Source organism: Eucyclogobius newberryi, unplaced genomic scaffold (genome assembly GCF_026437365.1).
Source record: "Eucyclogobius newberryi isolate DKJ021-1_F unplaced genomic scaffold, fEucNew1.0.hap1 SCAF_21, whole genome shotgun sequence".
Taxonomy (NCBI): domain Eukaryota; kingdom Metazoa; phylum Chordata; class Actinopteri; order Gobiiformes; family Gobiidae; genus Eucyclogobius; species Eucyclogobius newberryi.
In genome coordinates this window covers 28,346,178-28,417,778 of record NW_027315846.1, presented here as the reverse complement: position 1 = coordinate 28,417,778, position 71,601 = coordinate 28,346,178, and the positions used below count along the sequence as shown (strand labels likewise).

Here is a 71,601-nt window from a genome sequence, read left to right as displayed (position 1 = left end):
CACGCTGAATTGTAAAGTGCAGTGTGGTTTCAAATTGTTCATTAAGCAGCAGTACAATGTTCTTTGGAAAGTTCTAAAAGGGTGGCTACAAGAGCCTCCTACCGGCCCGACCAGAGCAGGTGGAGTCCTTGTGGAGTCCGGGCTTGTGAAGCTCTAGGCTTGCCGCCTGAAAGATCAGTCTGGATCAGTTCGACTCTGTTCCTAGCTCGCCATCCAATCTGGCCAGTTTCGACGTTAATATATGATCTAAATAAGGTGATTCATTACCGGCCCATCTCTAATCTGCCATTTTGGGGCAAAGTCCTTGAAAAGGTTGTTTACCAGCAGCTCACAGATTTCCTCTTAATAAACAACTCATTTGATGTTTTTCAGTCAGGTTTTAGACCTCATCACAGCACTGAGACTGCTCTTGTCAAGGTGACAAATGACATCCGCCTGAACACTGACACGGGCAAAGCCTTAGTCTTAATTCTGTTAGATCTGAGTGCTGCTTTTGACACTGTCGATCATGGGATCCTCTTACAAAGACTAGAGGACTGGGTGGGCATCACTGGCACTGCCCTAAACTGGTTAAGGTCCTATCTGGAAGACAGGAAGTACTTTGTTGCAGCAGCTTTTTACCATCTAAAAAACATGGCCAAAATCAAAAATATAGTGTCAAAACCAGATTTAGAGAGACTTATCCATGCGTTTGTCTCCAGTAGATTAGACTACTGTAACGGCCGCTCACTGGCCTCTCCAAACGAGCTGTAAAACAGCTGCAGTACATCCAGAACGCTGCTGCTCGGGTCCTGACCAGAACCAGGAAGTATGATCACATTAGTCCTGTTCTCAGGTCTCTGCACTGGCTCCCTGTGGCTCAGAGAATAGACTTTAAAGCAGCTCTGCTTGTGTACAAGTCTCTCCATGGCCTAGCACCAAAGTACATCTTGGATATGTTAGTGCCATATGAACCATCTCGGACTCTGAGGACCTCAGGGACCGGCCTCCTGCTGGTGCCAGAGTCAGGACAAAACATGGGGAATCTGCGTTTCAGTTTTATGCAGCTAAAATCTGGAACATTCTTCCTGAATCGCGGATACAAGTGGTCGAAATGAGTTTCCTCCGCCGTGTGGCTGGGCGCTCCCTTAGAGATAAGGTGAGGAGCTCGGCCACACGGGGGGAGCTCGGAGTAGAGCCGCTGCTCCTCCACGTCGAGAGGAGCCAGCTGAGGTGGCTCGGGCATCTGTTCCGGATGCCTCCTGGGCGCCTCCCTCGGGAGGTGTTTCAGGCATGTCCCACCGGGAAGAGGCCCCGGGGAAGACCCAGGACACGCTGGAGAGACTATGTCTCTCGGCTGGCCTGGGAACGCCTCGGGATCCCCCCGGAGGAGTTAGAGGAAGTGTCTGGGGAGAAGGAAGTCTGGGAGTCCCTGCTCAGACTGCTGCCCCCGCGACCCGGCCCCGGATAAAGCGGCAGAAGATGGATGGATGGATTCTTCCTGAAGATGTGAGACAGGCTTCTACTCTGACAATGTTCAAATCTAAGCTAAAAACAGTTCTGTTTAGCTGTGCATGTGACTGAAAGGATTTTTTCTTTGCACTCTTCTCTTTTGTTTGTGATTTTATTAGTTTAGACTATCAGTTGGATTGATAATTTTTAATTTAGTTAATTTTATTGTATTTCTGTTTCTGTAATTTCTTTGTGATTTGAATGCATTTTTCCTGCTGTGTGAAGCACTTTGAATTGCCTTGTGTATGAAATGTGCTCTACAAATAAACTTGCCTTGCCTTGATCTGGCCCGGTAGTTGACTCCTGTAGCATCAACCCGAATTACCCGACCGGCATGTCCCAAGCCGCAACTTATTTCCTGTTTATATGCAGACGATTGGCGGCGCAGCGCCACGTGACCGGCTGACGCACGGCGCAACAGCGTGATGACGTAATGAACCGAGAGAGAGAGAGAGTGCGAGGGGCGCGCAAACGGGAGATCCGCGTTTCTCACCTGGGTTACACCCTCCCCTTTTTAGATCATGCAACTCCCGATGCATAACTAAATGTCTTGAATTTGCGACTGTGAAAATTCGGTTGCTACATGGGGTTGTAAGTACTTCACTATAAGCGTCAATCAACCCGTGGAAATGTATTTGCACAACTGATATAAGTGGATTACCTAAGGTTGCGTACTGTAAGCGCGAAGGTGGTTTACGCTGTCGGGTAGGACGCTGGACCGATGTTTCAGACTCATCTACAAATGAATTTGGCGATTCCACAACTGGTTCAAGTTGGCTGAGTAAAGACTCATTAGGGTGAGGTGATGTCCCTGCTTGGCCAAGGGGCTCCAGCTCTTCAGGTAAATGTTCATGCATAGAGTCTTCCGTCACAGGTAGGGACACTTCAAGAGCTTCTTCAGGCAAGCAGGTTTCTGAGGTTTCGGCGGGTTCAGAACTGACTATAGTCAACGGTACATTATTGGCAGCATTGGATAAAGGCTGGTTACAACTGGCTTGTTCTGGTTCTGTACGGTTGATATGGAAGGTTGCTGGCTCCACGTAAAATGGACGCACCTCCCGCTCATCCTCCTCCTCATCCAAGCAATCATCAATAGACTCATCCCACGCCGGTTTCTGGCTTCGGGTCAAAGGCCGTCGTGATGGTTCGAGCAATGGATCTGGATCGTCAGCAGCCGGAAGGAAAGGACATGGAAGAAGCAGATCTCTGAAGTGTACGAGTTGGTCTGTCAGGTTTATTCTCTGGACGCAGGGTATACACTGGTAAATCACCAGCACGTCCCAGCGCTACGTATACATCCTTCTCCCACTTGTCCTCAAGTTTATGCTTCCCCCGCAGTCTCACATTTCGAACCAGCACTCGATCCCCTTCCTCTAAACTGGACGAAGTGACTCGAAGCGGCTTTTGTTCCTTTCTCCAGATTTGGCTGCGTTCTTTGATGCTATTTGGAAGCTCTCCTCCATACGAGATCTCAATGCTGCAACATATTGGGAATGCGTTCTGGAATTATTCTCCCGCAACGGCAATCCAAACGCCAAATCTACTGGAAGCCGTGGTGCTCGGCCGAACATCAACTCATAAGGTGCAAACCCTGTAACATCATTTCTCGTGCAATTGTATGCATGCACCAAGGGCTTTACATAGTCCTTCCATTTAGTTTTTTGCTTTGGTTGCAATGTTCCAAGCATACTGAGTAACGTGCAATTGAACCGTTCCACAGGGTTTCCCCGAGGATGATATGGAGTTGTTCGTGTTTTTATGATACCAGCGAGTTGGCAAAGTTCTTTTAAGAGTTTTGATTCAAAGTCAGGTCCTTGATCAGTATGAAGATGTTCTGGAATCCCGTAGACAATAATGATGTTTTCCCATAAAACTCTCGCCACTGTTCTTGCTTTTTGATTGGCGGTTGGTACTGCTACTGGAAATTTTGTAAAATGATCAGTGAAAACCAGAATATCCTTAGTGTTACTTTGGTCTGGTTCCAGCGATAAGTAATCCATGCAAAGTAGCTCCAAAGGACGGGTAGTTTTGATGTTAACCATGGTGCAGAACGTTCCGGAAGTGCCTTGCGCCTCACACACCGGGAACAGGTTTTGATTTTCATTTCCACGTCAGCAGACATACGCGGCCAGAAAAACCTTGAGCAAACCAAATCCAAAGTCCTCTCAATTCCCAAGTGGCCCATATAATCATGGAGGCTTGACAAGACAGTAGCCCTTAAGTCCCCCAGGTAAAACCAACTGATAGGAAAGCTGTTCTGAATCCTTCCTGCTCTGATATAAAATCTCTTCTTGTAATTCCAACCGATTTAGTTCTCTCAATAAGAGTGCAAGATCTGGAAGTTCATGCCGTGCTGTCGGAGGAACAGTTTTGCCAGTTTCCAATTGATGAATAACTTCCTTTATGACAGCTCTTTGTTTCTCTTTGAGGTCCTGTCAAAAGACAGGGGAAAGTACCGGCAGTCCATGTTTATTTTCGTCTGCATAGCAGTCGGGAATAGCTCTCGATGACACACCCAAGGATTCCACTACAGCAACCACAGTATCTGGTGGAATGATCGGGAGGCTTCTCACAAGGCAACTGTGACGGATGGTGGAGACGATGGTGGAATCAATCTCTACATCAGATGGAGATTAGGAATGCTCTTGTGTGAAATGATGAATAAGGTCCATGTCCTCCTGCTCCTGATTGTCAGTAGAATGATCATGCAAACGGCGAGATAAACCATCGGCGTCTTGGTTCTTCTTGCCGGCTTTATATTGAAGTTTAAATGTGTATGTTGAAAGGGCAGCAAGCCATCTGTGACTGGCAGCGTCCAACTTTGCTGATGTTAAGAGGTAAGTTAACGGGTTGTTATCAGTCACAACGACGAAGCTGGCCCCATACAGGTAATCGTGGAATTTTTCGGTGACGCTCCACTTGAGGGCAAGGAATTCTAGTTTGTGCGCCGGGTACCTCGACTCGCTAGCTGCCATCCCTCGGCTAGCATAAGCAATAACCCTCAGTTCTCCCCGCTGCTCCTGATACAACGCAGCCCCAAGGCCAGTAGCACTGGCATCGGTGTGGAGAATATATGGCAGCTCTGGATCCGCAAAGCCAAGGATTGGGGGACTTGTTAATTTTCCAATTAATGACTCGAAGGCCAGCTGGCATGCGGAGGACCACCGCTCACCAAAAGGCTTTCTTAAGTCTAGAGAGTTCGAAGTGTTCTTTGGTTGACGCTTGGACGGAGGAGTTAAACCTCGTGTGAGATTATTCAGTGGTTTAGCAATGCCGGCATATCCTTTGATGAATCTCCTATAATATCCGGCAAATCCCAGAAATGACTTCAGTTCTTTCAGTGTTGTAGGAACTGGCCATGACTTTAAGGCTGAAATTTTATCTGGATCCGTTTCAACTCCTCTCTCCGAAACAACGTGTCCCAGGTAACGCACGGACGTCTGGAAAAATTTGCATTTTTCTGGAGAAAGTTTTAGTCCATACTCCTTCAACCGTTGTACTACCCGCAGCAACCGTTCTTCATGCTCTTCCAAGGAGTGCGAAAAAACAATAATGTCATCAAGGAAGACTAAAGCTTCCTTTAAATGGAGATCTCCCATGCACCGCTCCATTAATCGCTGGAAGGTGCTGGGCGCATTTGTCACACCTTGGGGCATCCTGTTAAACTCCCAAAATCCAGTCGGAGTAACAAAAGCAGTTTTGGCTATGTCAGACTCCTCCATCTCAATTTGATAATATCCCGATTTTAAATCCAAGACACTGAACCATTTTGAACCAGTCAAGGCAGAAAATGACTCCTCCAAATTGGGTAAAGCATAAGCGTCTTTGACTGTTTGCAGGTTCAGCTTCCGGTAATCAATGCATAGTCGAATAGTGCCGTTTTTCTTTCGGTCAACAACAATTGGTGAAGCAAATGGAGACTCCGATTCACGTATGACACCAGCCTCCAGAAGCTCCCTTAAATGTTGCCTCACATCATGGAGAGGCTTCACAGGTTGCTCGGCAAAATAAGAATTATAAACGGATACAGGGATTGTTGTGACATGGGAACCTGTATCCAAAAGATAGTAAAGTTCAGGACCAGACACTTTCACACTGATTGTGCATTTGGATCCGACTAAACCCTGAGGTAAGCGTGATGGCTTAGCCTGAGCGGGTTGATTTAGTCGGTTGCAGGTTACTCTGTTCTTTCTTGTGGGACATTGTTGGTCCGCAGTAGTTCCAGTTCGCCCCGTAACTGAAACTGGTTCTAGTTTAAAGTCTGTTGATATGACGGATTGAATCACTGCCATCTTTGTTGTTTCTCAGTAAATTGTCTTTTCTTCGCTGCAACAAGGCTTGAGTTTGGGGGATTGACACATTGAGGTTTGATATGACAATCTTCACCACACCGATAACAATAGCCAGGCTTGGGTGCAGAAGACGGGTTCTTTGAGGGCTTGCCCGCCCTCTGACCCTCACCTGTCTGACTGCGAGGTGTGGCCTTTGGAACATACTGGTTTGGATTGGACTGGACTGCGGTGAGGGCGGCCAGCTGCTTCTGAAAGTTTTTGTGTTACAGTAGTGAGTGTAGCAATTTCTCCTTTCTCCCCAGCATCGGTGAAGGCATACTGGGCCTGATGGATGGCTCGGGGTCTTCCAGCGCCCAGATGTTGCTTCATGCGGCACGTTTCGGCAGTCTCACGATCTTCCTTCGTCCGGAGCAACAATAATAATTCTGCAAAAGATGGGGGATTAAATTTGCGTTGTTTTAGTTGAAGGTCTGAAATGAGCGAATTGTCCCAACAACCCCGGCAGAATTGAGTCAGCAAATGTCTATCATTGTCCTTGCCTGACACTCCTTCCCGTTTAACAGCCAGATTTAAAGCTATTTGGAGACGCTGCAAATAGGTGGACGGCTTCTCCCCAGCATCCTGGAACGTGTCCATAAACTTGGCGCATAGTTCATCGCCATCCTGAACTGTACCGTAGGCTGAATCCAATGTCTGCAAATAAATGTCTGGAAGTGTGTCGGGTTTCAGATGTTTGACCATGTCAGCAGCAGGTGGTAACAGGCTTTCAAAGATCTTGCGTGATCGTTGAAGGTCTGACACAGCGGGGTCCTTCATCAGTAGCTCGACTCCAGAACGCCAAGTGTCATAGTCAGATTCGACTTGAGGTCCTGGTGTTCTTCCTGAGAAATATCTGAGACGTTGCAAACTGAAGCTCATACTATTATCGTCATTCTTGACGATATGTTCGACAACATAACGCTGAACTTCTGGAGGATTGGGACTGGCGTGTGACAAATCTGGCTGGGAGAATCGTGCTGAGTGTCGGCTTGTAGGCGACAGCTCCAACTTTGGCACTGCATCCGGATGTTGGGCTGCAGGACCAGGTTCCAGCTGATGAACTGAAGGGACGGGAACTGGTGGCACTGGGTGATCCTTGACTGCAGGCTGAAGCCCTGTGACGGTTTGGCCAAGCAGAGACATCACCCCGTTCAAAACAATAGTAAAATCCTGACCAGTTACTTTAGCCACTTTTTGCAACTCCGACAAATAACTTTCGGTTTTTACTCTCCCAACCTTTTCTGCGCACACGGTAGCCAAATCTAAAATCTCAAACTTTACTTTATCAAGCTCACATACATAAGTATACGGTAACATACTACGCAAATCAATCAAACTCGCTCCTGAGGTATACTCTACAACAATTGACTCATGAAAAATAGAATCCGATTCACCAATAATCTCTGTTTTAGAAACTGAACCGTAACGTTTTAAAAAATCTACAACTTCGACATCCGTCATTATGTGTAGCGTACTGAACCAAAACTGAATTTGGGATCTTTATGCCTTTTTTCTCAAATATGTCCATTGTCAGTTAATCAATACAAATACACCAGAATTATGTCTCTCTGTACTCTGCTCCTGGCTAGCTCGCCAAGAATATGTAGCATGTGTGTCACTTAAGGTAGTGTTTAAAAGTGGATAAACACAGGTAACAATGTGTTGTTATTGGGCTAGTTCAGAAGTGCTAGATGCGGCTCTTGGAACAGAGTAAGTAGGAGACAATAATTAAGTTTGCAGGTACCATATATTGAGTCAACATGTAAACATAATATACAGTGATCCCTCGATATATAACGCGGATTTTCATCATGCATTGTGTTCTGCATTCTGATTGGCTAAACAGTCTCTCCGCATCTTCTCTACCTGTGTGTCAATAACGTTATGGATTAATATGTACACGTACGTAAAACCGCTTGCCAAATTGAAGTTTGCGAGGCCGGTGAGAGCGCGCGTGAGAGGCCGGTGAGAGCGGCGCGCGTGAGCTTCAATGTTTTATGGAGTATTTCATTGTATAATAACTGTAAAAAAATAAAGGTTTCTACTTCGCGGATTTCGCCTATTGCGGGTTCGTTTTGGAACGTAACCCCCGCGATAAACGAGGGTTCACTGTACAAGAATGGCCGTTCATCAATTATTTACAAAATAGGGGTAGAAGATGGTATTTACATCGTAAAGTTCAATCTCAAAAAATCATCCACGTTGGAAAATTCACAAAGGGTTGCTGCCTGAAAGATCAGTCTGGATCAGTTCGACTCTGTTCCTAGCTCGCCATCCAATCTGGCCAGTTTCGACGTTAATATATGATCTAAATAAGGTGATCTGGACCGGTAGTCGACTCCTGTAGCAACAACTCGAATTCCCCGACCGGCATGTCTCGAGCCGCAACTTATTTCCTGTTTATATGCAGACGATTGGCGGCGCAGCGCCATTTGACCGGCTGACGCACGGCGCAACAGCGTGATGACGTAATGAACCGAGAGAGAGAGAGTGCGAGGGGCGCGCAAACGGGAGATCCGCGTTTCTCACCTGGGTTACAATGTTATTGTAAATAAATTCAAAGCATTAGCAGCTCATATTTACTGTGTCTGAGTCGTTGGAAGACAACTGTCTGTATTTAAATCAATATCTAAGATTATGAGGACTCATTTCAACTGCTTCAGGCCAATAAGACCTTTCACTGCCAAAGTATTTCCTCTTCCACGACTCATATTCTCTCACTGTGTGGGGCGGGGCCATGGACAGTGTAACCTCTGTACAAACAGACAATAAAGCACTATCCAACAATTATAGAAAACCACAATTTATTATGACAATTTTATTAAGTAATCGTTCTAAAAATTATATTTAAAATTTGTAATAATCTTGCTCCAGAAATTGTAAGTAACATGATTCATAAGTGTGATCCGTGTGGACCACGGCCACACATCTGGAACACGATGGGCCGTATTTGCCCCAGTCTTAGCGTTAACTTTCATTTCCAAGCATATTGTGTCGGAGCAACTGCTGAAACTGAGAGGGTGGAGTTCTAAAGAGGCGTGATCGTGCCAAAATATGAGGTGGAGTGAAGCAGCTTGAGGGCGTGGTCCGGTGCATTCTGTGAGTGGCTAGAATCATAACTAATAAACTTCAATTCTACTGCACAATACTGTCCCCATATGGACGAGATAATCATGATGAAACAACCTTCATGGGCATAAATAACACTAATTATAACTTATAGATTCATTAATAAAGTCAAATTTTACGTGGTAAAATGTTTTTCCCACTCTCCGCTCTTAAAGCTCTTTCCTGGACACCTCCACCTGCAGCGTTGGACACCTGTTACTGCCCAGACTGGACCAGACTGGACCAGACTGGACCAGACTGGACCAGACTGAACCAGACTGGTCAAGAAACAATGATCCGTTGTTTCAAAATCTTATCTTTATTTATTACTATTATTGTTATTTTTCAATATTGGAACCAAATTGAAAAAAGGAAGTCAAACAATGTTTTTTCTCACTTCTTTCTATGTCTGGACATGAGGCCATGACAAACAACTCCCACAGGGGGCGCTGTGGAATGCCACAGTTATCAGTTATTGGTTCAAATACTATCACCATATATGGACTGGCACCTCCCACTCTAGCGGCCGAGTCCCGCCACTTTACACCAGCGTTAAGGTCGGGAAGGTAGCAAAAGAGCGCCCAGGCCCCGCCCCCTGGAAAGGGCTCCTGTTAACGCCAAGTCTGGGGTCAAAATACGGCCCTAAACCTGCCCAAGTGAAATCCCTCACATCTGAACCAGTTTAACAAGTGAAGCAGGGGCCTGTGAACATGAAGTCATATTATGTTCTTTGTATATTTCAGGTCAGGACCAGGTCTGCTCTCTGTTCTGTCCCCTTTAAATAAACTATTCATAAATAATCAAATACAAATGCTACATTCCCGAACCTTAAAGCAACAGTAACTTGATCCAAACTACTCTCAGTAAAGACGCAGGTTTTTCAGTGTAATAAAAACATCCAAAATAAAAAACATGCTTTTGTTTTAGTCGATTATTGTCTTAAAGTTTCTCTCTGGAGCTGAAGTGATTGTGTCTTGCGTCAGATTCATCACCTTCTGCTCAGTCATGTGATGGAGGCACTTGCACCATGCCTGACTGAACGTAGATCGTAGGCGTGTTGTTTATCTGAGCGCTGTCTGCACCATGTGTGTCCCGGGCTGCAGCTGTGCGCCCCAAAAAGGTTGAGCCAGACACTGGCTCGGATCTGCGCAGGCTTAACTGGGATCTGCGCAGGTTTAGCTGGGATCCGCGCAGGTTTAGCAGGGATCTGCGCAGGCTTAACTCGGATCTGTGCAGGCTTAGCTGGGATCCGCGCAGGTTTAGCTGGGATCTGCGCAGGTTTAGCTGGGATCTGCGCAGGCTAAGCTGGGATCTGCACAGGCTTAGCTGGGATCTGCGCAGGCTAAGCTGGGATCTGCGCAGGCTTAACTCGGATCTGTGCAGGTTTAGCTGGGATCTGCGCAGGCTAAGCTGGGATCTGTGTGTTTATCCTATCCTTTGTGTTGAATGTTCATTCCTGTGTCCACAGCCCAGGGACGAGTCACACCGAGCAGCTTACAAGACGTATTACATGCCCCCTGTGGAGCGGAAACGTGGAGCCTACTGAGGACCACATCTGGAGCGGGGGCCTCCAGGAGCCTCAGGGCTCCTCATACACAAGGACCTGAAAGTACACCCAGGACAATGGTCTACGGAGGGTCATTGTTTTATAGCAAATGTTTTCTCTTTTTATTTTCATTGTCCATCTCAGATTCAGTGGGGGGAAGTAACAGAGTACAAAAATAAAAGCACTGTTCTAAGCTACATTTTTAGGTATTTTTACTTAAGTTACGTTACATTTACAGTGGAAATTCTGTACTTTTAATTCCACTACATTTGAGAGCAGGTTTCTCTGTTTTCTATTGCACTAGAGTTTTGAGCTGGATTGGGAAGTAGGAAGTACTTTCCTCACAGAATATCCTGAGGTCGACTCTTTCCAGGTCTGCTCCGGTTTCATGTAGAATAGGCTCCTCCCCTCTGGGGCCAGGACTCTCCTGAAAAAGAGATTCTTAATCTCAGTGGGCGTTTCCTGGTTGAATAAAGATCGATATAAATACGATTTGAAGGCTCAGGTTTTGAGGTCCAGCTCCAAATTTGAGCAAAAAAAATTATAAACATAAATTCACAAGAGAAAATAAGAAAATAATGCGTTGAATGTAGAGATTTTGATAAGAATCGTGAATCAATCAGTGTAAAATACTTTTTACTCTTAAAGAACATTCCAAAAGTAGATTTATCTATTTTTTGTAAAGTTAAAGTACTTTTACTTCCACCACTGCTCAGACTTTTACCTGGTGCTAATATTCAAAGGAGGTTTACTTTTTGCACAGTCGAGGTATTGTTACATCCACCTCCATCAAAGCAATACTGAGGAACAAGACAAGACTCACCATGGAACTTTTACCCACGCAATGAAAGTCCTTTTCTACTTCAAATGTGACTTTATATTCCAATGTAAAGACTCTCATAAGTCGAGTCCCTTGGACACATAATTACCTCTGCACTGGTCCCACATTATCATTATTATCCTGTGAATGTTTCATGTGATTCATTTGAAGGTCACATGGTGTTTAAGAATAGTTTGTGTTCACGTGACATCACAACAGTTCAGAATAGAGTGAAACTCTCTGGTTCAGGTCAGAATGCTCAGTAGAACTCAGAGGTCAGATATGGTGACCTGGTGTACGGCTCATGTCTTTGTAATGACTGCGTCATTCCACATGAAACAAAAGCTCTTCAACGTCTTCTCTGTCCACAGCTCAGAAACTCCAAAGACGGCATTGTCGTCATTTGAAGGACTTTAAACCATAAGATTCATTTGACTTATGAGTTTGTGGAGCCAAAACCAAACTAAGTTTACTTGTGTTTGACGGAACCTTTGTCAGGGGCCACATGTCAGGGGCCACATGTCAGGGGCCACATGTCAGGGGCCACATGTCAGGTAAATGAGCTCATAACTTCTTTACATCTGTCTTAGTTGAAGAAAAACACAAATATAACAAAGAAGACCGAATGAATTTTCCAAATATTATTATTATAATTTTTTTTAGTATAAGTGCCATTCCAAAAAACTAAGACAAAAAAAATGTGGGCACTGAGAATAAACTCGTAACATTTTGACATTAAAGTCGTAATTTTATGAGAAAGTCAAATTTTTAAAGATTCATGTCAAATTTTTCCAAAGTGACTTAAACGTAAAATTCACTTTCAGCACCACGGACAGGGCCCGGATTGCTTGGTTTGGATGAGTTAAAGGTTAAGACAACTTTATTCACCTTATTCCAGGAGCCCGTCCGAGCGCTGCCACACGACATAATCCTCCTCCCGGTTCTATTAGTGACACAGAAGTTTATTAGAGTTTATTTTTGTGTCTGCATATGTTTTTGTATTTGGAATGGCCCTTATACTTTGTCTTTCAGAGCTATCGCCATCTGAAAATAGCACATCATCAGATTCTTGAACGTGAACGCCAACCATCCATGGGTTTCAGAATGAATGAATGAATATTGTATCCTTTAGCGGCTGTGGCACTGACAAGGGACATGTCCCCCCAACGAGACGTCCCCCCAACGAGACGTCCCCCCAACGAGACGTCCCCCCAACGTTTCCTCCGAGCGGCAGAACTCTGAGCAGGCTTAATATACCTCTTTCTATTTTATTTATTTTTGCCTCATTCTTGTCCCTGGAGCTTTTGTTTCGCTCAAAAAGTACTTTCTCCATTGTTGCTGCGACTGTGCAGGGGGAGCTAAAGGACACTTTAACACAACAATTAATTTCCTTAACAAACAAACAAACTCAGACGTGTTATTTAAGCAGAGCAAGGTTGTGTGCTACACTGTGTTATCTAAAGTCTGTTTTCTTCTTAGAGATGTCAGGTACAAACAGTTTTAGACATTTCTATTTGTTGTTAGACTTTAGCAGCTCTTTCACATGTTGAGCTTTTATCATCATTTTGCCACTGCTCAATTCTGAATGCTGTGATGTCATCTGTAATCTCTCTTGAAGGGATAGAAATTAGACTCAAAACCTAAACCAGACTTGAAGGTGCACGATGTAAAGCTAAGATACTGAAATGTAATGGATGAAGTAAGAAGGACTTAACACAAGTGGATTTTGTTATAATCCTGACAAACTGTCTTCCTGAAAAAGGCACGTTCATAATTCCCTGTTCTGAGCCTATATAAAGTAACATGTATATAGTGTCCAACACAAAGAGATATGGAGCAGATGAATGTTGTGAATGTAGTGCCTCTTCTGGTCTGAGCTGGGACTGCAGGCTTTATCTCATTAAACTCACTGTGACATTGTCTTTGTGCTTTGTTCAGAACAATGTGTGGATAGTGGAGGAAATGTACTGTTAAATGTATTAAGATCTATTCATAAAAGCACAATTAACCAAAAACTTACTTAATTTCAGTAACTTCAGTACTTATATTTAGTTGCTGTCCAAGCCTAGTTTCTACACATTATTTTCAACATAAGGATACACAAGCCTGATTTTAGTTGATTGCAATTTCACCAGGCAGCAGGTTGTAACCAATAAAATGATTCCATTGGAACATCAAAAGTCAAACTACAGCCCCTGTAAATCATTATAAATGGAGGAAACTGATGCAAAAGTGAAGTGGAAAATGATGTGATTTCAATGGAGGAACTGGGATTAACCTTGAGGTGGTTTTCAGAAGAAGGGGAGAGCGCAGAGGCTTCGTGGCATAACCCCACGACAGGCCAGGGTCCTAACCACACCCAAGGCACAAACCCTCCTGACACGGAGAGATGGTCCAAGAAACACCACATTCGAGGAAAAGTGGGAAGTGGCCTTATCAAGATGGTGGATGTGGTTTGGAAGAAGCTTGGCCCAATCCTGGTCTGGCTGTGGCACAACACGCCACACCCACAAAGCCCCGCCTACATTTGAATGTAGCCTTGCCTCCAAAGCACCTTAAAGGTACCACCACATCGTCACACTTACAAATACAGTAGTGTGCCCATCACGCAGGCAGGTGGCGCACATCTCTACTGTAGATTCTCTCTCGCATCTCTATCTGGGGCAGTCGACAGGTCGCCTTGGTCATGCCTTGGTCATCTCGTAAGGTTCAGGTCAATATATTTCACAATGTCTCACAAATCTTCTGATTATCAGTACTTGAATTTAAAATAGAAATGGACAGTTTTATGTATTTTAGTGCCGTTGTGAGGCCGGGCGCCACATGCAGCATGTCGCCGCCCTCCAAAGCGCCTCATGTTCCCCGAGACCTGGGTTTTGCTTATAGGCTGTAAAACCACATTCATGCACAACTATTTGAGATGTGGAATCTCAACCAGGAGACTTTTCTATCATTTGAGGAGGCACATATGTTCCCCTCATAGAAAAGGGGGAACATGGGTACCGGGGAATATAGGTACGCTACACACCGGCTGCAAGTTCATGTCCCCTCGGTGTAGCTGGTACCGGGCGGGGCGGGCAGGAGCCTAATGTCTCGTCATGGGGTGCCTAACGACATACGTCCTGGGTAAGTCTCTCTTGAAGTCTAACCAACTTGAAACAAGACACATGTAGTGGCAAAATCTCTCGATAAGACAAAGAAGAAAGTTGTCCAGTAGAAAAGTAAACTGTTTAATCTTGTGGCTGAATCAGAAAGAAACTCGTGTGGACTCGGCCATTCTCATAGAAGGCCGAGTCCACGCGTCTGTCTCTTGCCTGCTCCCCAAAATGTGTGTCTCCCAAGTCCTCCCGTCCCACCTCTGTCCCCTTCCTTAAATCACCGATGGTCACATGACCACACACACACAGAAGTTCCCGGTCACTGGTCTCTCAGGTACAAAGGAACCAAGGAGCAAATGGGACATCAAAGAAACAGTGGTTTCAGGAAGGAGACAGTACATAACATTTGCATTAATTCAATGCACATGTCTTGTCTACACTTTGTCCTAGTGTGAAACAGAACGTGGGACTTCCTAGTCACTCCAGGAGGTCCGGACATGTAAATTTCCAGGCAAAGAGGAGTTGTGTCAGGCTGTTGACTGTGTTAGAACTAAATCCAATTGAAAATAGGATTGAAAGTTAAAAAGCAAAGGGCCAGATTATATTTTTCCACAACACACATTTCTAACATATCTTTCTGGGCAGTGGAGATCCAACTGCTCTTTTATCAGTTTTATTTTGGAACGCTTGTATGTGAAACTCAAGGTTACTTGACGTAACCCCGGTTCTTTGATAACAGAGTGAGGTGTTTCACTATGGGAATCGCCTTGGGCGTGACCAACCACGGAAGCTCCAATGGCACCACGTCTGTTCCTAACAGACATGTTGACTGTATCCCGGTCTCCGCCCACTCTCATCATACAGTCGTACCCCCAACACTTCATCATTCTAAAGCAATTTCTTCACCGCTTTGCAAGGAGGGCAATGAAGGTGAAACACCTCACTCTGTTATCAAAAAACCGGGGTCACGTCAAGTAACCTTGAGTTATTTTTCTAACGTCGTTCGGTGTTTCACTATGGGAGATATAGCCCACTTCCAGATCAAAATCAAGCTCCTGAAGCAGAAGGTCACAGTCGTGCCAAACCGTGGCCTCAAACAGAGGCAGATGCTTTTGGTTCAAGAACCACCTGAGCCAACGATGGGCCAGAGACATCCAGTCTATAGAACCGTACAAAGGTATGCGGCGAAGCCCAACTGGCCGCAGCACATATGTCCTGTACAGAGATACTCCTAAAAAGGGCTCAGGAAGTAGCAACACCCCTGGTGGAGAGTGCCCTTAATCCCTGCGAAGTGCCATGCCCCTGCAGGCATAAGACAGAGATATGGCTTCAACAATCCAGTGAGAAATTCTCTGACTGGACACTGGCTTACCCATATGAGAAGAAGCCCAGGACACAAACAACTGGTCAGCCTTCCTAAGGCTGTTTTGTCAACATACGCTCGTAATGCCCGACCAGGACATAAGGAGTGAAGCCGTTGATCCTCAGAGGAGGCGAAAGGAGGAGGATGAAAAGCTGCCAGCTCTAAAGCGGTGCAGTTATAGGCCGAATCCACCTTTGGCATAAAGGCTGGATTGGGGCGTAAACGCACCTTAGATAACCCGGGAGCAAACTGCATACATGTCGGGTTCACAGATAAGGCCTGTAATTCACTCACACGCTTTGTAGATGCCAAAGCAAGGAGCAAAACTGTTTTCAAAGAAACATATTTCAAGGTTACAGCCTCCAAAGGCTCAAAAGGGTGATGGCAAAGAGCATCCAGCACAATCGACAAATCCCACAGGGAAACCATGGGTTTGACCACTGGAAGTTTACGACGTGCACCCATAAAACGACAGATCAGGGGGTGCTGACCCACTGTTTTGTCTCCAAAACCCACGGCAGGCCTATATAGCGGCCAAATAGACCTTGATAGTAGAGAAAGTTTTACGTTTGTCCACTAATTGTTGCAAAAAACACAAAACGTAAGCCACAGAACATTGAAAAGAAATTATCTGTTTGGCCTCACACCACTCCTCAAACACACGCCACTTAAATTGTATAAAGAGCGAGTGGAAGTAGCCCTAGCACACTGAATTGCATCAATAATGTGTGCAGGGAGACCGGCAGCATTCGAATTCCATCTCTCATGGGCCAGGCCCAAAGTGCCACCTGGACCGGGTAGGAGGGTAAATCTCTCCGCCTGCCTGAGATAATAAGTCCCTTCTCAGCGGAAGAGGCCAAGGCTCGTCCCACAGAAGCTGAATTATCTCTGCCAGCCACGGCTTGGAAAGCCAGCGTGGGGCAATCAAGAGGAGTGTAAGTCCCTGCTCCCTCACCCGGGCTAGGGTGGGTGAGATTAGACTGATTGGTGGGAACGCATAGAGCAGGACGTCTGACCGCAGAAGAGCAAGAGCGTCCACCCCGAAGGGTGCGTTCACGTCCGCCAAGGAGAAGAACAGTGGACACTTTGCATTTTCCTGCGAGGAGAAGAGATCTACGGTCGCTTGACCGTATCTCTGCCACAGCAGCTCCACCATCTGTGGGTGGAGAACCCACTCTCCATACAGAGGGTTCCCCCGAGACAGCAGATCGGCTCCTCTGTTGAGGGCCCCTTGAAGATGAGTTGCTCGAAGGGACAGAAGTCTGGTACTACTCCACAAAATTAGCCTCTGAGCTAATTTGTGTAGTTTCAGTGAGCGTGTGCCCCCCTGATGATTGATGTATGCAACAACTGCCATATTGTCTGTTTTCATGAGAACATGTTGGCCCTGGATAAACTGCACAAAGTGTTTCAGGGCCAGAGACACTGCCCAAAGTTCCAGCACATTGATGTGCAATTGGGCTAATTGTGGACCCCATGTACCGTTCACCGCCATGCCGAAAAGGTTGGCCCCCCACCCCGACAATGAGGCGTCCGTTTTCAGTGTCAGTCTCCTTGACACCGCGCCCAACGGGACTCCCGCTGCAAGAGCGCTGGTATCGCGCCACTGGTGGAGCGCCGAGACACACTGTGAGTCCACTTTCACCCTGCGGTGAAGGTGTCGTTTGGGGCACAAGTGCAATGCAGACCCAGATGAACTGCAGAGATTACTGACGCCATTAGACCAGCGAGGCGAAGGCACGTTCTGAACGTCACACTCGCCCCCTGAAAAAATACAGCAAGGCACTGAGTGACAGAGCGTAACCTCTCTGTTGTCAGAGTAACTTGGTGTGTGATGGAGTTTATGCACACTCCCAGATACTCTGTGTGTTGTCTGGGCTCTAGCTGGCTTTTTGTATAGTTTAATTTGAAGCCCAGAGCAGTGAGATGTTTGAGAACTGTCAAAGAGTCCCTCACTGCGCGTTCCCGTGAGTCGGAACACACCAGGTAATCGTCTATGTACGACAATATTCTGATCCCCCTGGCACGCAGCGGAGCCAGTGCCGCCTCCGCGCATTTGCTGAACACTCTTGGTGCGGGACAGCCCGAAGGGCATGACTTGGTACTTGTATACTGTCTCCCCGTATGCAAAACGGAGGAATTTCCTGTGTGCTGGATGCACGGAAATGTGAAAATACACACCTGAAAGATCGATTGTGGTAAACCAATCCTCTTTGCGTATTGAGTGACAGAGTACTTTGTGTGTCAACATTCTGAATTTGTATTTTCTCAAGTGTTCTCAAGTTTCTGTCCAGAATTGGACGCAGTGCCGCAGAGCTCTTTTTTGGGACCAGGAAATTACGGGAATAAAAACCCCGCTGACGATCGCTCTCTGGAACAATGCGTACAGGGCCGGCCCAGCCTATAAGCGAACTAAGCAGCCGCGTAGGGCCCCGAGGTGTTAATAGGGCCCCCAATCTGACAACCCGTCTTATGAGAAGTGCAAGCGCAGCGTGCGCCACTAGTGTAGTAGCGCTGCTGGCGCGGCAGCGCACACAGCGGTAACATATAAGGCACAAACCGCATTTATTTGTAATGACAATCTGGCAACCGAGACACCAAACCTGCGCTGATTGGGCAACTTCATTGTGCGCGAGGAGCTCGAGAGCGAAACATAAACACAACACAACGTGGTCCCTGCGTGGTCCTCATGTCCAGAGGAATATATCCCCCCGATGCCGAAAAACGAAAGAAGAAACTTCTTGACGATGTAAAGAAACTGCAAACTCAACAACACTCTCCAGGTATTGAACTTCTCTTACAAAGAGACGGTTAATGCTGCTGTTTGAAACGACACGATTCTGTCACGTTAGTTCGCTCAGGCTGGAGGCGACGAGAGCTCTGCCCCGCGCACAATAATATGTCTGAATGAAGATAATAAGTTTAACATTTACACCAGCCCCGTAGTGTCAGCTGCAGGTGAGGCCGGTGAGGGGCGTCTATGGCCCGGGTCACGAAGAGGCGGAGATCCGGTCCGGACGAGCGCCGTCTCGTCCAGAACCTCTGACGTGAAACTTTGAAGTGAACAGTGTGCGGCCCCTGTCCCGGGCCCCTGTCCCGGGCCCCTGTCCCGAGCCCCTGTCCCGGGCCCCTGTGCAGCCTCAGTCAGAGATGAGCGGGTTTGAGTTTGCGTCCCTCTCTCTCACATCACAATGTGTGAGAGCAATCGTGACTCGTGATGTCTGTTTGACTTTGACTTCTTAAAGTGCAATAAGAGGAACGTAAAGGTTTATGCACGTAAGGTCCATCAGCCAATCACGTAAGCTGTATCTCTTTTGGCCACAGAGATAAACACCTCGTTGAAAGTAGGTGGTTTTATTGCAAACTGCAGCCTGTATCCGCGTTGAACGACAGAGAGAATCCACGGGTCCACTGCGCATGCGCGCCACTGCTCTGCCCGGACAGCGAGTGGGCCCCATGGGCCCTCAGGGAACCCCGGTGACGTCACTGCCCTGAGAGGAGTCGATGCCTTTGCCAAAGATGGAGCGTGAGCTCCCTCTTGTGGCAAGAGCCGGGGAGGACTCAAATTTAATTGAATTTTTTCTTTTTTGTGAAAACTCGCCCTTAGCCCGTGGCCTGGATGCGACTGTGTAAACCGAACAAAGTGCTTTGTGACTCTGTGACCCATGACTCATCCCCTGCACCATGCGATGGGAGAGAGAACGAGAGAGAACGCCTGTCAAACTGAACTGGGTCCGGGGCTTAACTCCACTTTCCTCTTTTTTAACGGAGGAGAGTAAAAAGCCAGGACTGTTAGGTTTTGCGCTTCTTCTTCCCATCCCCGGGGTGTGAGGAGCGAATTTTTGCCGCTGCTGCAGCACAGGAGTGCTTGCCCCATGGTTTAGGATTACCTGACCGTTGTTGCTGCTGGCCATCCTGCTGACCAGCAGCCTTCTGTGGCCCAGTGCCCGCTCTGAACACCCTGGCCCCAGTAGGTTCAGTGGGAGCTCCTCTATGGGCTTGAACTGGACGAGGAGGCTGTTTCCGAGGTAGGCATGAATTGAAGGCTTCACCCTCCTGTTTTCTGAGGGTGCTGGTCTCCTTCATTTTCTCCAGTGCTGGCCTAAACAGACCTTTGGTGGGGTCAAAAGCAGCATCCATGACCTCTGCCTTCTGTGTGTCGGTCAGACCTGAGTGGTTAAGCCACAGACCCCTCTCACCTGCAACTGCGAGTCCCATCACTCGGCCGCAGCCCTGGACAGCTCCACGCGTGAAGCTTGGAGGAGGTCATTCGCCACACAGATTTCATCCCAGAGGACCGGGTTGGGTGTGCCCGTGTCCAGCTGTTGACCCATCTCCTCAAGTATTTCCCCCTGGTAAGCGGACAGCAAAGTCACAGTGTTCAGCACACATGCAGACTGTGCTGCATAGTTGTAAGTGCGTTGGAAAATGGAGGATGTGACCCTCTCCATTTTACTAGGAAGGGGAACATTACTTGAGGCAGAGACGACACGGCGGTTGGAATGGACGTGATATGCCACAGAGGGCTCCACCGCTGGGGGTTCAGCCAGTCCCAGCTCTTTCATGCGCCTGATGTGCGCTGGTTGTGGGTTTATCGTGGCCTCCATAAGACTTGCCACCGCGACTCTGAGTTTCCTCTCCAAAATTTTCTCGGGCATTGATGCACAGTGGGTACATAACTGACGGTCAGTCAGCCCCGATTGAGCGTGTTTAGTGCCCATACATGAAATGCACATCGGATGAGGGTCTCTGCCCAACATGGCGGCACCGCACAACGCGGGACAAACGCGGGACAAGCCAGGGAAGAACTCTCTTTGGACTTCAGGTCCAGCCCTTTGGTTGGAGAGGGAGCTGACATTATGCCTGAGAGAAGAGGAGAATCAGTGTAAATGCAGTATAAGTCGTTAGACCGTATGAACCAACGTTCGGAGCTTAAGCCGAACTAGTTGGTTCTGGTGGGGGCTGCTCGTCGTTACACGTTAGCAGAACCACACACTGCGTCTGACCCGTCAACAAATTAATGTTAACCGGTCAGAAAAAGGGCCGCCTTGACGCGATAACCCGGACATAACACTGATTAGCGAATTAATGCTAAAACACAAACGCTAGTTTGAGTAACTTATGCTACTCGCAGGGAAGATCGGCACTAAAGTCGACAAACCCCGCGAAAAGTAAAGACTACTGCAAAAAGAACAACTCGCCTTGACGCGGTGGCTGCCCACGAGTCTGAAGGTTCACTAGTCCGAAAATTCAGAAATTTTAAGGTTCACTAGTCCAAAGGTTCACGGGTCTGAACCAGGGGGGTAGCTCGCCTAGGGCACCAAATGTGCTGGGGCCGGCCCTGGGAACAGACGTGGTGCCATTGGAGCTTCCGTGGTTGGTCATGCCCAAGGCGTGAAACACCGAACGACGTTAGAAAAAGAACCTATGGATTTAATGTGATGAGAATGGAGATGACTAAAGACTGTGAACTAACCATTTAACCGGTTCAACTTCTGTGAACCTAAAATGATTTCTGTAACTTATACATTCAATACTGCTTCTGTCAATGAACGAACCGCCCATTCCGTCCTTTATTTTTATTATTTTTCTGGATTAATCTCCAGTGGCGTTGCTGGTCTTAATTGAATTTGATTGTTTCTTACTTCATCAGAACAATACGAGATCCTCCTCCTGCCACACTTTAAAGTCAAGTCAAGTCTGATGCCAAAAACACATCATGCAACAATCATCAGTCTCTTCAACAGACATGTTTTTTTAATCTTCAAATGTCCCAGAAGAGAAGCCGTGCCAGAGATGTCTCCTCTGAGTCCCTCACTAAAGGTGCAGGACTCCCACGAGTCTGAGATTTGTTCCTGTGGGACATGGATTCCAAATCCAGGATCTTGCTTTTCATATTCTTGTTCTACACCAGAGTCACTACCTTAAAACAAAGCTGCTTTCCCTCAGCCTTGAGCTCCGCTCTGTGAAGTCTGTGGAGTCTGTGTGGAGTGTGTGTGGAGTCTGTGGAGTCTGTGTGGAGTGTGTGTGGAGTCTGTGGAGTGTGTGTGGAGTGTGTGTGGAGTCTGTGGAGTGTGTGTGGAGTGTGTGTGGAGTCTGTGGAGTGTGTGTGGAGTGTGTGTGGAGTCTGTGGAGTGTGTGTGGAGTGTGTGTGGAGTCTGTGGAGTGTGTGTGGAGTGTGTGTGGAGTGTGTGTGGAGTCTGTGTGGAGCCTGTGTGGAGTGTGTGTGGAGTCTGTGGAGTGTGTGTGGAGTGTGTGTGGAGTCTGTGGAGTGTGTATGGAGTGTGTATGGAGTGTGTGTGGAGTCTGTGGAGTGTGTGTGGAGTGTGTGTGGAGTGTGTGTGGAGTGTGTGTGGAGTGTGTGTGGAGTGTGTGTGGAGTCTGTGTGGAGTCTGTGTGGAGTGTGTGTGGAGTGTGTGTGGAGTCTGTGGAGTGTGTGTGGAGTCTGTGGAGTGTGTGTGGAGTGTGTGTGGAGTCTGTGGAGTGTGTGTGGAGTGTGTGTGGAGTCTGTGGAGTGTGTATGGAGTGTGTATGGAGTGTGTGTGGAGTCTGTGGAGTGTGTGTGGAGTCTGTGGAGTCTGTGTGGAGTGTGTGTGGAGTCTGTGGAGTGTGTGTGGAGTGTGTGTGGAGTCTGTGGAGTGTGTGTGGAGTGTGTGTGGAGTCTGTGGAGTGTGTGTGGAGTGTGTGTGGAGTCTGTGGAGTGTGTGTGGAGTGTGTGTGGAGTCTGTGGAGTGTGTGTGGAGTGTGTGTGGAGTCTGTGGAGTGTGTGTGGAGTGTGTGTGGAGTGTGTGTGGAGTGTGTGTGGAGTCTGTGTGGAGCCTGTGTGGAGTGTGTGTGGAGTCTGTGGAGTGTGTATGGAGTGTGTGTGGAGTCTGTGGAGTGTGTATGGAGTGTGTATGGAGTGTGTGTGGAGTCTGTGGAGTGTGTGTGGAGTCTGTGTGGAGTGTGTGTGGAGTCTGTGTGGAGTGTGTGTGGAGTGTGTGTGGAGTCTGTGGAGTGTGTGTGGAGTCTGTGGAGTGTGTGTGGAGTGTGTGTGGAGTGTGTGTGGAGTGTGTGTGGAGTCTGTGTGGAGCCTGTGTGGAGTCTGTGGAGTCTGTGTGGAGTGTGTGTGGAGTCTGTGGAGTGTGTGTGGAGTGTGTGTGGAGTCTGTGGAGTGTGTATGGAGTGTGTATGGAGTGTGTGTGGAGTCTGTGGAGTGTGTGTGGAGTGTGTGTGGAGTGTGTGTGGAGTGTGTGTGGAGTGTGTGTGGAGTGTGTGTGGAGTCTGTGTGGAGTGTGTGTGGAGTGTGTGTGGAGTGTGTGTGGAGCCTGTGTGGAGTGTGTGTGTGGAGTGTGTGTGGAGTGTGTGTGGAGTCTGTGGAGTCTGTGTGGAGTGTGTGTGGAGTGTGTGTGGAGTCTGTGTGGAGTCTGTGGAGCCATGGCACGCTGCATAAGGCGTCATAAGGCGCTGGTACAGCTGGCAGCCCGGTGTGAACGCTCTCTTCTTTCTCACACTTATTGTGCTTTATCTCCTATATTTTGTAAATATAATTAGTATATTTTTTCTATTTTACTGTACGATAGGGACACGCGCTGGAATAGTTTTTTAATTCAACTGTTTTTGACTTTTTTCGGCTGGATTGGAGCGTTTTTCGTTGCTTTCGTTGTGATGTGAGCTAGCTCCGAGCGAGCCCACCAGCCCCCCCGCGCCCTCCGGCCGCGCTAAAGTACGGCGTGTCGTCGGTACACGTTTATATACACGTTTATATGAAAGAGGAACTTCACGAACGATCGGGACACGCACTGGAATCGCTTTAAATGAACTTGTTTTGACTTTATTCGGCTGGATTGAGTGTTTTCGTCGTGTCGTTGCGATGTGTCTTGGCTCTGAGTCCCCCGGCTCCGGCCCCGCCCCCCGGCTCCGGCTCCGGCCCCGCCCCCCGCCCGGCGCCGTACCGCGTTTACACAAAGGAGGAACTCATGAAACTGCGGAGAACTGTCGTCTTACCCGGAGATCGTCACGTTATCCCGGCGGATATCCTAAGGAAAACGCAACGAAGCAGACGGGCTGGACGTAAACTCCGAGAGAAGAGAGGAGAAAACAGGAAGTCGGTTCCCGCCGTAGTCATGGGTAACGTGAGGTCCCTTCAAAATAAAATGACGGAAATAGCGAGCCTCATGCGGTCCCAGAGGATTTATAGGGACAGCAGTGTCTTGATTTTCACAGAGACCTGGTTAACAGCAGAAATGCCAGACTCTATTGTAGGTTTGGACAATTTTCATCTGCTGCGGGCGGACAGAACTAGAGAATCCGGGAAGAAAAGAGGTGGAGGTCTGGCGGTGTATGTGAACACGAGCTGGTCCAAACCCGAACACTGCACAGTGAAGGAGCAGCTATGTAACAAGGATATTGAACTATTGGCTATTGGCATGAGGCCATACTATCTGCCCCGGGAGTTCTCACATGTGATTTTAATCGCAGTCTATGTGACCCCGTCTGCCAATGCTGAAAATGCTTGTGAAGCACTGCTCTCCTGCACTTGTAGGCTGCAAACACAGCATCCACAGGCTCTCTTCCTCGTCTCTGGTGACTTTAACCACGCTTCTCCCTCTTCTGTCCTACCAACATACACCCAGTATGTTACCTGCCCCACCAGAGAGAATAGAACATTGGACTTGTTTTTTGCCAACACCAAGGAGGCTTATTCCTCTTCCCCCCTCCCTCCCCTGGGCAGCTCAGACCACAACCTTGTACATCTGAGGCCTGTGTATGAACCCATCGTGCGCAGGCAGCCTGTGGTGTCCCGTGAGGTGAGGATGTGGTCTGCTGAGAGCGAGGAGGCTCTGAGGGACTGCTTCAGCACCACTGTCTGGACTGAGCTTTATGACCCACATGGGGAGGACATCAACACCATCACAGAGTGCATCACGGACTACATCAACTTCTGTTTTGAGAACATTGTTCCCTCCCGGACGGTGCGGTGTTTTCCAAACAACAAGCCATGGATTAACCGTGAACTGAAGGCTCTGCTGAAGGAGAAGAAGAGAGCCTTCAGGTCAGGGAACAAGGAGGAGCTGAGGACTGTGCAGAAGGAGCTGAGGAGGAAGATCAGGCAGGCTGAGGCCGGCTACAAGAGGAGGATGGAGGAGCAGCTGCAGCAAAAGAACATTCAGGGAGTGTGGAGGAGCCTGAAAACCATCTCGGGCTTCAAAATCCCCCCTGCCCAGACAGAGGGGGCTCTACAGTGGGTGAATGATTTAAATGCTCACTTCTTGAGGTTTGATCGGTCACCCGCCCCTCCCCCTGCACAGCTGCATGCTCCCTCTTCCACAGCTGGACAATGCCCTGCATCTGTTCCTCTTCGCTTATCTGCCCCGGACCATCAGCTCCCCACTTCGCCTGGACTCACCCATCCCCCCAGCACACGGTCCCCCTGCCAACCACTGACTGTCACAGCAGCACAGGTGAGGAGTGAGCTGAAGAGGATTAAAGTGAGGAAGGCAGCAGGACCTGATGGCATCAGCCCCAGGCTCCTTAAGTCCTGCGCAGATGAACTGTGTGGAGTTATGGAGCATGTCTTCAACATGAGCCTGAAGCTGAGGGTGGTACCACAGGTCTGGAAGACCTCCTGTCTGGTACCTGTGCCTAAGACACCGCGCCCCAAAGACCTCAACAGCTTCAGGCCAGTGGCTCTCACGTCCCACCTGATGAAGACACTGGAGCTGGTCCTGGACCACCTCCGCTCCACCGTGAGCTCAGCCATGGACCCGCTGCAGTTTGCATATCGGTCTGGCATCGGAGTGGAGGACGCCGTCATCTCCCTGCTGCACCGCTCTCTCTCTCACCTGGAAAAGCCTGGCAGCTCTGTGAGGATCCTGTTCTTCGATCTCTCCAGTGCCTTCAACACCATCCAGCCGCTGCTCCTGAGGGACAAGCTGGAGACGGCTGGTGTGGAGTATGACCTGGCAGAGTGGATCCTGGACTACCTCACAGACCGACCCCAGTTTGTGAGAGCCCGGAACTGTGTCTGACACTCGGACTTGCAGTGTGGGGGCGCCCCAGGGCACTGTCCTCGCGGCCTTTCTCTTCACCCTTTACACTGCAGACTTCAGACATGACACGGACAGCTGTGTCCTGCAGAAGTTCTCTGACGACTCTGCCATCATCGGACTCATCACGGATGACGATGACGCGGAATACAGAGGACTGGCGCAGGACTTTGTGGACTGGTGTCAGCGGAACCACCTCCTCATCAACGCGGGGAAGACCAAGGAGATGGTGGTGGATTTCCGCAGACGCCACCCCACTGCCCCCTCACCAGTGAACATCCAGGGTCGGGACATTGAGAGAGTGGACTCATACAAGTACCTGGGTGTTCATCTGAACCACAAACTGGACTGGACTCATAACACAGACGCACTGTACAGGAAGAGCCAGAGTCGGCTCTACCTCCTGAGGAGACTCAGGTCTTTTGGAGTGACAGGGCCACTCCTGAAGACCTTCTACGACTCTGTGGTGGCATCAGCCCTCCTGTACGGTGTGGCCTGCTGGAGCAGCAGCATCACAGAGAGGTAGAGGAAGAGGCTGGACAGTCATCAAGAAGTCCAGCTCCGTCCTGGGCTGTGCTCTGGACTCGGTGCAGGAGGTGGGGGACAGGAGGGTCCTGGCTAGATTCACATCTATGCTGGACCATGAGTGTCACCCCCTGCAGGACACTCTCTCTGCTCTGGAGAGCAGCTTCAGTGAGAGACTGATCCACCCTCGATGTGCGAAGGAAAGGTTCCGTAGGTCTTTCCTTCCTGCTGCTGTCAGACTTTATAACAAAAACTGTTAGTACTGAACACTCGCAATACTGACCTAACCTAATACTGATGTGCAATTCTGTCATATGTGCAATTGCTGTTGGAATTCATGTGCAATTCATGTGAAATTCATGTGCAATCTATGTGCTGTCGTGACACATATTCATGTGCAATTACTGTCGTGATCACATGCAATGGTATTTATGTATTTATTTGTCTATGGGAGTTTTTATTTATTTATAGGAGATCTTCTACTGAAAGTGTTTTTCAGACTTCCTATAAGTGATCTGTTCTTCTGTATCTATCTCTGTATCTACCTGCGTTGCACCAATGAAATTTCCCCATGTGGGACAATAAAGGAATATCTTATCTTATAAGGGCCACCTGTTGTAGTTATCTCACCTTCTTCTGATAGAACGGGCCTGGAGTACACACCACTGTGATGTCATCAGTGTGCGACACAGTTTACACCATTGGACTAAATAAAGGTGTTTTATGGTATTATTGTGTGTCAGATCAGGACTGTTATTTATGTTTGGCTCTTGTTTTCAGTCTGGTTGCTATGGTAACAGTTGTGGAATGACCTCATGTACAACCAGGAAGTACAATTATAAACTTATACACAAGAATGATAAAACTGGGGACAATGTTTAATCAAATTTGAAATATAATTGTGTTCACTATATTAGTGTCAGAGACTTTAAGGGGCTGTTTTGTTTTTGTTTAGTATATATATTTTTTAAAAGTAAAATCAAATACATCTAAAACTAAAGAATTCTACCTTATATTATAAAAAGCACACCCAAGCATGTTTTTGCATGTGTATCAATATTGATATTGTTGGTATCGATCCACCAATCATAAGATCCCATAATGAGATATAAAGCATAAAGCACTGACAGTTACACGTTCGACCTGTGACTCACACAATTCAACATGTATTTGTAACAGAAACAAGAGACAAGCAGTATATTCAATATTTTAATATTATTAATATGTATACTTTAGGCTTTAGAAATATAACTATCAATGACAAAACTTCCACTGGAGTAATGGTCGTTTGCGTAGGCCCCATCAGATCATTAATTACATTATACACAGTATGATACAGAGCAGATTTGAATCTGAAATCATATTAAAATAAATGCTCAATAGATAAAGGTTTATCATCTTTGCCTACTGTTATTAGAGTTCTGACACGCCCACATATGCCACGCCTTCTCTCTAATAAACTCTTTAAGTGCAAACATCTTTTATAAAGACGAGCGTCGCAGCATCAGCTCCGAGAGTCACACGTGAAGAACGTGCTCGCCCTCCGTCCCGCTCAGAGTCAAGTCAGTGCAAAGGAGAGGGACAGTGCGGACCGCCGCTGGGGGCCGCCGCTGGGGGCCGCCACAGAACAGAGCTTATGCAATGACTTTCTTTCATTCAAAAATGGATTCTCAACATTACGAGTGGCACAGAGTGGCACCGAGCGGCACAGAGCGGCACCATCATCATGGTTTGCTCTCACCGCCTGTGGCGCTAGTGGTTTCTCTGTTACTTTGACTGTGCAGACGTTAGCTAGCTTGTTTGCTAACGCCAGGTGGAGATACAGACTTGAGTCCTTTATCAGTGATGAATGTGGCACAGAGCGACGCACATGTGCTTGAGCTCATACATTTCTGCCACTCACTCAAACTTCTGAACGTTGTGATGTCATCTGCATAATCTCTGAAATGCGACTTGTAGAAGAAATTACAAGAGCCAAAAAAAAACAATTTCAGATTTTGCCATGTGGTTCCCGCGACGACGACACATCAATCATTTCTAGAATCATCGACTCTTTATAATAATCTTAACAAGTCACAGTTTGCGTCTGATAAGCCACGCTTCCATAAACAGTCGAGTAGGTCTTAAAGTGTTAAAATTGTAAAAAGTGTTAAAACTCCAGAGGACGACCTGCCACAGTCGTGTTGCTTCCTCGAGGTCGGAGCGCGTGAGAAACAAAGGTGAGGACAAAACTAAAGCAAAAAGGAGGAAGAGGAGGAAAAGGAGGAGAACAGAAAGACTTGCACTGCCGACGGTGGCGAGCGAGCAGCATCAGGGGTCGCAGGCTTTGTCGTTAGCAGCACAATTATTGGTTGTGGCTATACTACTGTTCCACTGGGAGAGCTGGCCTGGGTTTGGGACGACAATAAACCCTGGAACAAAAAGGAAAAAACAAAGGAGATTGGCTTTGGGAAAAAGAATCACACACAGGAGCAACAGAAACCAACGTGTTAAGAAAAAATAAAGAAAAAAGTCAAGCAACAAATAAGTATTAGAAGAGTTAGCCCATTAGCCTGTTAGCCCGTTAGCCTGCCAGTGGTTTGGAGCAGTGAGTGCCCCTTTCGTACCTTTGGTTTCACCTCCAAGTGTTTTCTTTACATTTCCAGATTAGGACAAAAAAAAAAAGAACAAATCAAACACAAAGCCACTTTACACCTTTTAACAGAGATATTCACCATTTCACTGCATATGCTAGCTGCCGCTGCTAACCATTAGCTCAAAATAGCAATATAAAACTATTGCGTCTGAAGCATCTCTTGGCAAACTCTTGAGGTCAATTTTAACTTCACATATAATGGTCTGAAAAGAAGTTCATTCTGCTTGTGCAAGTGGAGGAGATTAAAGGTACACCGTGGAGGACATTAAAGGTACAACGTGGAGGAGATTAAAGGTACAACGTGGAGGACATTAAAGGTACAACGTGGAGGACATTAAAGGTACACCGTGGAGGAGATTAAAGGTACAACGTGGAGGAGATTAAAAGGTACAACGTGGAGGAGATTAAAAGGTACAACGTGGAGGAGATTAAAAGGTACAACGTGGAGGACATTAAAGGTACAACGTGGAGGAGATTAAAGGTACAACGTGGAGGAGATTAAAGGTACAACGTGGAGATTAAAGGTACAACGTGGAGGAGATTAAAGGTACAACGTGGAGGAGATTAAAGGTACAAAGAGGCACTGACTGAGGAGCAAAGCTAATGCTAACGACAAGGCACGCGTGAAGCTAACAGCCGACAGCAGCAAGAGGAAAACACTTCCATTATTTCATTACAAACACCAGTTCAAATATTAAGATTAGATAACTTTTAATTAGCCGAGATGTTGATCAGTTTTAGACTTTGTTTTGTTGTATTTTTGATTTGAAACTTGAGCCAACAGAAGATGTATTTTGGCACCACTTTATAATAACTTAAATATCCTTAATAAATCATGAACAAAGACTCAATTCAAAATGAATTTAGGCTTAGTAACTACATCATTAAAGAGTCAGAGTTAGTAACTATTTGTTCATAATGAATGAAGTCTTTCTTCATGTTTTATTAGGATCACCAAGTCTAGTTACCTGCTCGTTTCCATGGATACGCCATTGCTTTGCTTGGAAGGATCCAAATGATTACCTAACTTTATTTCCATGGAGACTGGCATGTGTTGCCACATTACAGGTCAGATCTGTGGTCAGGCGCTCACCGTATGAATGACACATAGTGAAACATTATTCCTCCAGAAAAGTGACATAGTGCACCTTTAAGTAGAAGTGTCTCACGCACTGACAATGAGCCGTGGAAACACCCAAAATCACATTATGAACTAAACACGAGTCGTTCAACTGTTTAATGACTTCATAAACTGCCTTTTTACATTTGAGAAGACTTCAATTCTGCTAAACTAATCCAGAAACATTCTGTGTGTGAGTGTCTGGAGGATCTGAGACAGTTCCTCTGTCCTGAGCCCAGAAGGCCCCTGAGCCAAGAAGGCCCCTGAGCCAAGAAGGCCCCTGAGCCCAGAAGGCCCCTGAGCCCAGAAGGCCCCTGAGCCCAGAAGGCCCCTGAGCCAAGAAGGCCCCTGAGCCAAGAAGGCCCCTGAGCCAAGAAGGCCCCTGAGCCAAGAAGGCCCCTGAGCCAAGAAGGCCCCTGAGCCAAGAAGGCCCCTGAGCCAAGAAGGCCCCACACCTGATGGAACTGCTGCCAGCGGATAAACTTGAGGCTTTGGAATTCAAATTAAATGCAAATCAATCTAATGGATATTGACAGAATGTAAATGCCCTCGAGAGGCCCGGACCTGTCGGGGTGAAATGCCCTCGAGAGGCCCGGACCTGTCGGGGTGAAGTGTGTTCCTGCCCAGTCTGACTCCAGTAGCTGGATATTTGGCTAAGTTAGCTTCTCTTTTGTGACACTGGCTCTGACAGTGTCTGGCTCCTTCAGCTCGTGTTAAAAAGAACTTACCACTTTGCCCGGCCTGGCCCATGTGCAAATAAATCCCTCCTGACATGCAGTCACTAAACAGTCCTCTAGAAATATGAGTACGGTCAGTCTCTCGTGTGCTATCTTTTTACAGATGAGGGGCTCCAGCAGCGGCACGTCCTCCATGCGCGGGCACAGCAGCGTGCCCAGCGTCTTGGCCGGGTCCGTTTTGCTCTTGGTCAGCAGGTTGAGCTTGTCGCTGCTCTTGCTGCTGATGTGGCCCATGCTGTGGTTGCGTTTGTGGTCCTTGTCGTGGCGTTCCTTGCGGTCGTGCAGAGACAGCGTAGCAAACTTACTGACCCCAGTGGCAATGGCAGTGTCCATGATGCCGCCCGTGCCCCCGCCCCCGCCCGTGCCGGGCTTGTTGGTGCTGTTAGCTGTGGCGGTGTTAGCGGCGGAGTGCGGCAGACTGTTGGAGCGCGGGAGTGAGCTGGACACAGAGTTGAGCGCGGGCGTGTTAGCGCCGCTGTTGTTTCCATTGGTGGTGGTGATGACAGGAGCGCCCCCTGCAGGACTGCTGGCATTCATCACATTAGTGTGGGTCCGTGTCCGTGAGAGGGGCAGGTGGGGAAAAAGGATGTCCTCGGTCAGGTCCCAGAGGCACAGCTGAGTGTCCTGTCCCACTGAGCCGAAGCGGTAGGTGACGCTAACGGGCCGGCTGTCCGTGGAGTTGCGTTTGGACAGGCGCGACTGCGTGCTGTTCGCCCGATCCCGCCCCAAGTGAATCATCTGATCCTGGAAGTCTTCGTCGCTGCCGCTGAACTCCATCGGCTCGCTCTCCTCCACACTGGTGGTGTAGTGGTCGAAGGCCACCACACTCACCCAGGACTTGTGTCCATGTCCCCGAGCGATCACCCTGCAGTCCATGAATGACCACACAGTCACCAGGTCATCCTCTCCGCCCGCCACGATGTACTTCCCATCAGGGCTCCAGCACACGCACAGCAGGCCCCCGAAGTAGCTCTTCATGGTTCCGTGCAGCTCCACAGCGTCAAAGTTGAAGACCCGGAGGAAGCCGTCCTGGCTCACACAGGCCAGGAACTTTCCATCCGGAGAGAAGGCAAACTCATTGAGGGCCCCGTCCCCCACAGTCCACTTGAGGAGGGGGTTGCGAGTGGATTTGCTCTTACACGTGTGCACAGAGTAGTTGTCCCCCTGTTTGAGGAGCTGGTAGTGAGGGGCCGTGGTGCCACACGTGTGCTCCACGTTGTACAGGTACATGTTTCCACTGGAGTGGGACACCAGGAACAGGCTCTCGGAGCCGGGCACCCACTTCACACATGTCACCCTGGACTTGTCTATTAGCCTCTGCAGGGAGAACACACAGAGTCAGAACATGGATCACACAGCGGCTCTTCTGCTATGGGAGAGGGAGTACCTCTTCATTGAAGAGTTTGCTGGTTTCCTTCTTGATGGGGTCAATGAGCTGGACCTGTCCAGCAGAGAAGCCCACGAGCAGAGACACGCTCTCAGCAGTGGCCGTCAGGTGGTTGAAGTCGTGACACGTGGGCTGCGTTCCTTTGTAGATGCGCTTGTCTATGGGCTTACTCAAGTCTGCAGCCTGAAAACACAACATTACAGAATCAGAAAAGGTTTATTTCCATTGTCAATGAAGAGAATTCAAACATAAGAACTTGATTTGGTGATTCAACATAAAACAATGAACAATGATAAAAAAAAGAAGAAAGAAACAATTTAAATCTGCTATACGCCACACGACCGCCCCCCACGCTCCCCCCACGCTCCTCCAGCCCTTTTGGTGCGTGTCTCAGTGCGTCTCCCCCTATACAAGCCCATTCTATACCGCAGTCTGTCTGCTTCGATTTACGATGAAACACGGTTCAAAGAGGCCCAAAAGGAAGTTCTATCCGATACCGAGAAACCCGGAAACAAGAGCGCGATGGACATTCCCCTATCTATCTATCTATCTATCTATCTGTTCTGCGCACGCTGTAGAATTAACATCAGTTTAGTAGACACTTTGTTGATCTGACGTTTTATCAGTTGTCACTCACTCGCACGCGAACGGAGCGTCTCGGAGCGCAGGGACCTTACAGCTGTTCAGCCCCGTGGAGGTGACTGAACCCCGGGCATGCAGCCTCACGCACCGCTGTCTGCGCTGGAGCTCCGGAGAATCAGTTTTCTTCAGGCGTAGAGCCTTAGTTCAAAATGTGGACTTGTGAACCATGTGACCAGTGGGCTTGGAGATATCTGGAAGAGTCGGTGATTTAGGCATAAAACATGGATCGGAGTTGATTGATTGCAGCTTTTCTAAATATGGACCTCTGTGTAGCTCATCCAACGAGTTTGTGGACTCTGAAAGCACTGGGGGCTCCATAATGTACGTTTGAGATCACTTTCCACGCTCTATCAGTGCAAAGGAACGCAACAAGTGACGGCCAAGAGGGCGGCAACGTATGACAAGAGGGCGGCAACGTATGACAAGGGGGCGGCAACGTATGACAACGTATGACAAGGGGGCGGCAACGTATGCGATCACGTGGTTTTGTGACGTCGGTGAATGAGCTCTATAGGATAAAAATAAAAATGGGCTTACTATGTACACAAATGTACAGATGTGAACAGTGATTAATGATGGTTAAAGTGACAGTGTTTAAGAAGTGTTCATGAGTCCAACAGCAGAGGGAAAGAAACTGTTCTTGTGGAGAGAGGTTCTGGTCTTGAGGGGAGTGGCCTCCCGCCTGAGGGGAGTGGCCTCCCGCCTGAGGGGAGTGCCAGAGCCCTGCAGACATACAGGTCCTACAGAGATGAAGTCTGCAGCCGATCACCTTCTCACCAGAGGGCGCTGTAGTCGCTCCTTTAAGTTCTACACATGTGTGACTACAACACACGCACAAGTATCTACCTCCAGAAGTCAGGGAGAAGTGACATGAGTGAAAACGTGCATTCCATTTCCTGAAACTGAATCTGCTCTTGTGCCAGGACTGACCAGCAGATGACCATTACAACTGTCCAGAGTTAATCATTGTCCAGACAGCACACTGCACACCGTCACATCCAAACTCCTGCAGGTCAAACCTGGGACCTGAAGTGTGACCCATTCTCACATGTGCCATGATGTTACACATACTATAGCCCATAGTAGACAGCTGACCCCTCCGGTCCTCTGACCCCTCCGGTCCTCTGACCCCTCCGGCCCTCTGACCCCTCCGACCCTCTGACCCCTCCGGCCCTCTGACCGGCCCTCTGATCTGACCGGCCCTCTGACCGGCCCTCTGACCCCTTTGGTCCAAAGCCCCATTCCCACATGCAGCCTGACCTGGGAATGTACCTGCATCTGACCAAAGCAGGAGCGCGTGGGAATGAACCCAGAACTGGACCTAACACCTATGCCAGGACCACTGCTCGTTTCTTTCCTTAAGAGCTTGGTTTCCATGGTTACACTGTGCTGTTAAGTTCCATATTCATTTGTTCTGGACACAAGTGTGAACGAGGTCAGAGCTCAGGGCACCGGAGATCTTCACCTGGTGATTCACTGGATATTAAGGCATTATGTGAATGAGGCTAAAGTTAGCTCAGCTGTTTGAAATGGGAACAACACAACAGAGTGTGCAGACTGAGGGCCCCTTACTGAGGGCCCCTTACTGAGGGCCCCTTACTGAGGGCCCCTTACTGACGGCCCCTTACTGACGGCCCCTTACTGAGGGCCTTATGCTCCAAACATGACACCAAAAACTGGACACTGCTTCCATCAACTCTGACCAAACGTAAACACCAACAGTTGCTAGGTCATTTGTCAAAGCTTCTGAGGAGCCCTCTGAGGAGCCCTCTGAGGAGCCCTCTGAGGAGCCCTCTGAGGAGCCCTCTGAGGAGCCCTCTGAGGAGCCCTCTGAGGAGCCCTCTGAGGAGCTCTCTGAGATCTCAGATCCCAACACAAAACACAACTGCCACTTCGTGCAGCCACAACATCTTGCATTGCTGACCCTCTCTTCCACAGGTGCTTAACAGGGCTGTCACTGCCCACTACTGCCCACTACTGCCCGCAGCCAGGATAGTTTAAGTGACAGCGCATGATCTCGCCACTTCAATCCTCGTTTCTTGCCCAAAGTGTGTCAAAACTCTTCAGCAAACACTCCCGACCTAACGCAGAGCGGCGGTGCCTTCCCCGGGCACTCGGTGAGGCGTTTGAGGACCCTCCGTTAGCTTAGTTAGCTCACTCTCTTAGTAAGCAAGCAAGGGGCTAATGCTAACTAGCCATCAGCTGATTTCATGGTCATGCAGCTGTCAAAGCGGTGTCAATTCTACCGCCAGCCGCCATTCGCACACGACACGCTGGATCTGCCCCCCCCTCGGCTCCGGGGCCGCGGCAGCAGGAGCGGTTACCTTCCGGACGCCTTTGTAGATGTAGAAGTAGAGCTCTCGGCCCACATTGAAGCAGATCCGGTCGCCGTTCCCGGACTGGTCGTTGACGTTGACGAAGGAGACCTTGACCGGGTTGGATCCCTGCGAGTTGAAAGGCACGCGGTTGGGACGGCTGTATTCGGAGTGCGTGAGGAGTTTGTAGACGCCTTCCCGAGTGGTGAACTGAGTTTTGATCTCGTTCATCTCCTTCCCTCCTCCCTCCGCCGCCATCTTTGAAATTAAACATTCATCCCTGCGCTAACCCCGCCCCGGCCGGAAGTGACGAACCAGCAGGCAATAGCCAACGCGGAGAGCGCGCGCCTGTTCCGCTGACACTTTTATAACATTTATGTTGTCATTATTATTATTATTATTATTATTATTATTATTATTATTATTATTATTATTATTATTATTATTATTATTATTATTATTATTATTTTATTATTATTATTATTATTATTAATTAGTAGTAGTAGTAGTAGTAGTAGTAGTAGTAGTAGTAGTAGTGGTAGTAGTAGTATTTTGTCCTGATAATTGATGAAAATGTTTTGTTTGTTGAAATACAGAAGAAAAATAATTCGTACATATTTCTTGTTTCTTCTATGAGCATGATTGACAGGTACTGCGTCAGCTGCTTTGCATAGGGTCAGTTCACATTTCAAATATAATCATTCTTAAATAATCTGTTACTTTTTTGCATTAATACAACAAACATTTATTATTCTGTTTTGTGTTTACTTATTAGTTTATTTAGTTCACTTTTGACTATTCAAAAAACACGACTTGCTTGCTCCTCCTAGTGGTCAAAGTACTGATTACAGCCACTTCCAAAAGCAGACGCAGAGTTTTTAGAGGGGAAAAGATAAACAAACTTGACTTTTATTTTACCCGATGATTAATTTTATGACTTTTTTTTATTTTCAAAGTTGCAGCAGCTGATCAGACTTGGCGTCGGCCCCTGGTCAGCCCCTGGTCAGGCCCCGCACGAGGCCCCGCACGAGGCTCCGCACGGTGGCAGGCTTTGGCACATCCCTCATGGAGCTGACGGAAGCCCCCGCACCATGCCCCGCACACACGCCGCACGCGCCGCACACACCACACGCGCCGCAGCGGCACAGGTGTGTGTCCTCAGAGCCCAGAGGCAGATTCGTCCCTCTGGGGACAATGTGGACCGCCTGGCCTTCAAGTACATGGTGAGAAGACACGGGATCTCTAACAGGCCAAACCTGGTAACGAGCCTTATTTGATTGGAACTTCGATGTTGCATTTAAAACAATTTAAAAAAATAGGAGGAAATGCAATACAAAGCTAAACAAACCACACAGTATAAAATGGAGGGGGGGAATCAAAGATAAACCAACATGTTCCACTAATTGTTCCCAGTACAGATTTTTAGGAAAAGGAAAAATTGAAATATACATCATTTACATTTATTATAAATTCATCCACTGCCCAGTTTGATCACAAACTGGAGGAGAGAGCAGTGAAATGTTGGGGAGACCCTCTTATGGGCTCACACTAGCACCACGCCCACTTCTGCCCGTCACATATTCTAAAAGTCTTTGTTACATTGTCTTTGTTCCTGTGCTCTGGACCTGACCTCTGGACCTGACCTCTGGACCTGACCTCTGGACCTGACCTCTGGACCTGACCTCAGGAGATGTGTAAAGTGGAGTCCAGCACTGACTCTGAGCGTGAGATCAGCCCGAGGTGGTCCGACACCAGCACTGTGGTACGTCTATCTCTATTTTACCACGTCATGTGCAGTCAAACTTTGTTCATGCCTCTTTAGGAGGGAGATGCACCAACTCTTCTGTTACTTTACTCCCTCTTGTCCGTTTGTGCTCAGGGGTGTGGCACCAGTGCAGCAGAGAGCGACGGTGTCCTGCAGACCCTCCCCCTGAGGCCCACGTCCACAGGGAGACATGGCTGCTGTTCTGTGGTAACCCTCATTCTCAGCTCCAAATCTTATACTAAGTGTAGTTAGGAGGACAGAGCTGCAGGATCAGCCTTTGTGAAGAACCCGACCAAACACAGGCAGAGCATGCAAACTCCACACAGAAAGCCCGGGATTTGAACCTGGAACCTGTTTGGTGCTGTGCATGTTTACGGTGAATGTTAGGACTGAGCCAGGACTGCTCGAGGGCCCTGTTTCAAGTGAGTCCAAACTCAGAGTTTGTCAACCCTGAAAAGAGCAGAGTCGCCACGGTAACTCCCTCTGAGCACCTGACCTGGTCCAGTGCAGGTTTAATGCTGCGTTTGTTTGTTTGTTTGTTCTCAGAGGAACTGCAACCACTCAAATCAAGTGGTCCAGGAGCTTTTATGGATTATTATGCGACCTGCCGCACTATTATTTTTCGTTACTGTAAAGCTTCAAGTCTTTTGTTGGAACAGAATATTGTGAGTGAGTAATAAGTCGTGTCATAGTCACTTACAGCGCCACACAACAATGACTTGGAGCAAAGAACTCTGACACAATGAAGAATACAGCAATATAACATAGAACTATTATTATTATTATTATTATTACCAACATTAGTTCTCTTCACGAACAGTTGCGTTGTGACCCCACAGCATGGCATTATGGTTCCATCCGAAAACAAATCTTCTGGTGATGGTGACGTGCTAAACGGAGCATAGGCTTGAGTAAACGGGGAAGCACAAGACGACTAACGCTACGAGACCTAAACGATCAAAACCTACGCGGCTCACAAGCTAATGAGGCTAACGTGGCTAATGGGTCTGGCACAGCGGACGGGCAGGACGGCGGTTCTGCTGACCCCAATGTGGATCCTCATAACTTTACAACAGTTGGCCCTCATGAAGTGTGAAATGAAACGTGAAAGGCAGGAACATGGCGCCACTGAGGGCGCAAATGCACCAACTTGTAGAAGAAAATCACATGAAGAGATTTGATGAGTTGAGAGAATCTTTTGACTTGGAGAAACAGGATCGGTCACAAAACCACAGAATTAAACCGAAATAGAAAATAGAAGAAAAAAACCCCACAAAAATCTAAATATACCTAAGACATCAGATGTCACCTTCATCTTCATCATGAGCTTTCACTTTCATCATCATGAGCTGTCATCTTCATCATCAGTTGTCACCATCATCATCATCAGCTGTCACCATCATCATCAGCTGTCACCATCATCATCATCATCAGCTGTCACCATCATCATCATCATCAGCTGTCACCATCATCATCATCATCATCAGCTGTCACCATCATCATCAGCTGTCACCATCATCATCAGCTGTCACCATCATCATCATCATCAGCTGTCACCATCATCATCATCATCAGCTGTCACCATCATCATCATCATCAGCTGTCACCATCATCATCAGCTGTCATCATCATCAGCTGTCACCATCATCATCATCGTCAGCTGTCACCATCATCATCAGCTGTCACCATCATCATCAGTTGTCATCATCATCAGCTGTCACCATCATCATCATCTGCTGTCACCATCATCATCATCAGCTGTCACCATCATCAGCTGTCACCATCATCATCATCAGCTGTCACCATCATCAGCTGTCACCATCATCATCATCAGCTGTCACCATCGGTTGTCACCATCATCATCATCAGCTGTCACCATCATCATCATCAGCTGTCACCATCATCATCGGCTGTCACCATCATCATCATCAGCTGTCACCATCATCATCATCATCATCAGCTGTCACCTCAGCTGTCACCATCATCATCAGCTGTCACCATCATCATCGGCTGTCACCATCATCATCATCATCATCATCATCATCATCATCATCATCATCATCATCATCATCATCATCATCATCATCATCATCATCATCATCATCATCATCATCAGTTATTGTCATCATCGGCTGTCACCATCATCAGCATCAGTTATTGTCATCATCGGCTGTCACCATCATCAGCATCATCAGCTGTCACCATCATCATCGGCTGGCATCAGCATCATCAGCTGTCACCATCATCATCGGCTGTCATCAGCATCAGCATCATCAGCTGTCACCATCATCATCGGCTGTCATCAGCATCAGCATCATCAGCTGTCATCATCAGCTGTCACCATCATCATCAGCTGTCACCTCAGCTGTCACCTCAGCTGTCTCATCAGCTGTCACCATCATCATCAGCTGTCACCATCATCATCAGCTGTCACCATCATCATCAGCTGTCACCATCATCATCAGCTGTCACCTCAGCTGTCATCATCATCATCATCAGCTGTCACCTCAGCTGTCATCATCATCATCATCAGCTGTCACCTCAGCTGTCACCTCAGCTGTCTCATCAGCTGTCACCATCATCATCAGCTGTCACCATCCTCATCAGCTGTCACCATCATCATCAGCTGTCACCTCAGCTGTCATCATCATCATCATCAGCTGTCACCTCAGCTGTCTCATCAGCTGTCACCATCATCATCAGCTGTCACCATCATCATCAGCTGTCACCATCATCATCAGCTGTCACCATCATCATCAGCTGTCACCATCATCAGCTGTCACCATCATCATCGGCTGTCACCATCATCATCGGCTGTCACCATCATCATCATCATCAGCTGTCACCATCATCATCATCATCAGCTGTCACCATCGTCATCATCATCAGCTGTCACCATCGTCATCATCATCAGCTGTCACCGTCATCATCGGCTGTCACCTCAGCTGTCACCGTCATCATCGGCTGTCACCTCAGCTGTCACCGTCATCATCGGCTGTCACCTCAGCTGTCACCATCATCATCATCAGCTTTCACCATCATCATCATCGGCTATCATCATCATCATCAGCTGTCACCATCATCATCGGCTGTCACCATCATCATCGTCAACGTCCCCGTCACCCGTCACCCATCATCAGCTGTCACCATCATCATCATCGACTGTCATCATCATCATCAGCTGTCACCATCATCATCGGCTGTCACCATCATCATCGTCAACGTCCCCGTCACCCGTCACCCATCATCAGCTGTCACCATCATCATCATCGACTGTCACCACCACCATCATCGGCTGTCACCACCACCATCATCGGCTGTCACCACCACCATCATCGGATGTCACCACCACCATCATCGGCTGTCACCACCACCATCATCGGCTGTCACCACCATCATCGGCTGTCACCACCATCATCATCGGCTGTCACCACCACCATCATCGGCTGTCACCACCATCATCGGCTGTCACCACCATCATTGGCTGTCACCACCACCATCATCGGCTGTCACCACCATCATCATCGGCTGTCACCACCATCATCATCGGCTGTCACCACCATCATCATCGGCTGTCACCACCACCATCATCGGCTGTCACCACCACCATCATCGGCTGTCACCACCACCATCATCGGCTGTCACCACCATCATCATCATCTGTCACCACCGTCATCAGCTGTCACCACCGTCATCAGCTGTCACCACCGTCATCAGCTGTCACCACCGTCATCAGCTGTCACCACCGTCATCAGCTGTCACCACCATCATCAACTGTCACCACCACCATCGGCTGTCACCACCACCATCGGCTGTCGCCACCATCATCATCATCTGTCACCACCATCATCATCAGCTGTCGTAACCATCAGTTTTCGTCATCGTCATCGTCACCACCACCACCATCACCAACCATCACCAACCATCACCAACCACCACCAACCATCACCAACCATCACCAACCATCACCAACCACCACCAACCACCACCAACCATCACCAACCATCACCAACCATCACCAACCCCACCAACCATCACCAACACCACCAACCATCACCATGCAATAACATGGATATGGAAAGAATGAAGACTAAAGAGGAGTCTATTGGATAAAGTCTAAAGAATACAGTGTGTCGTGAAGAAGACCAGCTGGAGTCTTGCGGTGTAGGCCATAGGCCATAGACCATAGGCCACAGGCTCTCGGAAAAGGGCCTTGAAATGGACCTCCGTCCCAGTATCCTGGGAAATACTTTTTATTGTGGTTTCTATCCAGTAAAAATAAAAGTTACTCACTAACTTTGCAGTTAGTGAGTATTCGTCTTTGCACATATTATCCTCATAGCATCTTTCACTCAAATGATCTCAAAGTAATAGGGTCACACTCTTCATTTTTGGCACATAAACAGACAATACTATGAATATTTGATATGTGAAATACCAGGTGGATGGGAGTTGTCGTCTTGAATTAGTCATATCTAAAAAAAAAGTCATAATTTCTAAATGAGCTCACCATGGGGCCTGATTTTTTTAACTTAACTTAACTGATACTAATAACAAAATATTAAAATAAGTTCCAAATTCTTTATAATAAGTTCCAAATTCTTTAATATAGACTTAAGGTGGTGCATCAAATCAAAAGTATACCAATGTACACAAATTCAATAATCACATAGTTAATATCAGGAGCTCCACAATAGGCTACTAGCAGATCATAGTTTGATTATGCATAACCATCATACTATGAAATTAAATCTGTATCTGGACAAATTGTGATCCAATAGGGCATTGTCTCAAGTGTTCATCTATTTTATTCCCCCCCCCCTCCATTCCCTATTAAGATAGGAGAGGAGTTTTGTTAATAAGAGTTTTTTGTTTTGTTTATAAGAGTTCTATTAAGAGTGTGTTTTGAAACTTCCTATAATCTGTCCTTTCCTCCTGTTTCTATTGCAGTGGAACAACGAAATTTCCCCTTGTGTGACATTAAAGGATTATCTTATCTTATCATCACTGTCATAAAGAATGTCCTCTTGACCAGCTGCTCTGGAAGATTCTGGTGTTTGTTTATAGCCATCAGAAGCACGATAGACGATATCAGACAAATAGAATCTGTCCATATGCCTGATGCAGGGTGTGAATCATCTAAAACAGTCCCAGTTGAAAGTGTTTCTACAAACACAAGTTCACTCTTATTCCTCAGAGTGGCTGTTGAAAGGTGATCTGAGGATGATCCGCTTGAATCTTTGACTTGAGCTGGTCATTCCTGTCATTAAAAAGTACCGGTAAGTGTGATGTACAAGTACGTGGAATGCTGGTGAATGAGATTTCAAAGAAAAAAACATATATTGACTTCAGATATTTCCAGGTCAAGGCCCATTCCTACAGAACTGCGTTGATGATGCTCCAATGTGTTTTGGATTAGGAACATTTTTCATGGAGCCACAAGTTCATGATTCAGCCAAAACAAAATCTTAAAATTGAGGCTCTTTGAAAAGGACTTTTTCCTGAGCTGAAAATCTAAATCAATTCAATAGCAAAGACATTTCTTTACTACTGGTTATATTCAATAATTCTCATAATAAAATGATGTGTACCTGTGATTGGAGGAATCCAATGACTGGAGCATCTGCACAATGTTCCTGAAGGTCTTTAGAAGACTCCAGAATCCTCTTGATAATGACAGTATCACAGAACATCTTGTATGAGACATCAAATGTCTTTCTGACTCTGTAAAATGCATCATAGAACGACGATTAGTTTACATGTAAATAACATTAGTCAATAATTAAAGTAATATCTAAAGAAAATAAGAGCCTTGGATAAAAATATCAAGATTCAGTGGCTTGATTAAAATTGAAATATCCTGTTTCAGACTGATTCTCAGAAAGGAATCTAGTAAATGCTTTGTAGCAGCATCGCCGCCACTTTCCACCGGGCGCCGCCATCTTTGTTTACTAAAAGATTGACGATGACATCATAATCTTTAACGCGTTCTTCGTGTTTAAATGTTTGGGAGAATCTTTCAAACACCTTAGATTTGGAAATGTCTCTCAAACAAACCAATTTATTATTGTTAATTTTCATACTTGGGTGATGGATGAGCCAAAACTCCTCGGTGGCAGGGCTCCGGGGGTGGATGAGATCCGCCCTGAGTACCTAAAGTATCTGGATGTTGTAGGACTGTCTTGGTTGACACGTCTCTGCAACATCGCGTGGCGTTCGGGGACCGTGCCTCTGGACTGGCAGACCGGGGTGATGGTCCCTCTGTTCAAGAAGGGGGACCGGAGGGTGTGTTCCAACTACAGAGGGATCACACGCCTCAGCCTCCCGGGTAAGGTCTATTCCAAGGTACTGGAGAGGAGAATCCGACCGATAGTCGAACCTCGGATTCAGGAGGAGCAGAGTGGTTTTTGTCCCGGTCGTGGAACACTGGACCAGCTCTATACCCTCCATCGGGTGCTCGAGGGTTCATGGGAGTTTGCCCAACCAGTCCACATGTGCTTTGTGGATCTGGAGAATGCTTTCAACCGTGTCCCTCGGGGTGTCCTTTTTTGGGGTGCTCCGGGAGTACGGGGTCCGGGGCCCTTTGCTCAGGGCTGTCCGGTCCCTGTATGACCGGAGCAGGAGCTGTGTTCGCATTGCCGGCAGTAAGTCAGACCTGTTCCCAGTGCATGTTGGACTCCTCAGGGCTGCCCTTTGTCACCGGTTCTGTTCATAATTTTTATGGACAGAATTTCTAGGCGCAGTCAGGGGTCGGAGGGTGTCCGGTTTGGGGACCACAGGATCTCATCTCTGCTGTTTGCAGACGATGTTGTCCTGATGGCTCCATCAAACCCGGACCTGCAACATGCACTGGGACGGTTTGCAGCCGAGTGTGAAGCGGCTGGGATGAGAATCAGCACCTCCAAATCTGAGGTCATGGTTCTCGACCGGAAAAAGGTGGCTTGTCCTCTCCAGGTGGGTGGGGAATCCTTGCCCCAAGTGGAGGAGTTCAAGTATCTCTGGGTTTTGTTCACGAGTGAGGGAAGGATGGAACATGAGATTGACAGTTGGATCGGTGCAGCAGCTGCAGTGATGCAGTCGCTGCATCGACTGTTGTGGTAAAGAATGAGCTGAGTCGAAAGGCAAAGCTCTCGATTTACCGGTCACTCTACGTTCTGACCTCACCTATGGTCATAAGCTTTGGGTAATGACCGAAAAGGACAAGATCGCGGATACAAGCGGTTGAAATAAATTTCCTTCGCCGGGTGGCTGGGTGCTCCCTTAGAGATAGGGTGACTCTAACTCAGTGAAACGGGGGGAGCCCGGAGTAGAGCCGCTGCTCGTCCAGCTGAGGTGGCTCGAGCATCTGTTCCGGAGCCTCCTGGGCGCCTCCCTGGGGAGGTGTTTCGGGCATGTCCCTCTGGGAAGAGGCCACGGGGAAGACCCAGGACACGCTGGAGGGACTATGTCTCTCGGCTGGCCTGGGAACGCCTCGGGATCCCCCCGGAGGAGTTGAAAGAAGTGTCTGGGGAGAGGGAAGTCTGGGAGTCCCTGCTTAGACTACTGCCCCATGACCCGGCCCCGGATAAGCGGAAGAAGATGGATGAATGAATGGATAGATGGTGTTTCCTAGTATTTTTGTATCCATATCCCCAAGTATTTTATGTGTTCTCAATCCCATTTAAAGTTATATTTACTCTTAACCTTCTTATCCAAATCTCCAAACATCATGGCTTCTGTTTTTTATGCATTAACTTTGTACCCGGAGTATTTACTATACTGCTGTATTTCCACATTCAGGTTTTCTAAAGATCTTTCTACATTTGTCATCGTTAGCGTCACATCCTCTGCATGAAGTGCTGGTGTATGCTCGTGACCCCCACGCTGGAGGCTCTAATGTTAGAGCTTTGTTTAGAGCTCCCTGCCCAGTCAGAGTCAGAGTCCTGCTCACATTGTCTGGTCTTTGATGACCAAATGTGGTCCCACAGGAGAAAGTCTGCTGTGAACACGTTCTGCTCCACATACATTTAGTGGGCTAGAGGTTTTGTCTTTTAGAGTTTTTCTATTAAGAGTGTTTTTTTTAAAGCTTTAAAGATCTGTTCTTTTACTTCTGTATCTACTTGCGTGCAACACCGAAATGTCCCCATTGTGTGGACAAATATAGGCTATCTTATCTCATCTTTTCCCCCTTTTGGGACGACACTGATGATTTGAGTCTTTTTCCAGTTTAGTTTAAAGGTTTAGTCAGATGCTTTTGTGTCTCTGCTGCTTCCTGGACTTACTTTCCTTTATTGCCATGATCATTTCTAGAGCAGTCGTTGGTTTTATCATATATGAAGTTTGTTCTGAAGTCACCTGTTGGGTCAAATATTTTAGACTTCCATTTTTATTGCTTTCCATGTCTTTGTAATTTTTTTATAACATTGCAGAAAACATTTAATGGGTTAATTTTTCTCTGTGATAATTAAAGTTATTGCCTTTTAGGAAAAGCTCTTTTTGTGTTTTTAATTTAAAAGCCAGTAGTTTGAATGCTTTGGGACCGCTTCAGTGGCGTGCATTCAGGGGAGGCAGAGCCTCACCTGTCTTTAGGGAGGTGCTGGGGAGGCGGGGCCATGAGGCAGCACCTCGCTCTGCCTCTCGGATCACACTATAATGCCTCACAAACTGAGCTGGTGCGATGCAGATCATGTGTCCTACTCTCCTTCTGTTTATAACATATGAAACACTCTGACGAAGTGCTCTGTACTTCCATACTGTGGATAATATATGAAATGTATTCCTGAAACATGTTTTAGGCAGATTCATTATAAAACCGCAGTAAAAGTTCACTCGGTGAGGCAAACAATACCCCTGACTTATGACAGGGGGCGCTCCTGAGCCCGTGGACTGTTGAATCCTCTTTGTTCTTGAACTCTTTTATTTCTTATTTACAATCCGGCTTATCAAAATGTAAAGTTAAAGACCAGAAACTTGTATTTATTTTGGCTTGAAATAGGCTCAATTAGAATAAATTTAGTCCTGATTTGAAATATGTGTCACATGTTTGTGTAAAGAATGCTGAAATGAGATATAAAGCAAAACACATTGTCTGTTGTCAATTAAATCATGTTTGAGGAGCTCTTTTGGGTTCATTCACATTTGTAAATCTCACTGGCCCTGAACCTCACAGCACCTCACTGTTGTTGCCATAGTATTGTTGTTTTGCAAGTGCAGAGATTTTCCCATTTCCTTTGTCAAAATTATGTATAAATGATTTAGTTTTTTCTTCATTTGATTGTTTTGCGTCTCTTCATGTTCTTTTTGTAATTGCTGGATTTCCCTTTTCATTGGTTTCATCTCCTGCACAAACAGGAAGTGTAGGGTTCTATTTTGCCCGTATAGCAGGTGTTCCCAAAGTATATCTGGTGTTATTTCATCTGTAGCATTCTCTTGAACAAATATTTATATGGTTTAATTGTATTAGTGAATTGTTCTTCTTGAGAAGTGAATGATCTCCACTCCCTTTCACCTTCTACTCTCAGGGTTGAAAGTCATCGGTGCATGGTTTTATCTCACATTTCTTGATTCTTCTTATTTAAACATTAAATCATATTGAGTGTCTCCACACACCGACTAGTCCCAGCTCCTTTTCCACCTTTTTCACTAAAATGCTCCTTAGTAGTTTTGGTTTAAAGCTCTTCTCCGTTCCCCGGAAGTCTCAATGACCATTATAACTGTTCCAAATGTTTATCAAGGCTTAGCAATCAAAACTTAAGTGGAATATCAAAATGATATCAATGCATGACTAATGTAGACGTCTACCCTACCTAAAGAGAAGGTAATCATACTTGAACAGACGAAGAGTGTAAAAGTCTTTGTACATCTCAGAGGAGGACGACAAAATCACATGTTTTGGAGGGATTTTTTGATGAAAAATGTGTCACGTGCTCATTGTTCACAAGGAAATGCAACTGTTGGAGAAACAGCGCCACCAGGAGGCCAACCACTGTCACGTGTTCTGGGACTGTCCTCTGAACTTTAGAACTATGAACTTGGGCCTCAGAACTCCTGCTATGGACATATACATGGATGCTTTCATGTGGCGGCTGTAAAACAGGAGGAACAAACCTCACCAATGATCAACTGACAACCAAATGGGACTTTTACTTTTTAATGAGCCATGATTTTGTTTATTTTTATGCTTACTTTATGTATTTATTCATTTCGCTCTATGGTTGTGTTCGATATTTATTCTTTCATTAAAACTAGGAACATTAAACATCGTGAGAGAAGATTGTTTGAATTATTTTTAAATGTATAAAAAAATGTAAAACAAAAAAGAAAGTACATGTAAATAAGTATTCACAGCGTTAACTCTGAGCCTCTAAACTGAGCTCAGGTTCATGGTTTCCCCCTGATGGTCCTGGAGATGCTTCTACAACTTGACTGAGTCCAGGGTTGGACATGAGTTGGAAAAGTGATGTCAGAGCACAAACCAGGACATGAAGTCCAAGGAACAGTCTGTAGAGCTCAGAGAAGGGATTGTATCAAGGCACAGATCTGGAGAAAGGACAGAAACATCTCTGCAGCAGTGAAGGTTCCTCTGAGCTCAGGGGCCTCCATCATCTGGAAATGGAAATGAATCAGAGCCACCAAGACTCTTCTAGAGCTGGGCCCGGCCAAACTGAGCAATCAGGGAGAGAAAGACCTAAGACAGAGGAGACCAAGAACCTGATGGTCACTCAGACAGAGCTCCAGCATGTCTCTGTGAAGAGAGAACTTTCCAGAAGAACCAACCTCCCTGCATCACTCCACCATTAGGCCTGTGTGGGAGTGGCCCGACTGAAGCCTCAGTAAAAGGCACATGACAAAGGCAAGTTTACACAATCATACATAAGGCAATTCAAAGTGCTTCACAACAGGAAATGCATTAAAATCACAAAACAGTTTAAAACATGAAAGAAGAGAGAATCCTGTCAGTCAAACACAGCCAAAAAAAACTGTTTTTATCTTAGATTTGAACATTGTCAGAGCAGAACCTGTCTCACATCTTCAGGAAGAATGTTCCAGATTTTGGCTGCATAAAACTGAAACACACCAGCAGGAGTCCTGTCTCTGGCACCAGCAGGAGGCCGGTCCATGTTTAGTCCTGACTCTGGCACCAGCAGGAGGCCGGTCCATGTTTAGTCCTGACTCTGGCACCAGCAGGAGGCCGGTCCATGTTTAGTCCTGACTCTGGCACCAGCAGGAGGCCGGTCCATGTTTAGTCCTGACTCTGGCACCAGCAGGAGGCCGGTCCATGTTTAGTCCTGACTCTGGCACCAGCAGGAGGCCGGTCCATGTTTAGTCCTGACTCTGGCACCAGCAGGAGGCCGGTCCATGTTTAGTCCTGACTCTGGCACCAGCAGGAGGCCGGTCCATGTTTAGTCCTGACTTTGGCACCAGCAGGAGGCCGGTCCATGTTTAGTACTGACTCTGGCACCAGCAGGAGGCCGGTCCCTGAGGTCCTCAGAGTCTGAGATGGTTCAAATGGCACTAACATGCCCAAGATGTTCTTTGGTGCTAGGCCATGGAGAGACTTGTACACATTCAATTCCATTTGTTTTTGAAATGCCCAAAATCACAACAGCAGTTTCCTCGAGGGGCGACAGTGAAAAACAGATTAAACAATGTTCAGAGGGACTTGGCAATGTCCCAGCATCCCATGTCCTTAGACATAATGTCCCAGGGTCCCCCGTCCTTAGTCCCTCCTTCTGGGCCAGGAAAAACTACTAAACCTCTTTGGGAAAAAGTATAAACCTGGAGGAGTTCCACATGAAGGAGAGCTCTGACTCTCACAGACGGACAGGAGGAGGCGAGAGAGACAGTGAAGCTGGAGCCACTCAGGAGGAGAACCGGTTCTTCAGGAGGAGAACCAGTTCTTCAGGAGGAGAACCAGTTCTTCAGGAGGAGAACCAGTTCTTCAGGAGGAGAACCAGTTCTTCGGGAGGAGAACCAGTTCTTCAGGAGGTGAACCAGTTCTTCAGGAGAAGAACCAGTTCTTCAGGAAGAGAACCAGTTCTTCAGGAGGTGAACCAGTTCTTCAGAAGGAGAACCAGTTCTTCAGGAGGTGAACCAGTTCTTCAGGAGAAGAACCAGTTCTTCAGGAGGAGAACCAGTTCTTCAGGAGGAGAACCAGTTCTTCAGGAGGAGAACCAGTTCTTCAGGAGGTGAGGTGAACCAGTTCTTCAGGAGGTAAACCAGTTCTTCAGGAGGAGAACCATTTCGTCAGGAGGTGAACCAGTTCGTCAGGAGGAGAACCAGTTATTCAGGAGGAGAACCAGTTATTCAAGAGGAGAACCAGTTCTTCAGGAGGAGAATCAGTTCTTCCAGGCAGATGAAGAACCGTCCATATGGAGAAGAAACTGTTTCTTCAGGAAGCAGAGCTGCTTTAAAGTCTATTCTGAGCCTGAAGTGCAGAGACCTGAGAACAATGTGATGGTACTTCCTGGTTCTAATGTGATGGTACTTCCTGGTTCTAGTCAGGACCCAAGCGGAAGTGTTCTGGATGAGACCATGAGAAACAGGAAGCTCTGGTCTGATGGAACAAAGATTGAGCACTTTGTCTTGAATAGAAGACTCATGTCTGGAGGAACCCCGGCCATCACCTGGACAGTGCCATCCCTACAGTGAAACATGGAGGTGGAGCTGTTCTTCAGCACCAGGAACTGGGAGACTCTCCAGGACCAACAGAAAGATGAATGCAGCAGTGACAGAAACATCCTGGATGAAAACCTGCTCCAGAGGCTCTGGACCTCAGACTGGGGCCAATGTTTCATCTTCACCAAGACAACGACCCTCAGCACACAGCCAGGAGAACAAAGAAGTGGCTCCAGGACAACTCTGTGAATGTCCTTTAGGGGCCCAGAGGCCAGAACATCTCTGGAGAGATCTGTAAATGGCTGTGATCCAACGCTGACCATCCAACCTGATGGAGCCTGACAGGTTCTGTAGAAGAACGGGAGAAACGGCCCATAAATGGGTGCGTGAGCTTGTGGCATTGGACTCAAAGTGTTAACAACCTTCTTTCATTTTATCATTATGGGCTATTGTTAGTTGAATTTTGAAGCAAATCATTAATTTAATCAATTTTGGAATCAGGCTGTAACATACCAAAAAGGGGGAAAAGTGATGATCCAGATTCTGTGTTAGCACTCGGTAACCGCACACCAACACTTAATGTGAGTAATGTACAAGTTCAGCTAGGACATGGTCCTGCTACACGGCTACACTTCCATATTCATCCCTGTCCGTTTTGTAAATATTATAACCCTGTACATGAACTACAGAATTTTCAATTGTTTCATTCAAATGGGTTTAGGGTTAGTGCTGTAACATATATTTTATTCTCCTACTATATCAAGGTGAGCTCATGGATTTTATGTCCTAAGGTGCAAACATTTAAGTACCGTATATTCTGGACTATAAGGCGCACCTTTTTTCATAGTTTTGGATCGTTGATTCCAGAGCAACTTGGAGTGATATTATTAGTTATTTTCACACCGGCAACAGCATGTCACATATGGAGAGGAAGAGTCTGCACTTCCTCTTCCTCCGGAGTTGTTTAGAAGTGACACCAAAGAAGAAGAATTCAATAGATTTAGTGATAACAACGTTACAGTATGTTGTCTGTGCGTCATGTAGCTGAAGGTGTTAGCGTTAGCATATGTTCACCTATTCACCATCTTCTCTAAACTCTTATTATTTTAAACTGCATTTCAAGATTAAACGTCTGTTCTTGGTCTTGGATTTTATCAAATAAATTTCCCCCAAAAATGCGACTTATACTCCAGTGCGACTTATAGTCCAGTAAATACAATAAGTAAATGTATTGGTTAAAATTAGAATTCATTCTAATAAAAGTCCATTTTAAAAGCACACGTAGTCATCACACATCTTGCTCTTTGGTTCTGCTCTTGTCATTCCACTTCTGATGTATGTGTTCCTTGGAGCGTGTGAAATCAAAAGATCTCATACCATATTTACATAGCACCTCGCCCACTTTCCCTCTTTTCCCCACGAACCGACACTTCCATTGTAATGGTACTTCTGGTCGAATGGAAACTTGCTTCTTTTAAGTGCTAAAACACGCTCTAAAGTCGATTGATTTGTGTCAAATGTTCATGTGACCAACAAGTCAACACTGAAGAGGGCTTTTTAGTCTGTGTAGAACTTCTTTTCTCTGGAGTTCTCGGTCTCTGGAGTTCTCGGTCTCTGGAGTTCTCGGCCTCTGGAGGTCTCGGCCTCTGGAGGTCTCGGCCTCTGGAGGTCTCGGTCTCTGGAGGTCTCGGCCTCTGGAGGTCTCAGCCTCTGAAGGTCTCGGCCTCTGGAGGTCTCGGCCTCTGGAGGTCTCAGTCTCTGGAGGTCTCAGTCTCTGGAGGTCTCAGCCTCTGGAGGTCTCAGCCTCTGGAGGTCTCAGCCTCTGGAGGGTCAATCTCTGGAGGTCTCGGTCTCTGGAGGTCTCAGCCTCTGGAGGTCTCAGCCTCTGAAGGTCTCAGCCTCTGGAGGTCTCAGCCTCTGAAGGTCTCAGCCTCTGAAGGTCTCAGCCTCTGAAGGTCTCAGCCTCTGGAGGTGTCAGCCTCTGGAGGTCTCAGCCTCTGGAGGTCTCAGCCTCTGGAGGGTCAGTCTCTGGAGGTCTCAGCCTCTGGAGGTCTCAGCCTCTGGAGGTCTCAGCCTCTGGAGGTCTCAGCCTCTGGAGGGTCAGCCTCTGGAGGGTCAGCCTCTGGAGGGTCAGCCTCTGGAGGTCTCAGCCTCTGGAGTTCTCAGCCCTGTGTGTGGGAGGAGGATTACGTGGTATGGCCATGGATCTATTATAATATCTGGATAGGGTACTGAGATATTCAGTATTTAACGCAATAATGTCACATTCATGTGCATATAACTGATGGAAAAAGAGTGTTTATTTTACCATTATTATTAGTATTATTTTGTCTTACGCTGTTTTTATTTTATCTTTATTTCCCCCTCCATTCTTTATTAAGGTATGAGAGGTTCTGTCTAGAGGAGTTTTTGTTTATAAGAGTTCTTCTATTTAGATCGATCTATTAAGAGTGTTTTTTAAACTTCCTATAAGTTTTCTGTCCTTTTCCTCTGGATCTACTGTGTTGCAACAACAAAATTTCCCCATGTGTGGACAATAAAGGAATATCTTTTATTCAGTTTGTTCTATTTGACTTATACAGGTTGTTTTATCATTGTTAATATTTTTATGTTGCAGTGAATCACCAAAGCAAGTTCCACTGTTTGTGAATTCTGTTCTTTGACAATGGAATAAACCTTTTCTGATTATATTAATGATGATAATAATAATGAACATTACACAGACTCAAACTCCTTAATAAGGGACTCCCACATTGTAACTTTAAAACTCATTGGAGCTTTAAAACTCAACTAAAACTGGTTAAAATCAATTTATCATTTGTAGTTATCAGATTTGCATTTATTGAACAAGTTCATTCATGTTCATTATTTGTATTAAATACATTAATAAACAAATGTGTTTTGTATTTATTAAAGATTGACATGATATAAAAAAACGACACAAAAGGAAACTGAATATAATTAAATACTGCTTAACTCAATTATGTAACAGAATCGATGATTATATTTTATATTTCTTCTCATCTGATTAAAAAAAATGCATATTGGCCAAATCATATTATGTAAATAAATAACTGAAAAGTTAATAACAAAATAAATACCCAAACCAAAAACTACAGAAAATGATGAGGATGTTATTACACCTCTAAATTGTCATTAAACCAGACTTTTTATCTTAACACTTCTTTATAATTCTCTTAAATATCAGAGCTTTACAACATGATACATGTATATTTATAGATGGATATAACAATCCATCATTATACATTACGTAAACAGAATATTTCAAGCCGAATTATTCCAAAAGTCCGTGTTGACTTCTCAGTCTTTCACGCTGCTGTGACGTGCGCGCTCCCGACGCCAAAGCCTCACGGCGATGACGTCACAAAAGTGGGAGGAGATATACCACTGTTCAGGAAGTAATGCGGAACTACAAAACTTTTTTGGAACCATGCGCCAATGAGCAGCTCCATAGGTTTCAATGGCGGCCATCTTGGCTTCCGGGGGCTTGGGTATGGCCCACATACAGGCTTCTGGAATAAGGTGGATATAGTAAACTATAATTCCCTTTTCTCTAGCTTCTTTCATGTTAGGTAGATGCTCCTTCTGTTCTGCCTCACCGCCTCTGAGAAGTCCTCTTGAATATACTTTCCCGCTGCTTTCTTCTTCAACTCTTTTTACTCTTCAAACCAGCTTTATATTTGAGAATTTACACAATGATAGATCTTGGGTGACTCCGGCCTTTACTATTATACTTGTTTCCCAATCCATGAGCTCTGTCAATATTAATAGTACTTGCATCAAGTTTCACCTTATCAGATCTTTTGAATGTCAGTGTCCTCCCATCTCTCTGTAGTAGACTCACAAACCCCATCAAAAATGTGATTCTTCCTTTTTGATGGATTCTTTAGATTCTCGGCTTTAGATTACTATGAGACAAGTCCATCTTCTCCAGCTCGATGCCAGGATGGCCCAGGATGAAAAGAACCCCTTCAATATCAGCACAAAATGAAGCCATTCTGTGAACCAGCTCCTGCCTCTGACTTTCTGCAGTTATAAATACATGCTTATGCTAATGTAGCTCATGTCTGCATGGAGCTAATGTCAACAAAAGCAACAATTCACTCTCTAATGTTGTTTTATTAACTGAAAATGTAATAACACTGTCTAGGTCAATAAATTAACTTAAATGGACCCGCATTTTGGCTGATTTGAGCTCTTTCCTAGTTTGTATTACTAGGTTGAGTCGTTTTTAAAAAAAAATACCAGTAATTGTTTTTCCGACTTGACACTGGAACACACTTGAACACAGCATAACTTCTCCACGCAAGGTTTGTAGGTCACGAAAAACCTGGAAAAGTCATAGATTTGTATTGGTTTTGGAAATTTAGAAAGAATTTTGGTTTCAGAAATAAATGTCTGGATTAAAAGAGCGGAGATGTAGTGTATATTCTTTTATTCCAGAAAGGTATGCTGCTCTCTGTAACTACAGCACAGATTTTGCGGCTCTGGTTGAGCCTGAGCCCGCTCACAGACGCTCAGTGTGGCTCTGGTTGAGCTTGAGCCCGCTCACAGACGCTCAGTGTGGCTCTGGTTGAGCTTGAGCCCGCTCACAGACGCTCAGTGTGGCTCTGGTTGAGCTTGAGCCCGCTCACAGACGCTCAGTGTGGCTCTGGTTGAGCCTGAGCCCGCTCACAGACGCTCAGTGTGGCTCTGGTTGAGCCTGAGCCCGCTCACAGACGCTCAGTGTGGCTCTGGTTGAGCTTGAGCCCGCTCACAGACGCTCAGTGTGGCTCTGGTTGAGCCTGAGCCCGCTCACAGATGCTCAGTGTGGCTCTGGTTGAGCCTGAGCCCGCTCACAGATGCTCAGTGAGTGTCCACAGAAGTGAACCAGGGACCGGAGCGCACACAGAGCATGAGCCACTTCCAGATCAAATCAAGGACGCCACTGTTTTTTAAGAGCCAAGAGCACGGAGGACGGCGCTTGGATCAGACCCGTGTCCTGTTGTGTTGCATTTTTACTGTTTGAAGAATGAAAATTGATAATGAATTATGTATGAAGAGAAGATTAACATGGAATTCACTTCACAAAACAAACACAGACAAGCAATGCCCCAACGTTTGAATTTTATGACTTAAAATGATGCGTGAATAAGTTATTCTAGGTCATGGAAAGTTGGAAAATGGTTATAGATCATGGTCATGGAAAATCTTAAGTTAAAATCTGTACAAACCTTGTCCACAGTTACACGACTCCCTCCTCCGGTTTACCGTTGCCATGGTGAATCATATTTTCTGGGCTCCATTGCTCCTGGCTTTTCTCCTCCACTAAGCTCAAGTTGAACAAACTCTGAGTTGTCAAACTTCAAACCAGTTTTCAGAAATGGGAAACTTTCTCAGTCTCAGTAACGTAACTCTGAGTTAAGAATTAAACTCCAGCTAAGTGCAGCCTGCCTTAGGGCCATTGTCTACAACAGAACTAAATAATAACTAAGATTAAACCAGCTGGAAAAAATGTGACTCAGCTAGGATCATACCAGGTCTAAAGTGAAACCAGGTCTTAACCAAGTCTTAACCACTTCAAGGGTCTATCTCAGAGTGAAACCAGCACCAGTTGTACCGTCCTGTTTTGTTTTCATCTTCTCCTCTTTGCAGTTTCTGGACCCTTACGACGGCAGCTCGGAGGACTCTGATGTTTCTATGGACGTTCAATGGAACAGAAGGATCCGTCAGGCTGCAAAATCTACCATCTGCTGGTGTGTGGCTCGTAACAGGAGATTCAACCAGCAACCCCATCACCGACCTGCTCAGGAACCAATCAAAACCACCAGTATGGAGAAGGGAAAAAACACAGATTCTTATGATGAGAATTCCAACTTCCACAGAGCAATGTCCTTCAGTGACAAGGGACATTCACAAGCTTTGGACATAGGACAAAGTGAACTAGATTCCGGAGGACCACGCCTTACATCTGGATGGTCCTCCATGATGGATAGATCTCCCAGTCCGTCCAACCTCCATAAGAGAAAGTTCGGTGTCCCCGGGGCAGAGCTGGTGGATCAGGCTCCGAGAAAGCGACGGTGTGTGGTGGACATGGAGCTGGAGGAGGACACAACTTTGACTTACTGACATGACATGACTGGAAAAGATCCATGGACTTGAGGCGAAATGCAAGGTTGTAAACTGTTAATACGTTGAATTATTATTTAAATCTTTTGAATGTGTTTTTTTGTTCAAATGAATAAATCACTTTTTCTGTGAGATTTGAGTAATCTGTCCAAATTCTCCTCATTTACCAGCAGATGGTGGTAGAGTCCCAGTTTGAGTGGAAGAGTTGTAGGTGAATCACAAGATTTCAAACCTTTGAAAAGGCTGATTCTGGTGTTTGTTATAGTTGGCTTGGGAGGGATGGAAGTGATGACTCAACCTTATCCCTGAACTTAACCCTCACCTTAAGCAGCAGTGGTTCTATTTCCGTTGACTTTTGGAGGTGGAAAGTCACCGTATGATTCCATGGAAATAGATTATAGACTTCGGAACATTCTCCATGCAGACCTTATGTTCATCTTAAAGCCCTGACCACTAAATTGAAGACGGTGAGGTGAAGGTTCTAAGCAGGGAAAAGATGGTTTGAAAGAGTTAGAGGCAATCTTTGTTTCAAAAGAAAATCCGTTCTTAAATAGAAATAGTGGTTTATGATTCAACCTTCCAGTCGTTTGGAATGGAATTTTGAATCCCTGGAGAGGTCGACGCCCAGTGCATTCAGATGCTAAACAGTTACACAGGGAGGAGAGAGCGTGAGCCATGGACAATAGGAGGCTGATAGCCCATTAAAGGACTGATAGGAAACAAAGAGGCTAGTTTGATAGAAAACAAAAAAGTTTAATTTCTGGCCCGCCCTTTATCAGGAGGTCCCGCCCGGTGGGCAGCGCCCACTCAGAAGAATAAATATCTGAGTTCCTGGTCTTGATTCGCAGATTGAGAATGACTCTTGGATGAGAGTCAAAACTTAAAAAACAGTCCAGATGAAACAACTTAATCTTTTTCTGCCTTCAACCGTAACCTGTTTTTTGACCTAAATTATAAACCTGTTACTAAATTTCATCACTTCAAATGACCAGTCCTGCAGACTGTCCCTCTAGCAGGGGTCAGCAAACTTATTGGCTTTGGGTACAATTTTGAGAAGTTCATGCCTCTTTGTGGCGGGAGATCAGAGGTTCAAATCCTGCTCTCAGACATGCTCGTCCTGAGTGGTCAGAGCCACTGAGACACATGTCGGTGGTGTGATCTCAGCTGTTTCAAGTGAAGACTGCTGTTGTGTCCACTCTGTCCGTGTACAACTGTGTGTAAGTGGTGATGATGTAAAGGGCCTTGAAGGTAGAAAAGCTCTATATAAATTTGACCCATCATGGACATAACTGATTCATTCAGGATTAGAAAAGGTTTATTTCCATTGTCAATGAACAGAATTCACAAACATAAGAACTTGATTTGGTGATTCAGTGCAACACAAAACAATGAACAATGATAAAACAACCTATAGAAGTCAAAAAGAGAAACAATTTAAATCTGCTATAGGATAAAAATAAAAATAGTCTTACTATGTACACAACATGTACATATCTAGTTCAGAAAGTGAACAGTGAGTGATTAAATGATAGTTGAAGTGACAGTGTTTAAGGGTTCATGAGTCCAACAGCAGAAAGAAACTGTTCTCCTGCCTGAGGGGAGTGGCCCCCTGCCTGAGGGGAGTGGCCTCCTGCCTGAGGGGAGTGGCCTCCTGCCTGAGGGGAGTGGCTCAAATAATCCAACAGTTTTGATGTAATGCTTTTAGAGCTCATTCATCCACAATGCCATTAAATTATCATACCAACAATTTGTTCTGGTATAGAACAGCCTGATAAAATCCTGAAATTAAAAAGTAAATTTCAAGTAAAAACATTGCACAAACATAGTTTTAGCCCAGATTTCTCTATCTTTTCCAGACTCCTAAATTTAAAACTCTACAATTATCAATTGAAAAAGGTTTGGGTTTTAAAAAAATACTTTATTTCAGCTCAGATCAGAGCGTTGTACTGGTGTGACCCAGAATATGAACAATTTTGAGAGTCATGTGGTGCCGGGGGTTCCTGTACAGGTCTTACACTGAGAGTCATGTGGTGCCGGGGGTTCCTGTACAGGTCTTGTACTGAGAGTAATGTGGTGTCGGGGGTTCCTGTACAGGTCTTACACTGAGAGTCATGTGGTGCCGGGGGTTCCTGTACAGGTCTTATACTGAGAGTCATGTGGTGCCGGGGGTTCCTGTACAGGCCTTATACTGAGAGTAATGTGGTGCCGGGGGTTCCTGTACAGGTCTTACACTGAGAGTCATGTGGTGCCGGGGGTTCCTGTACAGGTCTTACACTGAGAGTCATGTGGTGTCGGGGGTTCCTGTACAGGTCTTATACTGGGAGTAATGTGGTGCCTGAGGTTCCTGTACAGGTCTTATACTGAGAGTCATGTGGTGCCAGGGGTTCCTGTACAGGTCTTATACTGAGAGTCATGTGGTGCCGGGGGTTCCTGTACAGGTCTTACACTGAGAGTCATGTGGTGCCGGGGGTTCCTGTACAGGTCTTATACTGAGAGTCATGTGGTGCCGGGGGTTCCTGTACAGGTCTTACACTGAGAGTCATGTGGTGCCGGGGGTTCCTGTACAGGTCTTATACTGAGAGTCATGTGGTGCCGGGGGTTCCTGTACAGGCCTTATACTGAGAGTAATGTGGTGCCGGGGGTTCCTGTACAGGTCTTACACTGACAGTCATGTGGTGCCGGGGGTTCCTGTACAGGTCTTACACTGAGAGTCATGTGGTGTCGGGGGTTCCTGTACAGGTCTTACACTGAGAGTCATGTGGTGCCGGGGGTTCCTGTACAGGTCTTATACTGAGAGTAATGTGGTGCCGGGGGTTCCTGTACAGGTCTTACACTGAGAGTCATGTGGTGCCGGGGGTTCCTGTACAGGTCTTACACTGAGAGTCATGTGGTGTCGGGGGTTCCTGTACAGGTCTTATACTGAGAGTCATGTGGTGCCGGGGGTTCCTGTACAGGTCTTACACTGAGAGTCATGTGGTGCCGGGGGTTCCTGTACAGGTCTTACACTGAGAGTCATGTGGTGCCGGGGGTTCCTGTACAGGTCTTATACTGAGAGTCATGTGGTGCCGGGGGTTCCTGTACAGGTCTTATACTGGGAGTCATGTGGTGCCGGGGGTTCCTGTACAGGTCTTATACTGGGAGTCATGTGGTGCCGGGGGTTCCTGTACAGGTCTTATACTGAGTGTCATGTGGTGCCGGGGGTTCCTGTACAGGTCTTATACTGGGAGTAATGTGGTGCCTGAGGTTCCTGTACAGGTCTTATACTGAGAGTCATGTGGTGCCAGGGGTTCCTGTACAGGTCTTATACTGAGAGTAATGTGGTGCCGGGGGTTCCTGTACAGGTCTTATACTGAGAGTCATGTGGTGCCGGGGGTTCCTGTACAGGTCTTATACTGGGAGTAATGTGGTGCCGGGGGTTCCTGTACAGGTCTTATACTGAGAGTCATGTGGTGCCGGGGGTTCCTGTACAGGCCTTATACTGAGAGTCATGTGGTGCCGGGGGTTCCTGTACAGGTCTTATACTGAGAGTCATGTGGTGCCGAGGGTTCCTGTACAGGTCTTATACTGAGAGTAATGGAAGGAGTTATAGACCAATAGAAAACAGAACTGACCTGGATTACATAGTAGAAAAAGCTTCAGTTGTAGTCATCTGGACTCGGTTAGAAAAAAAAAAAAATAGACGTTTCGACTCTCATCCAAGAGTCATTGTCAATAACAGAATTTAGGTCGGGAACTCCGATATTTATACTCTTCTGTGGTGACCTGGATTACAAAAAGTATGAAGGTTTTTCACCCTGCATTTCTAATCTGGACAAATACTGCACTAAATATATTAAAACAAAAGGGAAAGAGCAGGTCATGTGTGTGTACGTCCCAGAGGAGGTGTCACTGTCATGCACATGTGCGGCGCAGTACGCGCTCCGCCACTTTGTGATACGCACATCTGCATCTCGCCTGAAAACACAAAGTAGGACTACTATATGTCAAAACATTTCAAAAAATTATATTATTATTTATTACAAAAACATCAATAGTGGAAACCAATTTGTAAGAGACACAAAGCGACAATCGTTTGAGCTGTGATTAACCACACAGTAATCATAAAGCAACATGTATTTATTTATGATTGGATTGTTTTAAGATAGTTATTCAAAAGGCCTCACGATGCAGGGACTTCACGGTGCAAGGGCCTCACGGTGCAGGGGCCTCAAGTGCAGGGGCCTCACGGTGTAGAGGCCTCACGGTGCAGGGGCCTCACAATGCAGGGGCCTCACGGTGCAGCTGCCTCACGGTGCAGGGGCCTCACGATGCAGGGGCCTCACGGTGCAGGGGCCTCACGGTGCATGGGCCTCACGGTGCAGGGGCCTCACGATGCAGGGGCCTCACGGTGCAGCTGCCTCACGGTGCAGGGGCCTCAGGTGCAGGGGCCTCACGGTGTAGGGGGCCTCACGGTGCAGTTTTTTTTAAAATGGTGTAATTCCCTCTGCAACCAGTAGATGGAGCTAAATGACACCAATGGGACTCAGAGCGTGTGGGACACATGAGCTCAGGCTCAGCAGCATCTACAGACTTTGAAATGAAATCATCTGCCAATTTATTTTAAATATACTTTACATTTGAAGGGCCCCATCAGCACTGAAGCCTGTTTCATTCACATCCTCATGAACCAGGCATTAGAAAATACACAGAGTAGAGTAATGAGCACATGGCTCACGACTATAGCGCCACCTACAGCTCACATAAACACTCTGAAATGTCAGATTGGCAGGATATTTGGGGAGAAGCAAAAACATCAACAGGACTTATGTCCTAATGGACGTCCCATTGGACACTTCAGATCTATGTCAGTCAGGTCAGTTACACCGTAACTATGTTATGCTATGGTCCCTGCCAGGGGGAGGGTGGTGCGAAGGGGGCAGGTCGGGGCCCGGGTGGTGGTGCGAGGGGGGCAGGTCGGGGCCCGGGTGGTGGTGCGAGGGGGGGGCATGCCGGGGCCCGGGTGGTGGTGCGAGGGGGGGCAGGTCGGGGCCCGGGTGGTGGTGCGAGGGGGGGGCATGCCGGGGCCCGGGTGGTGGTGCGAGGGGGGGCAGGTCGGGGCCCGGGTGGTGGTGCGAGGGGGGGGCATGCCGGGGCCCGGGTGGTGGTGCGAGGGGGGGGCATGCCGGGGCGGTTGAGGTTTCGGAGGCGAGGGTCATCATGGCCCCTCGTGGTTTTATTAGGCCCGAGCCCCAGCAGGGCGGAGGGCCTATTGCTCCCGCAACGCTGCCGAAGGCAGCGTTGCAACTGTCTTGCCCCGTCGCCCCTGGCAAGTACAGTGAACTAGCCCATGCCGAAGGCATGGATCATGCATACTTACTCCTGCTATGACAGAAATAGTCAACAATTTGTGAATGGGCGTAGCCCATTCACAAATTGTTGACAACAGCAGCGCGAAGCGCTGCATTCCTCCAAAAACCCTCCTGGCATCGTCCCGTACGCGAGAATCCATGCCGCAGGCATGGGCCATGCTTGTTTCTGCTCAAATCAATGGAAGTCTATGGGGAGTGGGCGGGGCATCCCGACGAAATAGGGAGTGACGAGCGCGTAAGCGCTCGTAATGATGATTCCACCCCATGGCGGCATGGGGAAGGCTTAGAGCTTTCAAACGATGTATAATTTGTTGTTATAGAAAAAACGGCTATATTGTTTTTGCTAAAAATATTATTATTTTTATTTTTATTATTAGGCCCGAGCCCCAGCAGGGCGGAGGGCCTATTGCTCCCGCAACGCTGCCGAAGGCAGCGTTGCAACTGTCTGACCAAACATGCGGGCTGCGCCCGCATGTTTGGTGCCCCGTCGCCCCTGGCAAGTACAGTGAACTAGCCCATGCCGAAGGCATGGATCATGCATACTTACTCCTGCTATGACAGAAATAGTCAACAATTTGTGAATGGGCGTAGCCCATTCACAAATTGTTGACAACAGCAGCGCGAAGCGCTGCATTCCTCCAAAAACCCTCCTGGCATCGTCCTGTACGCGAGAATCCATGCCGCAGGCATGGGCCATGCTTGTATCTGCTCAAATCAATGGAAGTCTATGGGGAGTGGGCGGGGCATCCCGACGGAATGGGGAGTGACGAGCGCGTAAGCGCTCGTAATGATGATTCCACCCCATGGCGGCATGGGGAAGGCTTAGAGCTTTCAAACGATGTATAATTTGTTGTTATAGTGGAAACGGCTATATTGTTTTTGCTAAAAATATTATTAGGCCCGAGCCCCAGCAGGGGGAGGGCCTATTGCTCCCGCAACGCTGCCGAAGGCAGCGTTGCAACTGTCTGACCAAACATGCGGGCGCAGCCCGCATGTTTGGTACCCCGTCGCCCCTGGCAAGTACAGTGAACTAGCCCATGCCGAAGGCATGGATCATGCATACTTACTCCTGCTATGACAGAAATAGTCAACAATTAGTGAATGGGCGTAGCCCATTCTCTAATTGTTGACAACAGCAGCGCGAAGCGCTGCATTCCTCCAAAAACCCTCCTGGCATCGTCCCGTATGCGAGAATCCATGCCGCAGGCATGGGCCATGCTTGTATCTGCTCAAATCAATGGAAGTCTATGGGGAGTGGGCGGGGCATCCCGACGGAATAGGGAGTGACGAGCGCGTAAGCGCTCGTAATGATGATTCCACCCCATGGCGGCATCGGGAAGGCTTAGAGCTTTCAAACGATGTATCATTTGTTGTTATAGTAAAAACGGCTATATTGTTTTTGCTAAAAATATTATTATTATTATTATTATTATTATTATTTTTCTTGTTCTTCTTCAGCGCTTTGATCTCTAATTTGACCCCCTGAACATGCTCAAAAACTCACCAAACTTTGCCCAAAATTCAGAATCGGCGAAAAATTTTATTTTTTCTGGGCCATTTTTTTTTTCGTTAAAAAATGGCGCGGCAGCGCCACCGACAAAAGTCAAAATACATTGCGCCTATGGGAGACGCCCCGAGGTCAACTTTGGCGTAAAGCTACGAAATTCGGGACACGCATTCCTCTCGTGAGGATAAACAAAAAAAATCATTGTGGCCACGCCCCCAAACTTACCCTATGGCCGCCATCTTCCTTTGAAAATGAAAACAAGCTGAGTTAGCCATTTTGTTTACGTCAAACTTTGACGAACTCCTCCTAGGGCGTTTTGCCCACCGACTTCAAAATCGGCGTACGTCCTCTGGACAAGTGGGGCATCTAAAGTTATTCAATTTTTTGATATACCTTTTACGGTCTGTGTGCGGCGCAGCCGCAAAGTTGGACAACTTATTTTGGAATATTGCAGGTCTAAAAATTGCTCCCATTTGATCAAAACCAGTCCGATTAGGACCAAATTTGAATCAGTTGTTAAACTTTCTAGTTTGGACCAGTTTATGATGACAAAATTGAAATGGCAGTGATAGCGCCCCCTACAGAGTGACCTTTAAATTAACATTGAAGGTCAAAAATTAGTTTTACCAAAATTGTCTAAACTTTACCCAAAATTCTATTTTGCCGTCCCGATCACAAAAGCCAATCACAAAAATGCCTAATTTTTTACGCCGTAGTCGTAGCGATGACAGAAACCTCCCATGTTATCCCTATGGGAAAACCACAAAATCTCTCAAATTACCACATTTTTATGTTTTACACTTTAACGAAGTCCTCCTAGTGCGTTTTGCCCACCAACCTCAAAATCGGTGTACGTCCTCTAGACAAGTGGTGTATCTAAAGTTATCCAAATTTTAAGGATAACTTTTACGGTCTTTGTGCGACGGAGCCGCAAACGTTTCCCAGAATTCTGACTATTTGGCCTTCAGAGTGGCCTATAAACAATAGAGTTTTTCCAAATGACATGATATTTTGAACAAAATTCTAATTTGCCATCCTGATCATAAAAGTATGAGAGCCAAAGTCATATTTTGTACGGCGTAACCGTAGCGTTGACAGAAACATCCCATGTTATCCTTATGGGAAAATCGTAGAATCGCTCAAATCACCACATTTTTACGCTTCACACTTTAACAAACTCCTCCTAGGGCGATTGTCCGATCAAGCTCATATTTGGGGGAAATCATCTACACAAGCGGGCCATCCAAAGGTATCCATATTTTGATTCTAAGTGCTACGGTCTCTGTGTGGCGGACCCGCAAATATATGTCAGAAATGGGAAAACAGCGAAATCTCTAAAATGACCACATTTTCACGCTTCACACTTTAACAAACTCCTCCTAGGCCGATTGCCCGATCAAGCTCATATTTGGGGAAATCATCTACACAAATGGGGCATCAAAAGTTATCCATATTTTGATTTTAAGTGGTACGGTCTCTGTGCCGTGGAGCTGCAAATATATTGTCACAAATGGGAAAAACACCAAATCCTTGAAATGTTCACATTTACGCTTCACACTTTAATGAAGTCCTCTGTGGGCAATAGCTCGATCAAGCTCATATTTGGGAAAAATAATCTACACAAGCGGAGCATCAAAAGTTATCCATATTTTTATTCCAAGTGTCACGGTCTCTGTGCGCTGGAGCTGCACATTTGACCGACATTTGTGTTCATTTGCACTGGTTAAGCACAGCATTGTACATGTCCAATGTGTCGCTGTCTTAGTTCTTAGACAATTGCGTTAGCGCCATCTCTGTAAAATGCAGAGAGCAGAGTCGGAAGGCCGGCGGCCCGCGAGGGCCGTTGGATGCCGCTTGCGGCTTTAATTATTTTTATTTTTCTTGTTCTTCTACTTTTTGATCTCTAATTTGACCCCCTGAACATGCTCAAAAACTCACCAAACTTTGCCCAAAATTCAGAATCGGCGAAAAATTTGATTTTTTCTGGGCCATTTTTTTTTTCGTTAAAAAATGGCGCGACAGCGCCACCGACAAAAGTCAAAATACATTGCGCCTATGGGAGACGCCCCGAGGTCAACTTTGGCGTAAAGCTACGAAATTCGGGACACGCATTCCTCTCGTGAGGACGAACAAAAAAAATCATTGTGGCCACGCCCCCAGACTTACCCTATGGCTGCCATCTTCCTTTGAAAATGAAAATACGCTGTGTTAGTCATTTTGTTCACGTCAAACTTTGACGAACTCCTCCTAGGGCGTTTTGCCCACCAACTTCAAAATCGGCGTACGTCCTCTGGACAAGTGGGGCATCTAAAGTTATTCAATTTTTTGAGATACCTTTAACGGTCTGTGTGCGGCGCAGCCGCAAAGTTGGACAACTTATTTTGGAATATTGCAGATCTAAAAATTGCTCCCATTTGATCAAAACCAGTCCGATTAGGACCAAATTTGAATCAGTTGTTAAACTTTCTAGTTTGGACCAGTTTAGGCTGACAAAATTTAAATGGCCGCGATAGCGCCCCCTACAGAGTGACCTTTAAAATAACATTGAAGGTCAAAAATTAGTTTTACCAAAATTGTCTAAACTTTACCCAAAATTCTATTTTGCCGTCCCGATCACAAAAGCCAATCACAAAAATGCCTAAATTTTTACGGCGTAGTCGTAGCGATGACAGAAACCTCCCATGTTATCCCTATGGGAAAACCGCAAAATCTCTCAAATTACCACATTTTTATGTTTTACACTTCAACGAACTCCTCCTAGTGCGTTTTGCCCACCAACCTCAAAATCGGTGTACGTCCTCTAGACAAGTGATGCATCTAAAGTTATCCAAATTTTAAGGATAACTTTTACGGTCTCTGTGCGACGGAGCCGCAAACGTTTCCCAGAATTCTGACTATTTGGCCTTCAGAGTGGCCTATAAACAATAGAGTTTTTCCAAATGACATGACATTTTGCACTAAATTCTAATTTGCCATCCTGATCATACAAGTATGAGAGCCAAAGTCATATTTTGTACGGCGTAACCGTAGCGTTGACAGAAACATCCCATGTTATCCTTATGGGAAAATCGTAGAATCGCTCAAATCACCACATTTTTACACTTCACACTTTAACAAACTCCTCCTAGGGCGATTGTCCGATCAAGCTCATATTTGGGGAAAATCATCTACACAAGCGGGGCATCAAAAGTTATCCATATTTTGATTCTAAGTGCTACGGTCTCTGTGTGGCGGACCCGCAAATATATGTCAGAAATGGGAAAACAGCGAAATCTCTAAAATGACCACATTTTCACGCTTCACACTTTCACCAACTCCTCCTAGGCCGATTGCCCGATCAAGCTCATATTTGGGGAAATCATCTACACAAATGGGGCATCAAAAGTTATCCATATTTTGATTTTAAGTGCTACGGTCTCTGTGCCGTGGAGCTGCAAATATACTGTCACAAATGGGAAAAACGCCAAATCCTTGAAATGTTCACATTTATGCTTCACACTTTAATGAACTCCTCTGTGGGCAATAGCTCGATCAAGCTCATATTTGGGAAAAATAATTTACACAAGCGGAGCATCAAAAGTTATCCATATTTTTATTCCAAGTGTCACGGTCTCTGTGCGCTGGAGCTGCACATTTGACCGACATTTGTGTTCATTTGCACTGGTTAAGCACAGCATTGTACATGTCCAATGTGTCGCTGTCTTAGTTCTTAGACAATTGCGTTAGCGCCATCTCTGTAAAATGCAGAGAGCAGAGTCGGAAGGCCGGCGGCCCGCGAGGGCCGTTGGATGCCGCTTGCGGCTTTAATTTTTCTTGTTCTTCTGCTTTTTGAGCTCTAATTTGACCCCCTGAACGTGCTCAAAAACTCACCAAACTTTGCCCAAAATTCAGAATCGGCGAAAAATTTGATTTTTTCTGGGCCATTTTTTTTTTCGTTAAAAAATGGCGCGACAGCGCCACCGACAAAAGTCAAAATACATTGCGCCTATGGGAGACGCCCCGAGGTCAACTTTGTCGTAAAGCTACGAAATTCGGGACACGCATTCCTCTCGTGAGGACAAAAAAAATATATTATTGTGGCCACGCCCCCAGACTTACCCTATGGCCGCCATCTTCCTTTGAAAATGAAAACAAGCTGAGTTAGCCATTTTGTTTACGTCAAACTTTGACGAACTCCTCCTAGGGCGTTTTGCCCACCGACTTCAAAATCGGCGTACGTCCTCTGGACAAGTGGGACATCTAAAGTTATCCAATTTTTTGAGATACCTTTTACGGTCTGTGTGCGGCGCAGCCGCAAAGTTGGACAACTTATTTTGGAATATTGCAGATCTAAAAATTGTTCCCATTTGATCAAAACCAGTCCGATTAGGACCAAATTTGAATCAGTTGTTAAACTTTCTAGTTTGGACCAGTTTAGGCTGACAAAATTGAAATGGGCGCGATAGCGCCCCCTACAGAGTGACCTTTAAATTAACATTGAAGGTCAAAAATTAGTTTTACCAAAATTGTCTAAACTTTACCCAAAATTCTACTTTGCCGTCCCAATCACAAAAGCCAATCACAAAAATGCCTAATTTTTTACGGCGTAGTCGTAGCGATGACAGAAACCTCCCATGTTATCCCTATGGGAAAACCACAAAATCTCTCAAATTACCACATTTTTATGTTTTACACTTTAACGAAGTCCTCCTAGTGCGTTTTGCCCACCAACCTCAAAATTGGTGTACGTCCTCTAGACAAGTGGGGCATCTAAAGTTATCCAAATTTTAAGGATAACTTTTACGGTCTCTGTGCGACGGAGCCGCAAACGTTTCCCAGAATTCTGACTATTTGGCCTTCAGAGTGGTCTATAAACAATAGAGTTTTTCCAAATGACATGATATTTTGAACAAAATTCTAATTTGCCATCCTGATCATAAAAGTATGAGAGCCAAAGTCATATTTTGTACGGCGTAACCGTAGCGTTGACAGAAACATCCCATGTTATCCTTATGGGAAAATCGTAGAATCGCTCAAATCACCACATTTTTACGCTTCACACTTTAATGAACTCCTCCTAGGGTGATTGTCCGATCAAGTTCATATTTGGAGAATATCATCTACACAAGCGGGGCATCAAAACTTATCCATATTTTGATTCTAAGTGCTACGGTCTCTGTGTGGCGGACCCGCAAATATATGTCAGAAATGGGAAAACAGCGAAATCTCTAAAATGACCACATTTTTACGCTTCACACTTTAACGAACTCCTCCTAGGGCGATTGCCCGATCAAGCTCATATTTGGGGAAAATCATCTACACAAACGGGGCATCAAAAGTTAGTCATATTTTGATTTTAAGTGGTACGGTCTCTGTGCCGTGGAGCTGCAAATATACTGTCACAAATGGGAAAAACGCCAAATCCTTGAAATGTTCACATTTACGCTTCACACTTTAACAAACTCCTCCGTGGGCAATAGCTCGATCAAGCTTTACTTTGGGAAATATCATCTACACAAGCGCGGCATCAAAAGTTATCCATATTTTTATTCCAAGTGCTAAGGTCTCTGTGCGGCGGCGCAGCAAATTTGACTGACACTTGTGTTGATTTGCACTGGATTGGCCATGTCCAATGTGTCCCCGTCTGTCAAGTTCTTTTTTAATTCAACACAATAAGGGCGCCATCTTTATCAAGTCGAAAGCGCAGAGTCGGAAGGCCGGCGGCCCGCGAGGGCCGTTGGATGCCGCTTGCGGCTTTAATTCTTTCTTTCTTCTTCTTCTTCTCGGGACCAACCCCCCTATTTTTCACCCAGTGAACATTGACGAAAAGTCACAAAAATTTGCACGCCTCTAAAAATCGTGCCTCTCTACATTCTGGCTATTTCCCTTTTCTAAAATAAAAAAAAATTGGCGCGTCAGCGCCCCCAAATGTACCAAAAATGCATTGAGAGATGGGAAATGACCCAAAAAAAATCTGATCGTAGAATCATGAAATTTGGCGCAGAGGTAGATGGTGACAAGAGAAGTAAAAAATATTATTACGGCAACGCCGTCCGCCCAACCAAATGTCGGCCATATTGCTTCAAAAATGGCTAAACATGACTTCGGAGTTTTTCCAAACGTCGTACTTTTACGAACTCCTCCCAGGGCGTTGGCCCTAAAAAGCTGAAATTTGGTGAAAATGCTACTGAGGAGTGGGACATCAAAAGTTATCCAAATTACATTGATACCTCTCACGGTCTCTGTGCGGCGAAGCCGCAAACTGTAGCTAGAATTTCAGAAATCTCCCATATTTAAAATTTCGGCCGTTTGCGCAGATAAAGTCCGAATTGCGTCAAATTAGAATCAGTTGTTAAACTCTTTGCCCTAAACCTACTTGAAGTGAAATAAATTCATTTGGCGCCACAGCGCCCCCTACAGATTTTATATGGAGGTTAAATGTTTAGTTATGTTTAGCGTAATAAAAGGACAATTGGGGCGCGTTAGCGCCCCCTCCTCTTGCGGCGTGGCGGCGGTGTGGCGGCGGCGTGGCGAGGGCCGATCATTGCCGCTTGCGGCTATATTTTTTAATTATTTTTCTTGTTCTTCTGCTTTTTGAGCTCTAATTTGCCCCCCTGAACATGCTCAAAAACTCACCAAACTTTGCCCAAAATTCAGAATCGGCGAAAAATTTGATTTTTTCTGGGCTATTTTTTTTTTTCATTAAAAAATGGCGCGACAGCGCCACCGACAAAAGTCAAAATACATTGCGCCTATGGGAGACGCCCCGAGGTCAACTTTGGCGTAAAGCTACGAAATTTGGGACACGCATTCCTCTCGTGAGGACAAAAAAAAAATATTGTTGTGGCCACGCCCCCAGACTTACCCTATGGCCGCCATCTTCCTTTGAAAATGAAAACACGCGGTGTTAGCCATTTTGTTCACGTCAAACTTTTACGAACTCCTCCAAGGGCGTTTTGCCAACCAACCTCAAAATCGGCGGACGTCCTCTGGACAAGTGGGGCATCTAAAGTTATCCAATTTTTTGAGATACCTTTACCGGTCTGTGTGCGGCGCAGCCGCAAAGTTGGACAACTTATTTTGGAATATTGCAGATCTAAAAATTGCTCCCATTTGATCAAAACGAGTCCGATTAGGACCAAATTTGAATCAGTTGTTAAACTTTCAAGTTTGGACCAGTTTATGATGACAAAATTGAAATGGGCGCGATAGCGCCCCCTACAGAGTTGCCTTTGAGGGAACATTGATGGACAAAAACTGGTTTTACACAAATGTTCTAAACTTTGCCCAAAATTCTATTTTGGGGTCCCGAGCAAAAGGCCAATCAATCTTATGCCTCAATTTTTACGGCGTAGTCGTAGCCATGACGGAAACCTCCCATGTTATCCCTATGGGAAAATTGCTAAATCTCTCGAATATCCACATTTTTCTGTTTCACACTTTAACGAACTCCTCCTAGGGCGTTTTGCCCACCAACCTCAAAATCGGTGTACGTCCCCTAGACAAGTGGGGCATCTAAAGTTATCCAAATTTTAAGGATAACTTTTACGGTCTCTGTGCGACGGAGCCGCAAACTTTTCCCTGAATTCTGACTATTTGGCCTTCAGAGTGGCCTATAAACAATAGAGTTTTTCCAAATGACATTATATTTTGCACAAAATTCTAATTTGCAATCCTGATCATAAAAGTATGAGAGCCAAAGTCATATTTTGTACGGCGTAACCGTAACGATGACAGAAACATCCCATGATATCCTTATGGGAAAATCGTTGAATTGCTCAAATCACCACATTTTTACGCTTCAAACTTTAACAAACTCCTCCGTGGGCAATAGCTCGATCAAGCTTTACTTTGGGAAATATCATCTACACAAGCGGTGCATCAAAAGTTATCCATATTTTTATTCCAAGTGCTACGGTCTCTGTGCGGCGGCGCAGCAAATTTGACTGACACTTGTGTTGATTTGCACTGGATTGGCCATGTCCAATAAGGGGGCCATCTTTATCAAGTCGAAAGCGCAGAGTCGGAAGGCCGGCGGCCCGCGAGGGCCGTTGGATGCCGCTTGCGGCTTTAATTTTTCTTGTTCTTCTTCAGCGCTTTGATCTCTAATTTGACCCCCTGAACATGCTCAAAAACTCACCAAACTTTGCCCAAAATTCAGAATCGGCGAAAAATTTAGTTTTTTCTGGGCCATTTTTTTTTGCGTTAAAAAATGGCGCGACAGCGCCACCGACAAAAGTCAAAATACATTGCGCCTATGGGAGACGCCCCGAGGTCAACTTTGGCGTAAAGCTACGAAATTCGGGACACGCATTCCTCTCGTGAGGATAAACAAAAAAAATCATTGTGGCCACGCCCCCAAACTTACCCTATGGCCGCCATCTTCCTTTGAAAATGAAAACAAGCTGAGTTAGCCATTTTGTTTACGTCAAACTTTGACGAACTCCTCCTAGGGCGTTTTGCCCACCGACTTCAAAATCGGCGTACGTCCTCTGGACAAGTGGGGCATCTAAAGTTATTCAATTTTTTGTATACCTTTTACGGTCTGTGTGCGGCGCAGCCGCAAAGTTGGACAACTTATTTTGGAATATTGCAGGTCTAAAAATTGCTCCCATTCAATCAGTTGTTAAACTTTCTAGTTTGGACCAGTTTAGGCTGACAAAATTGAAATGGCAGTGATAGCGCCCCCTACAGAGTGACCTTTAAATTAACATTGAAGGTCAAAAATTAGTTTTACCAAAATTGTCTAAACTTTACCCAAAATTCTATTTTGCCGTCCCGATCACAAAAGCCAATCACAAAAATGCCTAAATTTTTACGCCGTAGTCGTAGCGATGACAGAAACCTCCCATGTTATCCCTATGGGAAAACCACAAAATCTCTCAAATTACCACATTTTTATGTTTTACACTTTAACGAAGTCCTCCTAGTGCGTTTTGCCCACCAACCTCAAAATCGGTGTACGTCCTCTAGACAAGTGGTGTATCTAAAGTTATCCAAATTTTAAGGATAACTTTTACGGTCTTTGTGCGACGGAGCCGCAAACGTTTCCCAGAATTCTGACTATTTGGCCTTCAGAGTGGCCTATAAACAATAGAGTTTTTCCAAATGACATGATATTTTGAACAAA

The 71,601-nt window shown here is 46.4% G+C and overlaps 3 protein-coding genes across 3 annotated transcripts in view; 2 read left to right on the top strand and 1 right to left on the bottom strand.

Moving 5' to 3' along the window:
- LOC140370234 (MAPK/MAK/MRK overlapping kinase-like) overlaps positions 1-10,806 on the top strand; it is a 56,372-nt gene extending 45,566 nt beyond the window's left edge. Inside the window, exon 12 of the mRNA XM_072457295.1 lies at positions 10,399-10,806. Within this exon, the coding sequence (XP_072313396.1) occupies positions 10,399-10,476 (78 nt within the window). The 3' untranslated portion in view covers positions 10,477-10,806. The remainder of the gene's footprint in view (positions 1-10,398) is intronic.
- Positions 10,807-27,505: 16,699 nt separating this feature from the next.
- wdr20a (WD repeat domain 20a) lies at positions 27,506-35,442 on the bottom strand. The gene is made up of 4 exons (XM_072457292.1): positions 35,156-35,442; positions 32,190-32,372; positions 30,794-32,119; positions 27,506-28,721 (listed from the first exon to the last, which is right to left on the bottom strand). The coding sequence occupies exons 1-4, from the start codon at positions 35,402-35,404 to the stop codon at positions 28,668-28,670; spliced, it is 1,812 nt and encodes a 603-aa protein (XP_072313393.1). The 5' UTR covers positions 35,405-35,442; the 3' UTR covers positions 27,506-28,667.
- Positions 35,443-36,834: 1,392 nt separating this feature from the next.
- LOC140370240 (uncharacterized) lies at positions 36,835-55,769 on the top strand. The gene is made up of 3 exons (XM_072457301.1): positions 36,835-36,908; positions 37,026-37,118; positions 55,164-55,769. The coding sequence occupies exons 1-3, from the start codon at positions 36,837-36,839 to the stop codon at positions 55,635-55,637; spliced, it is 639 nt and encodes a 212-aa protein (XP_072313402.1). The 5' UTR covers positions 36,835-36,836; the 3' UTR covers positions 55,638-55,769.
- The last annotated feature ends 15,832 nt before the right edge of the window (positions 55,770-71,601 follow it).

Coding starts and splice junctions, on each gene's coding strand:
- wdr20a (XM_072457292.1), bottom strand. CDS start 35,404: ATGGCGGCGGAGGGAGGAGGGAAGGAGATGAACGAGATCAAAACTCAG. Junction 32,120..32,189: donor GCAAACTCTTCAATGAAGAG/GTACTCCCTCTC, acceptor TTCTCCCTGCAG/AGGCTAATAGACAAGTCCAG. Junction 28,722..30,793: donor GGGCCAGGCCGGGCAAAGTG/GTAAGTTCTTTT, acceptor TTTTTGTTCCAG/GGTTTATTGTCGTCCCAAAC.
- LOC140370240 (XM_072457301.1), top strand. CDS start 36,837: ATGTGTAAAGTGGAGTCCAGCACTGACTCTGAGCGTGAGATCAGCCCG. Junction 36,909..37,025: donor GGTCCGACACCAGCACTGTG/GTACGTCTATCT, acceptor GTTTGTGCTCAG/GGGTGTGGCACCAGTGCAGC. Junction 37,119..55,163: donor GACATGGCTGCTGTTCTGTG/GTAACCCTCATT, acceptor TCCTCTTTGCAG/TTTCTGGACCCTTACGACGG.